Source organism: Panthera tigris, chromosome X (assembly GCF_018350195.1).
Source record: "Panthera tigris isolate Pti1 chromosome X, P.tigris_Pti1_mat1.1, whole genome shotgun sequence".
Taxonomy (NCBI): Eukaryota; Metazoa; Chordata; class Mammalia; order Carnivora; family Felidae; genus Panthera; species Panthera tigris.
Genome location: NC_056677.1, coordinates 29,800,071 through 29,865,878, shown reverse-complemented (window position 1 = coordinate 29,865,878; position 65,808 = coordinate 29,800,071). Strand labels below are relative to the sequence as shown.

The following is a 65,808-nucleotide window of genomic DNA, read 5'->3' as shown; positions in this document are numbered from 1 at the left end:
ATAAACGTTAAAAAAAATTAAAAAAAATAATAAAAGAGGTAGTTGAAGTAAATGGCATGCCCAAATCCATAGAGTCACTAGGTTCCCGAGTGAGTATCTTAACCTTGGCCTGGGTAAATCAAAAGCAATTCCCATTCTTGTTTACTAAAGACTAAAAAGTTTAAAAGGAGTGTATGTGTGTGTATGTGGGGGGCGGGAGTGAAACAGGTAGGCTAAGGAAAAGTTGAAAAAAAATGAAGCACAGAATGACAAAAAGCAATGATCTTCATATTGTTCTGATATTTCCACCCATATTTGTTTGAACCTGAATGAGCTGACATTTTGAATTTTGACAGACTGCTGACGAATCATGCAGTACTACTCAGTCATTTCAGAGACACATTTTAAAAGGTGAAATCTAGAGGTGAGAGCTACAGTGAAATATAATTTCTAAGAGGATCTGTTTTCTACCAGCCTCAATCCCCTCGTATTGCTGACATTTAAGACCACCTTTTGGAAATTCCAGAGAGAAATAGCTTAGCTGCATTCTTCTCCTTGGAAGTATGAGTATAAATTGCCCCAGGTACTCTTTCTACCTAATCTTTTTTTTTTTTAAATTTCAGACTTACCTTCAATTCACTTTGAGCAACACTGTACTTGAGATTTATGAATCTGGGGTCCATTTTTTTCCCCCAGTTGCGAATGTGAGTCCTTCAGGCCACAGAGAGGAGGAGGGATCCACACTTTCTAATGAAAAAGAACTTTCTTACAGTGTAGATGTAGTCTCTATCAGGAGAACACTTTGGAAGGGCTCCCAGCAATAACAATTTTGATATTGTTTATACTATAAAAAATAAACACATGAGAAATCATACAACAGTGCAAATCATCATTTGAGATGAAAAACTGACACTGTTGCAGTGCAATTTGGGAAGATGGGGGGTTCCTAAGTAGGCATTTCTTAGAATTTTTCCATCTAGTCTCAAGTGTCTTCATTCAAATGTCCAAGGGTAAAAGGTGTCCATGAAAACTCACCAAGAAATATGCCAAGATGGCTTTAGACTAAAATCTAAAGTTACAGAGGAAGCTTAGCTAACAAGCTCCAAAGAGAGCAACGGAAAGGGTGAGCAATTTCCCAGGGTGATTCCTGATGATAATGATTTCTTCTCTACTCTAACTTCGCTTGGCTTGTGTTTAAGCTAACACCTAAATCATATTTCAACACTCATTCCCTTGAAGTTCCACCAAGCACAAGCTAAACTTGATCATCCTACCACAGTATTCCCTACTTCTGAGGCTTCCAGGGTTCCATTTTCAATTTAGTCCTCAAGCATGTGGCACACCAGGACAGATGTAGAAATGATGTATCATGCTGGTGGTGGCCAAGGATAAGTGAAATTCCACCAGGATGAGAATATGTTGGTAGGCATGTACTTGCTTCAGGGAAAGCAAAAGCTTCAACTTGTAGAAACAATGGAAGAAACAAAAAATATAAAAATGCAGTCATGAGGGGCTTGAAATGCTTATACCTGCTCATTTATCCACAAAGCTATAAGTGAATACAAATAAAATATAAATGTGGAGGAAGTTTTGTGCCTATAAGTGATTACTATTAAGGAAATAGACTCTTGAAAAAGATGGAAAAGGCATTTAGAATTAGTCCCACTGGGAATATTGTAACTTTCCGCGTATTCCTACCTCCTGGGCATCTGATTCATGCTTCTCTCATTACAACAAACATTTATTTTAAAACTAATCATCCTTCAATTCCAGTTGCCTGTTGTGTTTTTACTTCCAAGATTTATTTCCTTTATTTGCGGGTGAGTAAATTATTATGGTCATACGTACTATTATGAAACAACAATTAACTTGAAATCAAAACGTCAACACATAATGTGAATGGTGAATATTCTATTATTGACTTAAATCTAACTGATTCAACAATATCATACATTTTTAAATCAGGAAAGACATTAGCAAATGATAGAATTTAGTTTGTTTGGATGTGGAATTCTTTATTTTCATCAATGTTCCTTTTTTCATAAAAGCAGAAAGAGCAATTATTAGTCACAGTTTTTTGTGATAACTCTAAACCAAGAACGTTGCCACAATGCAACAAGAAATCTCAATAATGTAATACTGAATATGCCATGACCTGGGACTCTCTTTTACCTTATTAATTATCATAAATAGGAGGCAGGCCTCATTATATCATGGTTTCACTCACATCAGAACCCTTCTAGCACGGAAGTCGAGAATGGAATTATAGTAAATAGAATAAACCACTAGTATCCTTTGTTTCTGATTTTTAGAATATTTTGCCAACATTATTATGTGTGACATTGGAAAAATAGTTGGTGCATATTTCTAATCTTTTAATGATTGCTTCATAATTTTCCCTTTTCTTTTTTTTAAGTTTATTTATTTATTTATTTTGAGAGAGAGAGAGAGAGAGAGAGAGAGAGAGAGAGAGAGAATCCCAAGCAAGTTCCGCACTGTCAGGGCAGAGCCCTACTAGGCTCAAACCCACAAATCATGAGGTCATGACCTGAACTGAAGTCTGGATGTTTAACTGAGCCACCCAGGCACCCCTTTTCCTCTGCTTTCTATCTCTTCCTGTGTCTTAGAGCAGACAGGTTTAACCGGTATGCATCTGGATGCCATCCCAGGGCTGAAAGAACATTAGTAGCTGTACATCAATAGCAGTACATTTCACATGCTAAGCAAATGCAGAGATGGTACCTTTGCTGACAGACTGTGAGCAGACATGACATTTACTCATGTTCAAAGTCTAATATATGTTCAAAGTCTAGAATGTGCTCTTCTTCCCCATCTCTTCCATACTCTCTACTCTACTCCCACCATGACTCTTTTCTACTTTTCTGATGAACTTCCCAATCTCTTCCATCAGACTTTACCTTCACATTGCTGCCCCATTTTTCTGGCCTGATTCAAGCATGGGACTTATCTTTTCTTTTACTTCAGGGTATAGAGAATGACTCCTCCCTGTGTTTCTTTGGCTATACAACTCACACAGAGTCACATATCAGAGTTCTGTGGCACCAATTTTCATGGAGCTCCTATACCATGGGATGGAGTTAGAGCCTCTAGCCTTTGCCCTGCCTGAGATCTAGGGAGAGGGGGACCACAGTGACAGGTGTCCTAAAAGAGGAGGCCTCTGGCCTTTATGTGGCACTATCTAGTACAAGGCCAACAAAGGCATTGCTTCTAAGAGATTCCAAGTCCATTCTTTTAAGCTAGGAACTCTTTCTTCACAGTTCAAGGTTGACTCACATCATTTCTCAGATAGAAGTCTATTTCAATCTTCATTTCTACCTCCCTTTCTGCCCCCCATACACACTTCCCAGCCCACTTCCAGTTAATTAACTATTTTTTATAAGTTTAAAATTTTTTAAAGTTTATTTATTTTGAAGGAGAGAGAGAGAGAGAATGCAGAAGAGGAGCAGAAAGAGAGGAAAGAGAACTCTAAGCATGCTGTGTGCTGTCAATTGTCAGCATGGAGCCCCATGTGGGTCACAAACCCATGAACCGTGAGATCATGACCTGAGCCAATATCAAGATTCAGACCTTAACCAACTGAGCCACCCAGGCACCCCTACCTATTTTTTTTTTTTTGTAGTTTTCATTCAGTGTTTACTAATTGTTGGAATCCTCCACACTAGTTTTTCCATCTTTAGGGTAAATGTAAGTCCACCATCCTTTATATAAAACTTTTGGGGCTAGCTGTGTTGAGGAATTCAGACTTTTTCAGATCTTTAAAGGATGGTATGGTGCATATATTGTAAATTTAGACAATACCCAACAGGGTCTATGGCTGCGTATTTATTCATGCTAGATGTGGATAAACCAAAACCATAAATAGCCTCACATTAGTCTGGAACTGTTTTTTTACACCAAATGAGTATGCTACAAACTTATGAGAACAACAACAAGAAAATACTTTGTCTTGAGAGCTTTTCATATTTTATTTTATTTATTTTTTAATGTTTATTTATTCCTCAGAGAGAGAGAGAGTCAGAGCGTGAGCAGGGGAGGGACAGAGAGAGAGGGAGCCACAGAATCTGAAGCAGGCTCCAGGCTCTGAGCTGTCAGCACAGAGCCCGACGTGGGGCTGGAACTCACAAACTGCAAGATCATGCCCCTTAACTGACTGAGCGAAAGCATATTTTAAAAGGAAGAATTAAGGATGGTAGATCTGTATTATGTTGTGCAAATTGTAAAAATGATTAACAGAGGAATGGAGTATTTTAGGAGAATTTGGGTTTTTGTGGTTAAAAATGTCTTATTTTTCTAATTTTGGAGTACAGAAACAATTTTGTAGGTAGTACAAAGAAAGAGATTCATTCAGTAAGCAATTGAGCACAAGCCAGAAAAATGAAGCAACAGGAGTGTGTGTTGGGGGTGGGGAGAGGTGGAGCAGCTAGGGTAGAGGTGGAGAAGGAAGGGAGCTCTAATTAGAGGAAACAAAGATAAAGAAAAATATTGGCTGGCTGGAAATAAAAATTATTAAAGGGCAGGTGATAGAACTTGGAGAAAAAAGATTTCTTTATAACTCTGAGGCATGGTCAAGAGATTTTCTTAAGTATTATTTTCAAATGTACATTATAAACCTATGAACATAAATCCAGCTAAAAGAAAAATATCACTATACTGGTCATCCCTATTAATTATTCTGGCTTTTAATTTTTCAGTGTTCCATTAATTTTCATAGAAAAGCGTGTAGGCTTCTTTCTGCTTGGGAGGTTGGGAGACTGAGAAGTTTATTGGATGTTAGAGGTTAGGAACCTCAGAGGGGTCTAGGCATTCTTTTGTAAGAGCACTATATATCATAAATGAGAGGTAAGGGAAAGTTGCCAGTTTTCTAATTTCCAGATGTAAAAAAAAAACACATGGGTTTTTATTTTACATCGCGCTGATTCTTATTCTCAAATCATTTGATGCTAACTCGATTGTTTCTTACATTCAAAATGTTGCTTTGGTCAAAATGTAGTCAGCCCTATGGAAAGATGTGGTTACAACAAAGATGTGGAAAGAAATTGTTAGCAACAGATAAGTATGAAATCCCTCAGTGCCAAGGACAGTGTTTCAATAAAAGAGAGAAGACATTTCTTTCATTCTTTAGTTTAGATGTAAACCACTATTTTGGGTTTCTACCAAATTTTCCAGATGGTGAAAGATCTGGGAACATCCCCATCCCCAATGGTCTATTCAATAAATTGCTTCTTTTATAGGAAAAATGGAAAGTAGTCAAAGAGATACAATAAACACACACAAGCACAAGCACAAGCTGAACTAGTCAATTACAGAACTGGAAAGTCAATTTGTAGGGGTGTTTATTCCTCACATATAGAAAAACAAACAAACGAGTGAGTGAATCTCATTAAGAACAGGGGCTAGGTCTTATTGGCTTGAATCCTCAGTTCGAACAGTACGTGTTCAATAAATATATGTAGATTGATTGCCTAAGGATATGCCACTTTTCCTATGTCAGGCCCTGGGCTGGGTATTGCGGAGCACAGGAACAGGTTAATGACCTGGGAGGGATTCAGATCCAACTTGGCACAGTGCAAAGCCGAATGAAAAAAGGTTTTAGTCAACACGCAAACAAACAACAGAGCAGCAGAAAAGCAAGTAAGGTTTACTTCACAATTTGCAGCTCTCATCCCCGTTTTAGCGCCTGCGCTCCCAGAGCAATTGCCCTTCATAGGGGGCGCAAAAGGACGTGAGCCCAGAGAATAGAAGCGGCAGCAGGACTGTGGGAAAGTTAGGAAATAGGAAAAACTGCGGGGTTCCTGGGTCCAAGACTGAGTTCGTCCTGGGTTTGAAAAGAAAACTAAAATGTCTTTTGTCACTTTTCTCCTCCTTCCTTCAAATCCCCCGGGAGGAGAAATTGGATGGGGGGAGGACGAAGTTCACATCAGAGAGACACAGAGTACCGTTCTTTGTTGTAACAGCCACAGCCCAAGAAACGTATGGATTCACAGCTGACGCCTTCCAGAAAAGGACCCACCCAGGCTCCCTGAGAAAAGGAAACCCACGTGACCGTAGGGGGGGTGGGGGGAAGTGAGGCGACCCCGGAGCCAGAACGGCCCGGGGCGGGGCCGGAGACCAAGCTGCTGCAAGGAATTGTCCCGCGTAGCCGGTCGTAGGTGAAGGGCTCGCACCAGGCTCGGCGAGTGCCGGACACCGTGGAGGAGACAACTCGTTCCGCGCGCGCCACGCAAGGGGGTTCTTAGAAGTGGGACCGGCTTCGTGCACTGCCCAGGGCCGGGGCGCTCGCGAGCCTCTGGCTCCTGGAGCCCGGAGCCTGGAGCCGGAGCTTGACACCGCCCGGGGGCGGACTCACCGCCCCTCCTTGCTCGTCACCGCCTCCCGCAGCCTGGGGCGGGGCCGGGGCGGAGCGAGCCGAACCGCGCCGGGGCGGAGCGGGCGCCGGCAGAGCGCGGCGCGGGGCTGGCGGCGAAGGTCCGCGGCGGAATCGCCGTAGCTGCCGCTGCCGAAGACCCCCACCCGGGCCGGCAGCCCCCGCAGACCCACCTTCCCGGTGCGCGGCGGCTCCGCTGCTTCCCTCCAGAGGAGGTCGGGCTCCCCGCTCTCCGGACCCGCCTGGCGACCTCGCCTCCGGCGGGGCGGGCGGCCGCGGCGCCCGGGGCATGGCTTCGGCGGGCAGCGGCATGGAGGAGGTGCGCGTGTCGGTGCTGACCCCGCTGAAGCTGGTCGGGCTGGTGTGCATCTTCCTGGCGCTGTGTCTGGACCTGGGAGCCGTGCTGAGCCCGGCCTGGGTCACGGCCGACCACCAGTACTACCTGTCCCTGTGGGAGTCCTGCCGGAAACCCGCCAGCTTGGACATCTGGCACTGCGAGTCCACGCTCAGCAGCGGTGAGGGCCCGGCGCGCCGCGACCCCTGCCTCCCGCCCCGCACCAACCCGCGCCCCACTGCCCGGACGGCCACCGCCTCTCCGCCCCTCCCCAACCTTCTGGGTCCCCTACCCTTGTCCGCCCCGCTCCAGCCTGCCCCTTCGGGGACCCTGGGGCTGCAGCCGCCTCCCTGATGGCCACCCCTCGCCTCTCCTCCGTCCGGGCCGCCAGACCCAATGCGACGTCCCACGCCCTCTCCGTCCTCCCGTGGCCATTCCTCGGGCTCTGGAGTAACACGTATGCTATTTGGGGTCATTGTTATCATTTAAGGCGAGAACCGTGTGGCTGTGTTAAAAACGCAACGCCTTCAACACTCTCTTTAAAAAAAAAAAAAAAAAAAAGACCAGCATAAACGCCCCAACTCCACCGAGACGCTGTGGGTTCTCTGCTCGCTCTTCCCCACTCTATTCTCCCTCCACTCTCAAGGAGGAATTTGCCCGAGTTTACCTCTTCGTGCCCACGTTTCTGCCAGCTCTACTCCACTTTGTCTGGGTTTTCCCCAAGGAGTTGCGGTTTGGGTTTTATTTCCTTAAATTTCTGAGGGATGTGGAAAGTTGGAAGACAGGCGTAATTTCCTTTCCTTTTTTGGTGACACGTCGTTGGTTGTGAGTTGCCCTTCTTTTCCTCTCCGAATACCTCCTCTCTCCTCCAGACCTTTCTTTCTCTTCTCCATGAGCTACTTACTCACAGATGCCTGGAAAGTTGTGGCGTATTGAGCTAGTACTGGAAACTGCAAATGGATGAGGTGCAGGTGGAAAAAAGGATAGTCACTGGGGTTACCCAGCCTCAGGGGGAATTTACTCTCCTTGACCCCCACTTGCCTTCCCTTGAGCCCCGGTTATGCCCTTAGCAGAAATCTTCCAACTTCCGATTTCTTGCAGCAAACCCCTTTTCCTTGCTAATCTTGATTCTTCAGCTGCTGGGGTCAGTGCTGAGAAAGAGTAATAAAGGCAGAGGACCTGCCCGTGATTTTACCCACTTACCCACAGGCACCCCCCAAGAAACCGATTAAATTCCTTCCTGACAGTTTGTCTTCTCTGGGACTATTTATGAAGCTTTCCTGGAAACGTTTCAAGTTCCAAGAAAGTTGAAATAGCACAAATGCCACACAAATCCGTTTTACTTTTGTCTTTGGTTTCTTGTTTTAAGAAAGATTAGTTCACTTGGTTAAGTTTCTTCCATAAATTTAATTTTCTGTTTACAAAAGGCTTTTTCTTTGATTTCAAAATTTCCATTGACGGGTTTCGTCTTTGTTGTTTAATTCACTGTGGAGGGGACTGGTTGGCAGCAGGAGGTCAACATTTAGGTCTTCTAATTCTTTCAGGGTTGGTTGTTTACAACTAAAGATAAAATAAATTGGTAAAATGCCTTTCTCCAGTAACCAGGGGATCCAAATAAACTTTGGAGAGAATATCTTTTCTTTGCCCTCTCCAATAGAAATGGAAATTTATGTAGGAATGCCAGCTTCAGCTTGTCTCCTTAGCAACGTGAATCTTTTGCCCCTTTCTCCTGTCTCCTGAAATAATAGCCCCCTGATTGCATAAAGACTTTTCAGATAGGTTAGAGAAACCAGCTTCTACTCCTATTTTCTTTTCAGACCTGTACGCTTTTCTCTTGGCCAGGAATGCAGGGAATGGGGAGAAGCCAGCTCTAGTTTGTTGAACGGTATGCAGTGTTTGCTAATCTTCGCTTAATTGCCTCCATACCCCTTATCTCAGCTTTTTCTCCTCTCTGGGCAAGGAAATAGGGAGACCCAAGCTTAATGCCAATGTAGTGATAAGAGGTCTGTCTACAAGGTAGAAATTGGAGGCAGGTACCGTTGCTGTCCGCCCCCCCCCCCACCACTCCCGTTATTCTACCCTCTTGCTGAAACTCACACCACAGCATTTATTTCTATCTGGGTTCCTGAAAATCAGCTTCAGTTTTATTTTGCTTAAAATAGTTTTCATCCCAGAAAAAGTATAGTTGGTGAGCAAATGAGGTGGGAGGCATAGAGATGGTTTTGTCTGAAGCTAACTGGAACAAGTTCTTGACTTTCTTTATGTAGTAGCAGTTCATTTTTCCTCTCCAAGGTGGTGGGTGGGGGGTGCAGGAGGAAAGGAAACAAAATATGGAAAATTGCTCCATCTCCCCACTTTACAAAATGTGCTTTCTTAAAATGTTCTGTGAACTTGAACGTTCTATCCACAAATGTTTTGAAATGAAGAGGGAAGCTTGAATTGAAAGGAGCAATTTTCTTGCCTGTTCCAAAGGGCAGGCAGCTTAGTCTGTTTGCTGTGTGGAGTAGCAGAAAGCAGGGAGGGAAATGTCTTCTCTGAAGATTTTAAGAGATCCACTTCATTGTCTCTTGAAATGAATTACCTCGAGAGGAACCACCAAGGACAGTTTTACCGAAGGCCCTTCACCAGCATCTTCAGGGCTTAATTAAAAACCTTTGTCTTAATTAGAATTAAAACTGCTATGAAGAGGCAAGCTTGTATTTACAGAAGGGAAATTTCAGGAATGTTTCTACTGACGACAATATGTCCTAGTTAGGCCCAGTTCCTAGGGAAACTTTCCCCTCAGCCGTTATTTTTAAAGCTGCGTTTTAATTTTAGTACCAAATATGCATTGTTTGCTGCTTATACCCGTTTTATGGTTTTAAGCGAAAGCAGAAACATGCCTTTTGTGTGCTGGTCTGTTGAAGGCTGCGTCAGCATTTCTAGTAGGAACCAGTAATCCGGTGTCAGTCAACTGTAATGCTTTTCTCTGGTGTTCCAGTTCAGTGTATGGGGGACAGTCCAGGCGTTCATCCAAAGCTATAAGTTTTGCAAAAGGACAGGTGAGAGGACAGGCTAATAGACTGTCATTCGCTGTGGAAACAAATAATAATAAAGTATGCTTGTTAGGAAGTTTAGAATAGGTAGTACTCACATGCCGGCCACAGAATTTCTAAAGATAGTTTTCCCCACTACTGATTTTGGCAGCCTTTTAATAAATCTTTAATCCTGTGTTTTTTTAAATGGCAGTCATATTTGTGGCTTTTGCTTAGTCACATTTAGTTTTGATAACTTTGCTTTAGAATACAGTTTGTAGGGTTTCACAGCCACAGCCATTACAAAAGAATTCTTAGTGCAAATCCAAGTGTTTGCAGAGTGCTGATCCCTAAACTCCACATCACACATACTATGTAACCTCTAGGGTGGTTTTATGTTTCTTCTTGAAAATTTATAAATATGTATAGCTATTTCATATAAAGCAGATTGCTTTTTTTGATGTCTGTGTGATTTATTGACTAAGCAAAAAGCAAGGACATGCAGATGGCCAAATGAACACGTTTTACTGAGAGTGATTTTAGGATATAACAAGTGCATTTATCCATCTTTCCATCTACAAAATCTATCCAGCTTTTTCATCCATGAAATACTTGATCAAATAGTGCCTTTTTCAAGGAATATTGTTAACATCATTGTGCACTGTCCTAAAAATAGCTACATTTGTAGCATGAGTCACTGGCAGTTTTGAAATGGCAGTGCACTGTGTGCTAATAACAGGTGAATATTATTATTTTTAGTTGACAAGAAGTTTTCTTAAGAGTGCTATATATGTAGCTCATTTTCTTAAAACTGTAGTATAAAATTCTACTTTAAAAGGCAATATAAGAAAACCCGTCTTAGGTCGTAGTTTACAATAAACCAAACTACCTAAACACCTGCAAATCTTAGAAAATCAGAGGTATAGTGATCCTGAATTCAGTTGTATATCATCCGTGCATATTTTGAATCCATACGTTCATTGGGAAAGAGAATTTTATTGGGAAACCTCACAATGTGATGTACTCCAGGAAAGGTTCAGCTTGTTGCTTGGTATGAGTTGATATTGATGAGTGTTTACAAATAGCTCCTCAAGCCTGGAGGTCAGGATGGTTAGATATTCTTCTGGCTTTCCGAAAAAGTACTTAAGTAGAACAAATGCAGTTTTATTTAACCTGCACAGGATAGATGGGTGGAAAAGTATATGAAGAGTAGCACTCAGCACCAAAACTTTCTCAATAAACTGAAGAAAACCAGGTATTACTTCTTTCACGATCTTCATGATGATTTTCTTTTAACGTCTCCTAAGATTTTCAAGCTCCCAAGATTGACTTTTACAGAGGACGTTTTAATTTGTGGGCAGATATAGTTCCTCTTTTGCTCACATTTATAGAATGATTGTAATCTCCAGGGAACCATTTAGATCAGTCTTTGTCAACAAAGGGATTTGATGAGTGTGTGAGAAGCCTTGCCTTTCATAAACCATTTCACAATAAAACCAAAACAAACAAAGGCATATCTCAAGCAATAGATTTTTCCTGCTGTCATAAATATATTTTAGGAATTTCTTTCAAGTTTCTGTTAATAGTAAGACCACTTAGCAAGACCATAGATACATCCAGTACTACTAGATATATTAGTGAAAAGGATTGTAGATGCTTCAAAATAACTCCCTGGAATACGTCACCTAAATACCACTGTAAACTTGTCTATGAACAATGCTAAATTATAACTTAATCCTGTGAGAGGGCAGAGTAGTGTTGTGGACAATACATAAAACTTTGGATTCAAACTGCCCTGAACTTGGCCACTTGACCAGTCATGTGAATTCATACAATTTAATGTCCTCAAATGGTTTGTCATTAAGATTATATAGGTAAAAGTACCTGCTCATTAGGGTTGTGTTTCCTCCTTATTATGTATTCAGAAAAACAAACCCAAATATTGCAGATTTTTTTTGGATAATTGAGGAGCCCCTCTACTTAAAAGGTAAACTATCTTTGCATTGAATAATGAAGTGTGCTGTTAGTTTTGATTTTAAATTTTGCTATGGATTACCAAGCATTTAACATTGATCTTGGTAGATCATGATCACACAACTCTTTTCTAATAGCTACCTATTTTGTCAGTAGCGTTACACAGCAGACATCTCAATTATTCCCAGTGTCACTGTAAACTTGCAAGGTAGCTAATGTTATCCCTATATGTTATTGAAGAGATCAGGTGTTTTTATAAGTTTACCAAGTTTTCAGTCAGTGGTAAAGACAGGTTTTTTTCTGGGTTTTTATAAATTTACCAACTTTTCAATCAGTGGTAGAGACAGATTTTTTTCCAAAAGAGTACCGGTTATTAATGCTGGGAAACAAACCACCCCCAAAGTTAGTAGTATAAAACAACAATCATTTTATTATGCTCATGACTTCTGTGGGCCAAGAATTCAGATAGGACATAATGAGGATGGTTTATCTGGGCTCTGGGATATCTGGGGGCATAGCTGAGGGTGACTTGAATGGCTGGGGACTGGAACATCTGGAACTGCAGGATCCTCTTCCAAATGGTTTCACTGGGTTTGGAGCCTTGGTGGAAATGGCTGGGAGACTGGATTCCCCGGGGACTAGCCTTCTGTCTACAAATAGAGAACTTCTACCCTCTCTAGGTGGTTTATAGTCTTTGGTTTATAGTCTCAAATGACCGAGCCCCAAACCAATTAAGAATCTGGACCTAATCTGCTACTTCATATTGTTGATAAGATTTTAGTTGTTTTTTTTTTTTTTAATTTTTTTTAACATTTATTTATTTTTGAGACAGAGAGAGACAGAGCATGAACGGGGAAGGGTCAGAGAGAGGGAGACACAGATTTTGAAACAGGCTCCAGGCTCTGAGCTGTCAGCACAGAGCCTGACGCGGGGCTCGAACTCACGGAGCGCGAGATCATGACCTGAGGCGAAGTCGGCCGCTTAACCGACTGAGCCACCCAGGCGCCCCTAGTTTTTTTAAAGAAAGTTGTGTATGAGTCTGATGAGATACATGCTTTGTACGTGGACCCTAAAATGTTAAAATTTAAGACAGGAGCCATGTTTTGTAGTGCTAGAAAGGTATTGGAGTTGCAGCATTGTTTTTTGTTTGCTTGTTTTTCCCTTGTTTTAATAACATAATTCTTTTCCTGATAATTGCCCATATACTGAATTGCAGAATCATAGCACATTTGGGGTAGAAAATATTTCAAAATTCTTAAAAAAATTTTTTTGATGTTTATTTATTTTTGAGAGAGAGAGACAAGAGTGTGAGCAGGGGAAGGACAAAGAGAGAGGAAGACACAGAATCCGAAGCAGGCTCCAGGCTCTGAGTTGTCAGCACAGAGCTTGACACGGGGTTATAACTCACAAACTGTGAGATCATGACCTGAGCCGAAATCAAGAGTTGGTCGCTCAACCGACTGAGTTACCCAGACACCCCTAGATGTCTACTTTTTTATAAGATTATTTATCATCCAAGATTTGATTTCACAAAGAATTTAAGGTCTTCAAATAGACTCATGTTGATAAGTCTGTTAAGTTTTAGATGTTAATTATCATTAAATTTACACTGTTGTCATGACTAGTCCTTAAAAATCAACAAAACTTGTTTTTCTTTATTTATTTTTTTAAATTTTTTTTTTAACGTTTATTTATTTTTGAGACAGAGAGAGACAGAGCATGAACAGGGGAGGGGCAGAGAGAGAGGGAGACACAGAATCGGAAGCAGGCTCCAGGCTCTGAGCCGTCAGCACAGAGCCCGACGCGGGGCTCGAACTCACGGACCGCGAGATCATGACCTGGGCTGAAGTCGGCCGCTTAACCGACTGAGCCACCCAGGCGCCCCAAAACTTGTTTTTCTTTAAATTTCTCCATGATAGGATACTTTATTTTCATTTTTTATTATTTTTTTTATTTTGAGAGAGACAGAGCATGAGTCGGTGGGGGGGGGGGGTGGTGGACAGAGAGAGAGGGAGACACAGAATCTGAAGCAGATTCCAGGCTCTGAACTGTCAGCACAGAGCCTGACATAGGGCTTGAATTCACCACTGTGAGATCATGACCTGAGCTGAGGTCAGATGCTCAACCAACTGAGCCACCCAGGCGCCCCTGTGATAGAATACTTTAAAACATCTGTTTAATTCTACTTTGAATCACAATTGAAAAATATGTGGAAGGCAGTCATGTAAGTTTCTTAAATTGATTAAATGAATATAAATTTCACTAGATCAAGTTTTTACTGCATTCTGACCTTATTTTTAAAAAGATACATTTACTTATCAAAAGAGATGGATTTTTCCTTAGAATTTCATCCTTATATGTGAAAGGCACTGACAGCTAAATCTTACCGGTCTTTTCAAAGTATTGGATCATCTCCCTTGAAAATTAGACAAGGACACCATTCCTTACCCCTTTTTGCTTCTATATTTGTGTGGGATTTTAAGACACTAGTACACCATCACTTTTCTATTCTGTTGTAGTCTTCGTTCTTTTGGCACCAAAGACTCCCATTAAAAAAGAAAACAAAACAGAAAACCTATAAAAATGAGGCCTCCATGGCTCCCAGAGCACCAAAAAAAAACACAAACAAACAAACAAACAAACAAAAACCTAGGAGATTATTTTTGTCTCTACTAGCTTATTAACTGGGAGATTTTAAATGATAGTTTAATGAGGCATGTTTCAACACGTCACCTATCAATTCTCTTTTCAAAGTATATGTTTATTAGCAAGAAGATGTTTAAACACAGAAGTTGGGGTCCCTGAGCGACATGACATATCCTTAAATGTGTTTAAAGGCACACCCACAAACAACTCAAATTTCCATCAAAAGGTGTTTTATTGCTCTCATGTTTTAAGGTCCCTAAACCAAAAGTTGATCAAAATGTTGCCATAATACTTTGTGAATGCAACCTGGTGTCTATTCCTAGCACCATTAGGTGACTTAAGGAGAGAAATGATCTTTCCTCTTTCTTAAGGTCTCACACGAACCCAAAGTTAACTTTGTTAAAATATAGTCATTGACTTAATAGCAGGGAGTAGGCATTATCCTGGTACAGTTAGCCAGTTAGCTAGCGCTGTGCCAGGTAGTGATGGTGAAGTGATGAATGAAACACTTTCCTTCAAACAAATTAACAAATTCATATAAATGTACAAACTAATGTAAAGGAGGAAATGTTAGTTCAACTTCTGCAGAGGGATAGAAGAGATTTCCTCTAAAGAAGTTTGGTAACAGGAAACCACTAACTTACTAGTTTTATCCCTCCCATATTTACTAAGAAGGTATCTTAATACTGATCATGGGTGACTGTCTAGTTGTCTTCCATCTACCTTTTGACTATTAATAGCTACTCTAAACCCATCACAGATTTTTAGTTGATTAGAGGAAGATCGAGTACTGATTGGCAGGCAGCGAGCAGTTTACTGTCCCACTGCAGTGCAGGTCATGATCTCACAGTTCAGGAGTTTGAGTTGGGGAGGGGGTGGGGGAGGGAGAGAGAGAGAAAAAGAGAAAGAGAGAGAGAGACTCTCTCTCTCTTTCTCTTTCTCTCAGAAAGAGAGAGAGACTGACTCTCTCTTTCTCTTTCTCTCAGAAAGAGAGAGAGAGTCAGTCTCTCTCTCTTTCTCTTTCTCTCTCTCTCTCTTTCTCTTTCTTTCTCGCTCTCCTTCTTTCTCTCTCTCGCTCTCTCTCTCTCTCTCCTCTCTCTCTCTCTTCCCCACGTGTCCTCGTCCGTGTGCGGGTCTTCTTCCTGCTTTTCCAGATAATTATCCAAGTTTTCTAAATCGCAAAATTGCAACCTTCGTAGGTTTTTTCCTAAGAGTAGGGAAGGAAAAATGTTCATTGTAACTCATCACAACTCTATGGAAATACCATGATTAGGAATTACTATTGAGAAATACCAGTACCTGTTAGATAATATTAGTTACCATCAAATGTTAATGAAAGCTTTCTAACATGGTAAGAAACAACAGTCCTTAGTGGTGATGGTGTAGTTTTGTTTTTTGTTTTCTTTTTTATCTAAATTCTGAAACATGCTTTAAAAGAAGGGCTTTTTGCTAAGCACTGTATATAATGGTCTTATTTTGGGGAAAAGACCCCATATGTTATGGTATTTAGATGATAAATTGCATTTTCACCAAATTTTCTAAGAGAATTCTGTGAAGCAGCTAAAACGACCCTTTATTTGTTAAAGAAAAGGAGATGTGTATTCTTCTAACATCAACACAAAATAATTCAAGAGACTTGAACGAAGCTGCCATAAATTGAAAATTTGTAACTTGTCTGGCACTTTTGGACAACCAGAGTTTAATAGAATTTTGGCAAAATTGACCTGCACTTTGGTCATTAAAGTTGTTGCATCACTTATTTGCGCGGTTACCCAGGGGTCGTTTATGTGCTTAAAATCAGGTTCGCCCTGCAGTTTGACACATTTTTTAATTTATAAATTGTCCTGAAGAGTAGGACTCTAATTTGTATCATTGCAACTTGATTGACACCGTACCTCAAGTAGGTCCTTTTCTAAAATTCCATTTCACTTTGCACAGCACATGGCAGTGTCTATACTGTCATTTTGTAAAAGACACATAGTTGTTTGCTTTAAACATCTGTTTGCACGTGAAGAATGTTAGATTTGCTATTACTTACTTGAAGAGACATTGTCATTTTAATTATTGAAATGAGAATCCGAATTCTTCTTTTCCCGCCTTTGTTTGTGTCTACGTCTCATGGAGTAGCAGGAAATTAATGCAACACTGACGGATTTAGGTCAGAATGCAATTTAGCCAAGAAAACAAAGTTTCAACTCCCTCAGTAATGCTTTTGGTTTTCCACTTCATTTGCCACATGCAGACTAAAAAACTCAAGTATATCATTTGATACTTCTGGAAATATTTTGGCTGCTAAGTCAATAGTTATTTTCCTTTTCCACAAAATAACAGCACCATTTCAATTCAATTTTTCATATATGAGGATATGGACTTATTGTCCAACTCGGAAGTATATAGCATTAATCTCAAAATAAATTCTTAAAGTACAATTGATGGAAATAATTAAATGTCATAATTTCTAATGAGATGAGCTATTCGGGAAAAAGACACGGCCTTCTGTGAAGAAATGGAGATGTTGGAGAATTTGGGTTTGACATGTTATTCTGTAATGGGAGCTTTTTTCCCTCTTAAATAAGTATAAACCATCCCATTATTTCCAGTTCCTGATAATAAAATGGAATTGGCAATAGTGAGTTTGCTTTCTGAGCTCTCACCAATGTAATGAAAAGAACTTTAAATGTTTGGCTATAAATAGGTCCTACAAGTGAATAAAAACTATCTGGATGAACCGAAGGTTTGAGTTGAATAATACAGCTAATGTGGGTGAATTAGGGAGGATTTAGGGATGACCTGTGAGGTGGTATCAAGATGATAGGGAAAGATCATTCTCTCTTCAAGGTTGAATGGTAAATGATTTTGATTGTACGAACAGATATCATTTTGATTAATGTAACTCTTTTTGGAAAACTCAAAGGTGAAAATAAAAGTGACTGGCAAATTTGAATGTGATTATAAAAGTTATTTTTTTAACAATCAGTATTTTAATTTTGGATGAGAACTGTTGAACAGTGATACCCCTATATTAAAACATTAAAATACATTTAGGAAAATACTACCCACGGGAACAGTGGGAGTTGAATTTATAAGGTTAAAAATCTGTTTCTTCGTTGCTTTTTAAATTTTACCTAATTTCCTAGAAGAAGTGACAATTGTGTGCTCAGGGATTTACAGAAGGTAGAACAAATTTCAGTGTATAAGCAATACCTACAGAGGTAAATAAATTAGGCAGTGTTTGACAAGTTAAAGGTTTTGAAATAAGGTGGGTGGAGGAAAGCTTTAGGCACTGGTGTGGTGCCTTTGACCTTGGTTCAAAAGTATGGAAGGTGTATTTCATTAAGATTTTGCCTTTACTGAAAAATGGAAGTAGATTTGACCACAAATTCCCTAAAGGGATGTGAATTCTCCAATTTGGCAATTATGATGTGGCCCATAGAATTTTCATAATGCAGCAGCAATTTCAGACCAGTCTCCTGTATTAGACTGTAAAGTAAGTCAGCACAATTCTGCAGAATACTAAAGCATTTATAGACATTGGAAACTCTGGTGCCAGCTAATAAAAATACCTTGAAAGAGGACTTGAATTTAGTTCCTGAGTTGCATATTAATGCTGGACTTGATGTTATGGCATAAGGACTGCCCAGTTTTTATTCTGTAACTGTAGGGGAAAGTATAACATTATATATATTCATTCCTATTATATTTTTCCTTTTTTTTCTGGTGGAAAAAGCACTATTAGAGAAGCACATGCTTATCTTGAGCATTGGCTTTCATAGGTGCACTTCCAATACCTTCTGTGTATCATTGTGTCAGTTTGGCCAAAATATAGTAGTTCCCCACCACCCTTATCTGTGTGGGATATGTTCCAAGACCCCCAGTGAATGCCTGAAACTGTGGGTAGTACTGAACCCTAGATATACTATGTTTTTTCCTATTTACATATACCTGTGATAAAGTTTAATTTTTAAGTTAGACACAGTAAGAGATTAGCAACAATAACTAAGATTATAAAACTGAAGAGTTATAACAATATACTATAATAAAAGTTACGTAAATGCGAGCTCTCTCTCAGAATATTGTATTGTGCTGTACTCATCCTTGTGATGATATGAGATGATAAAATGCCTACATGATGAAATGAAGTGAGGTGAATGATACAGGCACTAACATAGCCTTAGGCTACTTTTGACCTTCTGATGATCCCTTAGGAGGAGGATCCTCTGCTTCCAGACTGGACTGCCTTTGACCCCGGGTAACTGAAACCATGGAAAGCAGAACTGCAGATGAGGGGGACTACTATACTCCCCCTTATACCATGGCAGCCTCATTTTAGGTTTGATTCGATACATCTCAGCCCATTTGAGTCCTCACTGGTTCCTAGACCAAGGAGGTACATTTTGTCATCAAAACTCATTACCACTTGTTCTCAGAGACCTTGGAAACCAAACTCACATTTCAAATCAACTGGCGTGACAGTGAACAATGACCAGTTTTAATTGTGCAGAGCACTGCAATTTGTAAAATATCACCAACAGCCATTGCGGTTCTGTGGCGCTGGTTTGTGTTCACTGCTCCACGACAGTGTCAGTTCATCATTTATAAAAATGTGTAAAACTAACACAGAGTAATAAATCTCTAAGTAGTCTCAACACATCACCTGACTAAATGCTGTGAGGGCTATAAATTGTGGAATTAAGGTTGATATAGAAATTAACCAATTATGAGAACTTAAAATAGATGATTTTTTTTAAAGAAATGGGGCTGAAAATTGACAATTTTATGACGTTTTAATTTGTTTTGCAAACACTATATGGGATAGCAAGTATTTGTGGCCTGCAAACCTTCTAATGGATAAACCATTAGTGTAGAGACAAGTTTTCTGGTCACTTATTATACTATTACCATAAAATTGTTCAAGTTCTGTAGTATATATCTTGTTAAATCTACATTTGGTAAATAAGTAAATATATGTGTACACATGAAGCCCAACGTATATTATTTTAATGGCCATTAGTAGGTATCTCTAAAACTATTTTTCAGTTTTTTATAATCCCCCATATTCTAGTGTCATTCAGCAACAAAGAAGAAATGGTATCAGGCCGATCTACATAGTCATAGCCCCTGACTGTAGCTCACCCGTAAAGTAGGCCGGTCCTAATATGTGGACAATGGATTCTAGCTGTTGACAGAAAGAGACAGTGTTCTCAGCTCCAGGGTACCTAGTGATGAACTGTGAAAAGTGCCCTAGGTCTTACTGACTATGGCAGCCATATTGAATCACTTTTTCAGCTTCCTGATTGATGTTCAACTGATCATCGAGTTAAAGCTTTGGTCCTGGGCAACCTGCCTGAGTGAAGCATTCCAAATGGATATAATGACAACAATCTCAAAACTTGGCACTGTGTACCAGAGATATAGCCTCTGGTACTTCAGTGTAAGCCCCAGCTTTCTGGCCAGGGCGGTGGCAGACATGGCCCAATTCTAGTCTTTTGTAAAATAAAATGGCTTCTCTGCTTGAACAGGCATTATCTGTGGTTATGGGCCAAAGGGAAGGGTAGCAATATTACAGTGTGATATTGGTAATATGCCTTTTTGACTTTATGTCTAGGATGACTTCCTCATTAGCCACAAATGTCAGTACTAAAAATAAATATAGGACATAGAGGAAAATCAGAACTGGTTGTATTTACTTACTTTTTAGAACTATTTCCTGTGCTATAAGAACCCCCCTTCCTAATTAGGTCCTAGTCCCTTTTAATAAGTGTTATTCTCTTGGTGGCTTCTGATGCATTTTATTGGTTTCCCATATGAAATAAAGTATTACCATTTTCAGGATATTCGACATTTTGTGACTAGGGTTTTTTTGTATTTTTCTCTTGCTAAATTGCATAGGCATCACTTTGCACTCCTGTATTAGTCACTTATCAAATTGACTTCATAATGAAATTATTATTGTCTGAAAGACCTTTACCTAGAAAAACCTGCAACATTTATAAATGATATGTCAAGTACAGACCATGGGTCTGCAAAATTTAGCTGAAGGGTCAAAGCAAGCCCACCACCTGTTTTTGTAGATAAAGTTTTATTGGGACACAGCCATGCTCATCCATTTACATATCATCTTTGGCTGTTTTCACACCACGCAGCAGAGGTTGAATAGTTGTAAGAGACCCTGACCTGCAAAGCTGAAAATACTGTCTGGCCCTTTATAGGGAAAGTTTGCCTATTTTTTTCTGTCTTAGTTTGTTTTCACAAAATGCAAATGCCTGTATTTTAGCTATTCTTTGAGGATATTTAAAGTAGAGGAAAGTGATCAAGATCAATTCCTTTTTTATCTTGACTGAAAAGTGGAAGCAGTCAAATGGATGGTATTTTATACATATGTATTGGGCTGTGTGAAAGAGCTTATCAGAAAAAAGCAATCTTTTAAGGTACTTTTTAAATGAGTGAATAGTTGTATCTTGACTTAAAATTAACTCTTTAAAAGTTCTTAAAGTAATTTGGAGAAAGTTGCTAAAAGTAATGATCATTTTATGAAAATAATGGTCCAACTAGAAAATATTCAGCATAGGCCCTTTTAAAGAATCTGATGGATGAACGGATGGATTTTTTTTTGTGCCCCAAACACTTTGATATAATGAAAATTTTACTTTTTCAGAAGTTTCAACTTAAACGTTTTCAGAACAATTTCTATTATGTTAAAGTGTAAAATAATTGTCCTATGTATAAACTTTTTCAAAGAAATTTGGAGACTTCCAAATGTAAGGATTATTCTTTTGGCTTTTTAATTTTTTTAAAAAAATTTTTTATTCTTTTGGCTTTTTAAATTCAAAGCTACATGCTGTTATGGAACAAAAAAGCCATAGTATGGCTATCCTTTTAAACTCTAGTTGAAAGCCAGATATACTTTTGTTTGAAGTTATATGCCTTTGTTACAAGTAGATGGCTGAAAAATACTCTCCAGTTTCTTGTGATTCACCTTTATATTTTAAGAAGTGTGGATTTTTTTTTTCTCTTTTCCCCTTGTTTGTTTGTTTCCTGAATACATGGTGAGTTCTAATTCAGTGCTGGTTATAAATCCAGAATTTATTAAAAGGAAAGGATGTGGAAGAGGACTCTTGAGGTGGAGAAATACAAGTATAAATAAAAGGAGAAAATCCTAGGGAATTGTAGGTTCCTCCACTCGTCCCTTATCCTACAGTGGTAAAGTGTGCACTTTGGAAGCTTTCTCGAGGGATAATTTCAGAGTGCAGCATCAAAATGTCATGAATTCTTGACTTTATATAGACTACATTGCAACTTAACTATGGATTAAAGTTTGTTTTCATTTTCTGCACATATATTAAAGTGAAGGCCAGAAGAGGCAGCCTGGGACTTCCAAAGGACCCCCGCTGAAGAATGTTATGGACAGTATCATTTTTTTGTGATGCTTCCTAAGCTGGGTAGTGCTTTCATATATTCACTTTGCTTCTTCTTAGAGAACATTCTACTCTTCTGTGGAAGGGGAAATGGGCCAATTTTCTGTCAGGCTATTTTTACATCTTTATAAGCAATGACACATGCATTTAAGTAAGGTTTACTTTTCACTCAGCACATGGGAGACAAAGTATCCATGTACAGAGACCTGTACATAGTAAGTGGTCAATATATGCTTGCTGTTTCCATGCATGAGTGAAGAAGAGGGCATGTCAGCTATTTAGAGTACCTTCTGGCTCCCTGGGAATACTTAATTTCACAAACCATCCTTGCAGTAAATACCACAGTAAGATTAGAATGAAATGAAAGAGAGGCAGAAAAAACAGCCGACAAATTCTCCTGCTGCCAATTTGCTGGGGGAGTTGTTTTAGAGAAAGGGAGGAAGAGAAGGCAAATATAAACTTGGTGTGTGTGGGGATTTTTGTTTGTTTTTTGTTTTTGTTTTTTGTTGTTTTTGTACAGAAAGGGCAGGCTTTACAAAAAAGGACAGAAAAAAAAGAGTGAAAGAATGTATTACAACATGGGTGGATATCAGAGACATGTAAGCCAGAAACAAAACAAATATCCCAGGGACACTTGCGTGGCTCATTCGGTTGAGCAGCCAACTCTTGATTTCGGTTCAGGTCGTGATCTCATGCATGGTTCCTGAGATTGAGCCCTACCAGAGGTTAGCTCCCCCCCCCCGCTAACAGCACAGAGCCTGCTTGGGATTCTCTCTCTCTCTCTCTCTCTCTCTCTCTCTCTCATTCTCTCCCCCTTTCTCTCTGCCCCTCTCCCGCTTATGCCCCTAGCACAGCTGTCTCTCAAAATAAATAAATAAACATTAAAAAAATAAACATCACACACTTAAAAGCCAGACACAAAAGAGTTCATGCCATTTACATAATAGGCACAGATAAATCCGAGGTATAGATGTCCATTACTAGCCTGGGTGGGAGGGTGATACTGAGTGGGGAGGAGGGAGAGGCATGAAGGAACCACGGTGATGGAAATGTTCTAGACCTTAATCTGGATGGTGGTTATATGAGTATATGAATATATCTAAAATTTCATCACATTCTCTACTTTCATATTTAAGATTTGTGAACTTTAGCTCAATAGAAAAAAACAGTAATCAAAATAGGTTATGGAAAGGATACCAAATTTACCATGAAGGCTTAGTAGAGTCTGGAAAGCATGGCAAACCCCTGCTCTAAAAACACTGCTGAGCTTAGCATAATAGACTTTTCTGAAGAAGGACATTTATAGTAATTTTTGTTGTAAAAAATTTCAATTCCCAAAGGACGCTTAGCACACAGTAAGATCACATGTATTTAGATGCAGCAAGGTGAACATAGTTGTGTTGATTCTTTGAGGACTGACTGCTTAAAAGCAGTATCTTCTTTTCTTTCCAGATTGGCAGATTGCTACCCTGGCTTTACTCTTAGGCGGTGCTGCCATCATTCTTATTGCATTCCTGGTGGGTTTGATTTCTATCTGCGTGGGATCTCGAAGGCGCTTCTACAGACCTGTTGCTGTCATGCTCTTTGCAGCAGGTAAATATATATTTATTACTTTCAAACTGATATTAAAGTTTCATGAACCTTTCTACCATCCTGTCTTCTCATGCAAAAGCAGTATGTGGTTGCTGCATTACATACAAATTGAGAGACATTTGTTATATTTTAAGGTAAATTGGCTAAGGGTTTATCATATTATTAGTTTTCAGTGTGTTAAATAAGCATTTCACAGAGCATAGTGGCAATTTCTAAACTTCTAACTAAAACATGAATAAGTAATAGTTCTTGACAGGGCTGTTGCCTTACGAATTGCAGCAGATGTGTTTACGAACAGTCTTCACATTCAGTTTTTTTCCACTCCTTTTACCGCCCCCTTGGTGATCTTAAGGCAACATTATTGTTTTCTGACATGAAACTGAAAAACATTCCAATATGGATAGCCTTAAAGGTATAAATCTATTTGGAAATAAACACGGCTGTAATGAAAAATGATAATGTAGAACTCGAACCATCAGATAATTCAGTTGTATGAGGTCAATGCCATATTCATTAACTTAACAACCATCATTCTGTGAAGCACAGCTTGGATAAAAATATCAACCAAGGTAAGATGGAAGTTTTGCTGAAATCAAGGAACTATTTAGAAAGGAGGTTTAGAAGATTAAAAGTCCAGCACATTGTTATGTGTTTTAATTTTCATTTGTAAGAATAGCTTTGAATATATTGTTCTCTTCGATTCAAACTGAAATATTCCTGTGGTGCCTTCAGTTTACCCTGTCAGTCACATCTGATTTGAAGACTGCAAAATAAGCCCCCGTGACTGTCAATAATGAAGACACTGACAGAACCATCTAGGCTATTAGATGGATTTTTTTTTTTTAAAGGCTGTTTAAAGATGGGAACAGATGAAATTTCTCAGTATTTGAAGGGTAGTTTGATCTAAAAATGTAAGATCAGAAGTATTCTGCTGCCCCCTGCTGTTTGTGTTCATTTTTTATACCCACAAAGACTGATCATAATGTAGGTGTCATAAAAATAAAGGTCCAAAGGCCTGAAGCAATCTGGAAAAACTGCTAATTCAAATCTCTTAAGTGACTTGCTCAAGATTACATAGTAGTTACCAGCAGAGCCGGGGCTGGGAGGCTACTGAATTTTAAACATGGCTCATTCGCTAATGATTTGTTCATTCAGCTGTTTATTAGGTACCTATTACAGAGTGTACACTGTATTAAGAGACCCATAAAACTAACTAAGTATCACCACAGATACTTTCTAATAAGAGTAGAAAACACTATTACAAAAAATATTCTGAAAAAAATATTCTGAAGTCATAGGCAGTGACCATACTATGATTATTTTGTTGATCTCCTGTGTAATAAAGAACTGTATTGTGAATCATTTGGTAAACCTGAAAATTCTCCTAAAGATTCCATCACTATTCTTTAGTTTATTTCTTGGTTCATGGATTTCTCGTGGCTATTTCTATTTTTAGAATGAAATAACTTTAGATATTTTAATTTTAGTATAAGTTTGTCTTTGCAGCTAGGATTTATTAACATAGTGATTAGATAATTAATCATAATAGAATTTCTTGATAAATTGTTCTGAAATGATATACCATTCTTTAAAACTGGAATTATGTTTTGAATAATTCTTAGAATACTCAGATATTTCTGATTTTAGGAAGGTATAGAGGTACTTTAGACATTCTCTTATAAATATGGAATATTATTGTGCTACCTAGTTACTGTCTCATTTAGACTTTAACTTACCACCTACTAGCATATGCAGAATCTACATAGAAATCCAATTGTTTATAGCACCTATTATAAACATGCTTAGAAAAATAATTAGGAGTTTCTAGTTCTTTCTTTTTTTTTCCTCCTAGTTCTTTCTAAAGAAGCTCTGTATGTTTCCCAAGTATAGCAAAATTTATGAAAATGTGAAAATAAGTACTGGTTTTAACAGAAAGTATACTATAGATGAATATAAGTTATTAGGTACTGGGCTTGGTCAAAATAAAGATTTTTATTTAGCTCTAGCTACTACAAGTAGTAGTAAATTATAAAATAATGAAAGGAATCCCTACAGCAATATTCATATATTTATATTCTACCCACTGAGAGCTCAAGTGAGCATCATACTGCTACATTTTAAAAATGTACATGTGCTAAGGTATAATTTTACTCATTCTCTTTTGACACTGTGCTTATGGAAGCTTTTTTGAAATAACCATTAGTTTTGTGTTCACTTTGGACATAAGCAAGGTAAAACTTACTGGTGATTTGAAACATGTCACAAAAGGTTTCTCTCTGCCATCTGAGAAACCATTAAAGAGTTGCCAGTAGCTGATTTTGGAAAAGATACTCATTACACATAATAATCCATTATTGATTTGGGTAGAAGATTAACAAATTTGGGAACTCTGCCTACTTGAAACAATGCTAGTTAAAATCATGGCTGTTGATTTTGCTTGCCTCATAGTAAACATACTTACTCTATTGGTTGGCTTGTCTCACTTGTAATTCCGTTTAGTGATTGTTTGTAAATATTTATTTGGGGCCCTTTTACCTTTTTGCTCATCTTGGTCTGCTTGAAAATGGTCTGTGTTTCTCCTCTTTTCTCAAAATGTTTTTTTTTTCCCCCAAATAATACCAAGCCTTATCTTGGTGTCCACACACAGATCTTGTTATCTGTCTCAGCAAAGAAATAATCTTTGCTTCTGCTGAAACATGCAATACATAAACTCAAAACAAGCATAGCACTACCACTTGGAAACATCTCTACACAGGAGTATATAATTCATTCAGTACTGTGTGCTCTGCCTGGTACAACGAGGTGGTCAATAGATAGTTGAATCAATGATGGAAAGATGACTAAGGTGTGTGGCTTATAATTTGACAGGGAAAACAGGCATGTAAACAAGCTAACTATAATCCAATTTTTCTTAAACCATTTCTCTCTCTGCAGTTTATGAAGCAGTAAAATTTATGTGAGCACAAAGCTCAGACCAAAAAGAGGTCGAAAAAGTAATAATTATAAAAATTATTTTTTCTTTTATTCATGTTTTCATTCATTTATTTAACAAATATATGTTGAGCACCTATAGTATGTAACTGTACTACTTTGGTGTTAGATTATGTACTCCAAGGGTATTTACTAAAAGCTGATGATTAAATCTCATAAAGGTTTTTCATCGTCCCTTTTTCTCTGAAGTCCTTAATTTAGGGTGGGCTCGTTACCTGCCTGGATAGTTGCTAGAATTGCGGAGAGATAGTCATCACTGAGCCCATCTCAAACAGTGTCCTGGGGTGCCTGGGTAGCTCAGTTGGTTAAGTGTCCGACTCTTGATTTCTGCTCAGGCTCTCATTGTCAGGCTCTGTGCTGACTTCTCAGAGCCTGCTTGGCATTATTTCTCTCCCTCTCTTTCTCTCTCTGCCCCTCCCCCCTGCTCTCAAAATAAATAAATAAACATTAAAAAATAAAATAAAACATTGTCCCATGTTCCACAACTCCCTCACTGGTCCTAGAAGTCTAGACTTCAGAATAAGATATTTGTAATAACAATGCTGGCAATACTAATGAATTGAGCACCTACCATGTGTTGCACTGCTAGACATTCAGTATATACTATCTCTCTTATAAGATGAGGTATTTCTTTTCCCCATGTTATCAATGAAGAAATACGTTCAGAAAGGTCAAGTAATTCCCCAGAGTTATCCAATAGATAAGTTGCAGAGCCAGGGTTTCAGTTCAGGGCATCTATCTCAGTTGAAAGTCCACATGGGGGTTCACAAGTCATCTTTACTTGGTTACATATAACACATAGAAAAAGAAGTGCAGAATCAGCCTTGAATTTTGAATGCAGCTGCCAACTGTGCACTGCAGTTGGAGTCCATCCTGTTATTCCTGTTACTCCATCTCTTGGGGGGCAACACCCAAGGGAGTAAGCAATGGGAGATGTCATAAAGTCCACAACTTGATCAGTGCAACATGACTCAATCAGAGCACATCATGAAAGTGTGCAAGTTTCCAATACAGATGACTGTAGCCCGTTTCTTATTGTGTAACTTTCTATGATCAGTGAGATATGATGGGATTATGATAACTGGCATCTAGTTCTCACTAAACACTTAGTGAAATTAAAGGAGTTGCCTCATTCTGAGTCCTCCTCTTTTATTGTCTGGTTTTGCAGATCTTTTTTATTCCCCAGGGGGACTTAGGATGATTGTTTCCATTTTTTCAAAGGCCTTTAGTACAAATTGCGAATTCTCAGTCTTATAATTCAGATTTTAAATAACGGAATCCCCACTAATTTTATTAATGATATTTCCTTTCTGGTTTATGTGCAAAAAGCCTTCTGCAATTAAGTGTTTATACAGAATAGTGATTTCCCCCCTCCCCAGGGTCCTGTAACTGCTTTCCACCTCTGAGCTATATCTGATGAGAGGCTTGTGTTTTGCAGCCCTCCTCACCATCCTGTCACACGTATGAGGTGGCTGAAAGTATTTTCAGTCTAGATTTTGGCAGAAAAATCAGTGTCCAGTTTAGATTTCAAACTAAAAAGGAATTCTACTCACAGATCTTTATCAGTATGAAACTATTCTCTGGCTAGAACATTTTATAGTATCAGTGCAGTAATTAATTTCATATGTACTACAACTCTCAGTAGTTACAGATGAAATTTCAAAAGGAAAAGGAGAAGACTTCATATTAACCCTTTATGGGCAAATGTTTCATTCTCCAAAATGCCATTTTCTTTTTGTAAGTTCGGCATTTAGGGACTTGGCTGGTAAGTCCTATCAATTCTGTCTCTAAATTATCTTCTAATTCTATAGTTTCTTTTATGTACCACAATTGCTGCCTTAGTTGAGGGTATAACTCTTCCTCATGTAGAACATCTCAGTTCCCAAATTTGAACTTACCCTACTTTATTTTTCAAATTTTAATATCTGACTTAAAATGTGTACATGACTTTCCTTCATTTCCCTTTCCTAGAATCCAGTTACTGAGTTTATCTTTTATCGTCTTTTCTTCCCATTCTCTGACCTGTGTCCATGCGTTGACCAGCCTCCTAAGTGCCTTCCTTCTCCAGTCTTCTTCAGTTTATAGTCTATCTTGCACACAAACGCATGAGGTGTAGTTCTCAAATACAAATCTGGCCTTGTTGCTTCTCCCTTTGGCTTCCCCAGAGGCAGAACCTAAGACAAGAAGACAGTACAAACACTTAATCTGGGAGGTAAAAGAAGGGAACAGAAGGTGAGACAGCAAAGGGAAGGGAGCCAGTAAAGAGTACATTATCAAACCAGTTGTTGCCGTACACAGCTGGAGCTTCTCTTGGAAAAATTCTGGAAACCAATTTTACAACACACACCTCAGAGTTATTTCATTGGAAGGACTAGGGAACTGGGGTATTTAGAAACGATATTCTGAGAGTCATTGGTAAGGGCCAAGGTGATGCTGGGGAGACAGCAGTATTAATTTCTCAGAGCACCAGGCTACAATCAGGCAAAGTAGCTTTAGTGGCCAGAGGAAAAGTGAAGCCAAGAAGGGCAGGTGGTGCTCACAGCTGGAAGTCGGGCTGACATGCACTGGGGTGATGAAGATGAAAGTCTATGGGTAGGGTGCTGACAGCATCTACAATTAACCTCTGAGGGGCGCCTGGATGGCTCAGTCATTTAAGTGTATGACTTAGGCTTAGGTCAGGATCTCATGGTTCTTGAGTTCAAGCCTGTCATGGGCTCTCTGTTGTCCTCTTCCCACCCTGCCCCTCCCCGACTCTCTTTCTCAGAAATAAACAAACATTTAAAAAATACTTTATTAGAGGGGTGCCTGGGTGGCTCAGTTGGTTAAGCATCCGACTTCAGCTCAGGTCATGATCTCACAGTTCATGAGTTTGAGCCCCACATCAGGCTCTGTGCTGACAGTTCAGTCTGGAGCCTGTTTCCCATTCTGTGTCTCCCTCTCTCTCTCTGCCCCTCCCCCACTCACGCTCTCTCTCTCTCTCTCTCTCTCTCTCTCTCTCTCTCTCTGTCTCTCTCTCTCTCAAAAATAAACATTGAAAAAAAAATTTAAAAATATTTTATTAGAAAAAAATAAAAATAATCTCTGAGATGTCTCCCTATAGAATCCAATCTATTATTTTTATGACACACTAAGCCTTTTAGAGTCTGAACCAAACATTTCTATGTGAATGTAGCCTTTATTCCAACCCTGTGACGTTTCTATAGGTACATCCTCTTATACTGCTAAGCTTTGTACAAGCTGCTGCTTTTTCCTAGAGGTCTTTTCATCTTTGTCTGCTGACCAAGTCCCATCCAGTTCAAATGGTGCTTCCTCTCGGAAGCTTTCCCTTCTTTCTCCAGGCAAAAATGGTGTCTGGAATATTGAGTTCAGTAAATGTGGAATGAATGGATAAGTGAACATGCCTCTACTATTAGTGTTGAATACATTCGTTTGTAATTACCTGTGTGTCTGTTTCCACCATAGAGCATGAAATATGACTGGTCAAGGGCCATGTCCTATCTGTCTTACCCCTTTCACCTACTACACACACACTGAACATCCGATAAATGTTTGTTGAAATATCCCATTATAAGAAAATGTTGAATATTTCAATACTGCATGTTTTCTGTTTCAATATTGAAACACTAAAAAATATCCCCTTAAAACTAGACATAAGACAAAATTAGTACCTCTAAGTTCTTGTCATGCTTCTAGCCACCAATTTCATGCTTAGTAGTTTTGTTGCCTCTTTTCAAACAAGTGGAGAGAGGTATAAAATGAACTTCACATTCCCTTCAAATTCTAAAATGCTCCACAACTTTACTCATGTTGCGTCTGACATAGAGCATAGAGAATACCACATACAATGCCTATTATGTTTCGTTGATTGGTGGTAAAGTAGAAATATCAGTATGATGATATTTTCTTGAGTCCTGAACTCTTCAGGTTTTTTTTTGTTTTTGTGTTCTTTTTTTTTCCCACAGCATCTACAAAAGGCAAGGAGGCATTTTTACCTGTGTATGTGTATTTTTATTAGATGGAGAAAGTTATTTACAAATGCAGGCTTAAACATGTTTTTTTTTTCTCAATTTTGCTATTACATGCATTTCAGTGATTCTAAAGAGAGAAAAATAATTCAGAGGCATAAAACATCTTAGGGTAATTTTCATCTGGCTACAACACAATAAAGTTTTATCTCTAAGAAAGCTGCTCAGGAGAATATGCCATTGGAGCCTAATGCAGTTGTATTTCCACTTTTCCACTGGAGGGAAATTATATCATTGTATTATACCATGGAGGCCAAATACTTGCTAAATAAAACACATTGAAATGAATATTAAAAGCAGTCTAGGTAAACAACTCACCCTAGAGACTGGCTGTGTCACAAAAGAACCCATAGAGCCCTTCTAGAGTAGAATTCAGATCAGTTATTGCTTCTGAGTTCAAACTCCTTTAGCAGCTGTCCATCACACTTAGAATAAAATCTATACCCCTGCCCACAGTTCACAGGGCCATTCCTGAATGGGCCTCTGGCTCTCTTTTCCATCTCCTCTCCTACCAGTCGCCACCGTGTTCTCTGTCCTGTGACCACAGCATCCTTACTGATGCTCCACTACAACCAGCATGCACCTGCGTCACGGGTTTTATGCTACCTGTGCCATCTGCCCAGATTGCTCACTCCTCACTATAGTGGCCTGCACCCCTAACTTCATTCAGGACTGTGTTCAAATGACTCCTCCCTAAAGAGGCTTTCTTCAGCTTTTGATCTGAAAGAGCAGCCTGTATCCCTCGATCTTGTTTTTTTGCTTTCTTGTATTATCATGTCTGCCATATCCTGTACTTATTTAACTAATGGGGGTAGCAACTTTTGTTTTCAGTGCCTTAAACTGTATCACTTTAGAAACATTCAAACATTCTTATTGAATGAATGAATTTGTTGAATGAGTAAATGAATTACTATTCCTAATTCACTTATATTTCAGTCACATCCTGGTAGGATCAGGCATCCTTTGACTAGCAACCAGAGTAGAGAAACCTGAGGAGAAATGCCTTTTTTAAAAAACTTAGTAACTTTGGAATTTGTTTTCTGTAGTTCATGGTTGATAGGAATTGACTTCTTGTTCTTTTTAAGACATTTAAAACATGAAAGCACTCTTTCCCTCACAAAGACACAGAGCCTGCTGAATTTTTTAAAATTAGCACATATTTACACATATTTAGCACTTACTGGCTGTAAGTAGAGGAAGTGTGGGTTATATAATGGGTTGTCAGTTGTCCTAACATGGACTTAAAATCTTTTCTGAGATTTTTAAACTATAAACAAGGTGTGGTTTCCATTTTGGATGTCAAGAGATTCTCCTTTTATACGGATCTACTTGTCCATCCACTCTCCATGGTGTGGAAGTGTGGTAGGCCACTGCCGATCTGGAGCAGTGTTGAGTTACATGGCAAAAATGTTTCAAATTCTTATACCCAGCTCCAGAAAGGTTACTTGACCCCTAGTCAGAGCCTTAGAGAAAGTAATGATTGTGTGGAATCATGCTCTCAGGGGTTTTCTGGAGTTCATCAGCTTTATACTAGAAATAGAGGACCATTAATGACTTGCTAGGAACATTAATCATATTGGTAATAAAGATCTTTTATAGGTACTGAGAATTGATGAGCATAGACTTTAAAACGCAGAAGTCCAGCTTAATTAAACACACTATCCATCCTATTGCTTTTTAAAAAATTTAATAAAGTGTATCTTTTTTACCATATCAAATTTTATTCTTGTCTCAATTGTTCACATTTTTGTTGTACTTTTGGAATTTACAGCATCTTTAAGGTGACTCAAATAATAATCATTTTAACCAAACATTTATTTTATGTAGCAGGGTGGCAAACTTTGTTTTATAAAGGGCAAGATAGTAAGTACTTTGGGCTTTGTGAGCCACATGGTTTCTATTGCAGCCACTCAACTCTGCTATTGTAGTGCGGACAATACATAAATGAATGAGCCTGGCTGTGTTCCGGTAAAAGTTTTTTTCAGAAACAGCAAACCAGATTTGGTAGTTTGCCAAGCCCTGTCACATAGTACCCCAGATTTTTTTAAAGATTGTAACTTGAGGGTGGAAGCTGTCATATGGTAGAGAATGAGGCAGACACATCCCATAAATGATAGTTAAGTTGATTTAAATACAATAGAAATTATATAATATTTGATCCCACATGAAGTTATGATTTTGAGTGAAAGATATCATCTCTTGTGTAATCCCATGTCTCCCATATAGAAATAGCCACAGGATAAATACCACTTTAATTTTAGATATATTAAAAAACACCCTTGCCTTTCCGGATTATTTGGTTTGTTTTATTTTATTAGTTATGACTCATCACAGTTTCTCTTTAGCCCTGACTGACAGCCAACTAAGAATTAAGATTTAGCTAAGAACTAAGAGCTAAGTTTTGTGCTCTACTGTAGTAGCCATCATTAGTTTATGTTTTCAGTACCATCATCTCCCAGGCCTTCATTGATTTCATTCTGTTTTGAAAGTAGGTGAAGAATGAATATATAGATGTCATCTATCTCATGCAAATGTATTATTAAATGTCACTTCTTGAAAAATGAGCCCCTTTTTAAAGATTAGAGGAAAAGGATGGAAATAGTTTTTGAACAGAGGAATATAAGTAAAGACATCCACAGTAGGAGTTGCTGGAATGGTCAGCTGAGTTACATGGTATTGAGAATCAGCAGCAAGAAATAGCATGTCTTGAATCACAGGTTGACCAGTTTCATCAGTACAAATGAGTTCAAATTCCTCAACTCCTCAAGAGCTTAAATAAATCACAGGCATTTTAGCTGGCATTTGGGGTCACTGTTCTTGGGGAGCTATTTACAGGTTTTATATAGTGGAACAGTTTAGTGTATGGGACCACTGTATGCCATAACAGTGATAATTATACATGTATGTTTGTAAAGTGTGAATCACTACTTTGTATGCTCAAATAATTATATTGCACTAATTATTTCATCAAATACCATTATACTGAGGTACTAATTATTAAGAGTAATTGCTACTATATTGTGAAACAGTGTTAAAAAATTGTTAATGTTTTGAGGTGTGCCATCTGGAAATAAGCAGTGTTTCAAATTTTTTGGCTTTTATGTTTGATTAGAAAGTAATTCTCATATATATATTTATATGTTATATCATTTTATTTTCTACAAATAACATTTTTCTAATTTTGATTTGCTTTCCTTTCAGTTGTTTTACAGGTTTGCAGCCTGGTCCTTTACCCAATCAAGTTCATTGAAACTGTGAGCTTGAAAATTTACCATGAGTTCAATTGGGGTTATGGCCTGGCCTGGGGTGCAACTATATTTTCGTTTGGGGGTGCCATCCTTTATTGCCTGAACCCTAAGAACTATGAAGACTACTACTAGAACCGACACTCTCAGATTTTCAAAACAACCAACCATCCAACAAAAGGATTATGTCTGTATCTTTTCTAACTCACTGTTTTCTAAAACACTTGTGGAGCATCAAGCAGTTTGCTCAGTTGATTTAATATCTTTTGCCTTTTGGCTATCAACACCGTAACCAGCTTTTACATTCATTTTAGGGACCTGCACAAATTAAGAGAGCTGATTAGACATAGGCAAATGCTGCAAACTTGCAATATGTTCATGTCATTTTTCTTGACAAGTGAAGGGTCTGTATGACAGCAACCATTGTGAGAAGCTAGTTGAAATGAGAAATGCCTGAATCTCCTATTGCCTGCAGGGGAACAGCTGGCATAAGCAACATTTAGAAGTTCTTTGCTCTGACAAGGATTCCACTGTTGGAGTCCTTTATCACCTGCTTACCCTGCCCAATGACTACATTGGCCATTGGTTATTTGCTTGAATGAGATTTTGAAAAGTGAACTGCCCTTCAGCACTTAATGGGAGTTCTGAATGTAATTGGTTAATGGTACAACTTCCACCTTTAAGAATACTCTATTTTAATGGGAGGCAATGCTTTGGCAATCAGCAGCTCCCGGGGAAGGGAGTCAAGACTTGGAGACACGTGCTTTTCATTATGTGGTTAGAAATTGTGCCTCAGCCATATCTAGAATGAGGAAAATTGGGAGTCTTTACTTTCCCTGGGGCAACTAGAAAGAAATATGCATGAGTTGCTTTTGTCCTAAGTACCCTTTATGTCATTTACCAAACATGACAGCAAATAATTGTGCGTATGTAACAAGCTTAAATATTTTTATAAAGGTGAACCATTAGTATAAATGGTAATAAGTTGTTCCCTGGCCCTATACATGCATTTGCCTATTACACGTAAAAGTAATATTTGCTCTAGTGAAGTGATTTGAACACTAACCTTGTACACGTTAAGAGGCTTAGATTGGTATTCACACTTACTTACTGTACAAAAGTACATATACCTTAAAGCTTTTGCTCTATGTTCTCTACTGTTTCACTGGAAAGTTTTAATAGAATTGTATAAGAAGAAAAACTGAAATGGTGTTACTCTGAAAATTCATGATTCTTCTGTAAGCACTGTAGTTCAAAAGAGAGTAGCAATTAGAATGATCGTTTTGTTAAAAATTCAGTAAAATAGAAGGCTGCTTTTTTCAAGTACTTTAAATGTCTTTATTAAAAAAATAAAAGAATAGCGATAGATTTCTATAAATGTCTAAATGTCTCAGTAGAGGAGTAGAATTCATCTGGTTGTCACCTGGTCCTCTGGAGTTAACTAATGGGCTAACTGATTTGTGTACACAATTATGATGGATTTATGTCAAAGGAATCATTTGTTGGCTGTTCAAATGGAAGGAAATATCAGTAATAGGGAATGAGTTTGCAACTAATCTCACCCTGCAAACTTGTGTTAATCCTGTTGAATATACAAATTTGGATAGTTTAATTGTAAACATATTTTTATATCAAATATACAGTTCTAATATGAAAGTTATAAATAGTTATTTTTGTTAACAAAAACACTAAAACAGTATGTTCTGGTTTTGGCCCTTTTGCAGAAGGAAGCATTGGAAAAATCATTTAAAACGTACTTATGTTCTATTGTATTGCAAAATCCGTTAAGAGCAGGACCACATCAATAGTATTTAATAATTTGCTTTACCTCCCAAAGCAGAGTTCTGCCTTCACTTTGTCTTAAGAACTGTTGCCAAAACAACAGAAAAAAAAAACTATTTTATTATTCAAATGCTTAAAAAAAAAACCTTATCTTGTGACTTTTCTATAGAATCACAAAGTAAATATCAAGAAGCAGGCTTAATCTTATTTTAGCAATGACAGACAAAAGGAATTAAATGCATCCTAGAGAGAAACCTTTATTAAAGTATATGATTCTCTATAGAATCATGAGAAACTATGGGTAGAAATTTTGCAGAAAGATATTAGTATTATAGAATCTTTTGAAGCAATTTTCTTGAGAAATAGTAAAATCTGGGCCAGACAGCCTTGCAGTTAATTGCGTATTGTCAGGGCAGCATGAGAAATACAGTATTTGTCAAATGGGGATTTCGTCTCCTACACCCTCTCTATTGTGAGAGAGTCTCTTTATTCCTGAATAATGGAAGAATAGTACTTTGGTGCTGACATCAATGAGGCACTTTTCTTGGTCCTAGTAGAGGATGCAGTGTGCTGTTAGACCAATATCACATCTCCAGTCTTAGCAAGTTTTCATTGTCTGTCAATATGACAGGCTGGAAAATGACAGAATACGTTATAGGCTTAAGGCACACGTATTTGCAGTTCACTGAAAAGTAGATTTCTTACATGACTTTTTCCCCCTTCCCAGTGAAGAGCCCTATGCTATATTTCTACCGTCACTAATATTTGAAAGTATTTCATTGCTAACAGTCTCAGTACAACATGAAAGGTGTTGATCATCCAAAATACTGTTTTGTCTATCAGAATAAACACAAGTGAATTTTCACCTACATTATGTCGTTGCAGCTTTAGGTTTGTTTGATGTTTTCTTACAAGCAAAACTGTTAACTACAAATCCATTGTTTATCTTAGATATATACACATACACACATAGAGCATAAAGTACTCAGCAGGGCTAGTTATTTGGATTTCTTGCACAACTATTTAGCTTTTTGTAAGTTCAACATGTAAATTTTAAAAGACAAATATAGAGAGACCTATGTGTTTGAAATATAAATGATATATATGGATTAGCATGTACCTGTATATTATTAAACATGCAATGAACTGACTGGTAAGTGACGTCTAATTGTATGGCTAGCAATGTAATTTATTCAGACTGTATTTTTGTACAGAGCAGCGCACACTAACCTATGCCTCTGTGTCCTCTTTAATGCCTAAAACTGTGCCTAGAAATTTCATCTGTCTTAATAAAATTATACTTCATGCTGTTGATGCTATAGTTTCTCTACTGCTGTTCTATATTTATTATTTTTAAATATATGACATGTTTACTACTTAAATATGAATCCATGGTATTCTGGTTATTTTTTCTAACAGTCCTCTGGGGGAAACCTGTTTATCACTCCAGTGGTTTTGAGTTTGCAGTTTCACGAATGGTTCTTCATTTCATGGTTTTTGTAGCTGACATGAAGTTATCTATGTGGAAAAAATAAAAATAAAAGTGGTTTCACCGATGTGGTGTGACCTGTGTCTTCTCTACTGTGTAGACCTATTAACAGGTTCCTAAATTACATGTCTTCAGTTCACATTTTCCTTTACAATATATACTTTTTCAAAAACAGAACATAATATGACATGTTTATTTATGTAAGACTTTTTAAAACTAGTTCTGTTTTCATATTCTCTCCCAAGATTCTTTTCTGTCCTCTGCAGGTGAGTTATATGAACAATAAAAGAAAAAATGTTGACTTGAAACTTTGTTTTGAAATGCACTGGAAGGAGATAACAGAGTAGGCTATCCTTTTTCCACCTCTACTGACACAATTAGAAACAGGAGTAGCAAGGGGTTGATAATTCTATTTTGGGTTTTGTTTCATTTTCAGCATTTGCAAGGTATGTTAAAACAGCCTTTCCTGCACTATTTCTAATTTTTAATTAGAGAAGCACTTTGAATTTTCAGTGCACATGCACATGTGTATGTGAAGGAGTTCATAAAGTCAAAATTTTGCATCAGCTTTACATATAAACGGTGAGTGTGCTTGGAAAGAAATTTAAGTGATAAAATTCACTTGTATGATTGCCAGAAATTTTTCTTGAGGATAGAAACAGAACCACATATAATTGAATAAACTTTCTTGTGTTGATAAAATCAGTTTGAACATGAATTACATATTTTTGTTAGGATATCCTTTCATGTGTCATATGAACCCTTAAATTTTGAAAGGTTCTCAGTATTTTTTCCTGCCAAAAAATATTGTAAATCATCTGCGAGCCTATGCTATATTTAATATCAAACTTCCAAAACTACACATATTTAACAACTATAAATTCTAACATTTTCACAAATTTTCTGTCATCTTGGAAATTTTCCTTTCAATGGCCTTATTCTAATTTGATGGAGTAGCATCATTTATTTGATGGATTAAAATTTCAATATAAATTATTTTCATTTGTATACAGAATTCTGAGCAAAACATGTTTACAAACATGTCCTGCCTGGTAATTATCCATGACCCACTTTCTCTGAATTTGGAAGACATGGAGACATAACTTCATTCTGATTTAACAAGGGACTATCCTTTGCCTTCAGGGATTTCATTGTGTACATGAAACAGGAAAGTAATTTCAATTTGCTTTGCCATAATGGCCATATAGCCTGTTAGCAGTTTCTTTTATTAAATCAGGCCCATCCTATGTCAACACGGTGTCCCATTTTGAAGGTTTTCAAGTCATTCAGGTTAGAAAATAAATTGGTAGTGAAATTATTTTCTATTCTGTAGAATGATCCACCAAATACCTGGATTTCTGGTTTACCAAATTCTCATGACCTTCTGCTAACAGCTTTTCAGGAGTGCATTCGTAAATGAGATTAAAAGAGCAAATAAAAATTAGAATTATGTGCTTAGCATTTTCACAGGAAGCTCTAACTTATTGAATAATTTAACATCTATGTCAACTATTGGAACATGGTATCATAGCTACTTAATGCCAAAGTTAAAATCACACTAAGTAACAAAATGCCACCTAACAAAATGCCAACAATTTTTCTTGCATGAGGCAGGTCTTCAGACTGGGAAGTCCTCAGATTTTGAACAACTGAATGTTGCTATGAAGAGAGAGTCCATATATCTATACTTGGAAAATCTGTTTTCAAAGAGTCACCAGCTGGGTGACTCATACATTTATATTCCAGCAGTAAGTCTAATGGTTCCAAAGTATAACTAAGAGAACAGGAGCTGAACTGTTCAAGTGGGAAGAATAATATGTGGTGTTTCTAAGCCAAGATTAACAGCACACAAAGAATGGTGTTCTTTATAAAACTAAAGCCGTGTTGAGTGGTTCACCAGAGAAACTCAGTTTTGGCAAGCAATGATTTCCAAGTTGAATGACTTCATAGGAATAATGATTATAAAAGAAACTTGGAACAGGTACGTGGAAAATCATGTCATCAAACCAGCAAAAACCTTGAATACTTCCATTTCTGCATGTGACAAGAATTAATGAAGAAAATAGTATCTAAACATATATATACTAATTATATATCGTATATAATTACACATTACATAGATGTGATGATGGTACTTAAGAGTGCCCCTTGGTTGCTTTGAATTTATCATTATAAAGGTAAAATAAGAAATATCACACAGCCTATTTAATTTTTTTTTATGAAAATGTGGTTCACAAGAAGAGTTCAAAGATACTGTTTCAAGTCTGAACAGACTTAAGATTATTATGAATGGGGAGTTAAATTGTTAAGGGTTAAATGGAGAAGAAACACTACTTTGCTGGTCTTTGGTACCATATGTTAACTGAAAAGACATAATGCGCTCATGCTTGGCAACCTCTCCTAGACAAACTTCTATATCAAAGTGTTTTTGGAAAGTAAGTCCCCCTTTGTGGCCATATCACTGCTCACTGGTAGTGTGGCAACTCCTGACATCAAGAACAAGTTTTCCAATTTTTAATATTTAGGTGATTCTTCTTAAACATTATCTAGCTATTACAAGTGTGTTAAGTATTTGCATAGTGATGTATCTGAAAGAAGCAAAGTGAGAAATTGCAATTGTTGGGAAGGAAAATTTTCCTCTACTATTCAAGGTTTGTTTCCCCCCCCCCACCCCCACCGCCCCGCCTGGTCTTAAGAATTAAATTGACATGAGACAGATAAACAGGAGAAAATCAAATTTCATTACGTACATATGGGGACTCTAAAAGACTATGACACCAGAGGCAGTCAGGCAATTGAGGCTTATATGCCGTCGAGAGCTAAGGAAAAGTGGGTAGGGGTCTGGGGATACAAAGGGAAGGAAGGAAATTCACAGGAAGATGAGAAAGTAAATGTTTGGTAAACAAATATTTGCTGAGCCATCCAGAAACAATGGGACAGTCTGATCAAACAGGACTTGCTATGTTCCTCCCTGTCCACCACACCTAGTTCATATTATACTGTAGTTATGTATGGGGACAGCTCTCTCCTGAAGCATATCCTCTAAATCCTTTTAGGCAGCTATGGGGGAGTCAAAGAAGAAAACAACTTGAGCCTTCTATTTCTTAAAAACAATGGGCCTAAAGTAATCCACATGCCAAAAGACACATTTTGGGGTGGGAAATTTTGCTTCCCTAAATGATAAAACTTTTAACATTCATGATCATGAAAATTATGTTTCTCATTCAACTGTGAATGCTGTTCACTGTTGGAACAACTTTGGCATAAATTTGACATAATATAGAAATCCTTATGTATTTCACATAAAATTTCCAGTTACATTTTCTGAAGACCTTGATAGTTTTAAATGCTGCTTAATGAAGCAGAATTTTGGGAAATCTATTCTCAGAATATTTCTGTGCAAACCTTAATATTTAGCACATATCCTTCTAGCCAATTTTCAAAATATAGAATACTGTGAGTTACTTTCTCCCATTTTTTTCAGGCATGTATAAAATTTTTTTTTCCCCTATGTGTATCAAAAGTCATTAGCATATAGTTAGCCAGGTATTTGAGCTTTAGGAAGCTCAAGTATGATCCTAAACACAGCAACCTCTTGCTGCCAGTGATTGCATAACATTTTTGAATTAGAAATGCTCTAGAAGTTGAGGCAACAATTAAGACTTCTCATGCCCATTCAAACCAAAAGCACTGTTTGGCCTCAGATTTCTTTGACTATTGTGCTGTTTGGATGGTAAAAACATGTGTAATATGCTAGGAAAACATGCTGTTTTCCTAAACTAAGCCTGGTTTTGATTTCTTAGTATAAACATGTACAAATTTCATGCATTTAGATGCTTAGAATGGTTTGCATATTATCTATTTGGGAAGTGGTACATTTTTAGATTTACAATTTAATGGAAATACAAAGTTATAGTCAGAGTAAGTATTGGGGAAAATTATCTATAGGAAAAGGAGATCAAACAGTTTGATCTTCCAAGTTTTACCATTTAGTCATAACTGTGTGGTATAAGTCTGTGTAGATATGAGAGTAGAAGCCTGACAGGTTGGTGTAATTGATTAGCTTTGGAATCTATGCTCCACCCATAATGATTTTTCTGAGAACAATAGTGGACTTGGGAGGCAGCCATATTTGCACCACATGACCCTGGCCCCCTGGTCAGAGGTAATTACAGCAGAGATGGTTCCTGCCTTAAGGTAGACTCCTCTGTTTCTCTTGCCCATTAATTTGGAATTGGTCTCTGCATGTAGCTAGTAATAAAATGCATAAGCCATGGGGTTTCGGGGTGTGTGCAGGGGTGCAAAGAAAAACTACAGAGAATAAAGGAACGAAATAGATACGCAGAGAGAAACAGTCAAAAAGGACCATGTAAGACCCAGAGATATGAAGGAGTACCAGTTCCTAGTGAGATCAAGCTGACTTGTGTTCCATGAAATACTCCTGTGCCCTTCCAATAATTTCCTGTTTTGATTAAATCAGTTTTAGTTGGAAACAATAGAACTTCTATTAGACAAAGCACCCTTTATTAGAGGGTTCAATATTCGAGTTGTGCTAAATGTCCAAAGAAGAATTGGGAAGTACATGAAGATTTCTTTACACACTTCCCATCCCAACCCAGGGTGCCCAACACTATTTCCCTGTCAAAATTTGCTTCCAGTTGTCTCATTCACAGTACAATGTCTTATTCACAGTACGATGTAGCTCAGGGAAAATATTTTAATGTGAACTCTCTCTTCTCAGTATATATTTTTTCCAGGATCAAAGTCATATGCTGAGAGCGAAAGACCGATAATTATCAGATGGCATGAAAGCTGCCCTGGAATCTCTGAAGCCACTCATGGTAATTTCTCCTCCATCTTACATCCAGAATGTATTGGTAATCAGCATTATCCCATAAGGGCTGTTGCGCCTCACAACTCCAGATTCACATGTGTTCTCCAAGAACGTCAGTCTTGCTGACTTTGCCTATTTCTTTGCACTTATGGCTTATCTTGAGGATTTCAGAGTAATACCACACACACAATAACATCAACCAAGGTTTCCATTACCTTCACTATAGTGCTGCTGTGGGCTCAGGTAAATCAAGCTCAAGTAGAATCAAGCATGTTTCAGCAAACCCATTAATTGCTGCGTAAGCAAGTCATCTTAATGGTTACAGTTATTCTTGGATCACCCTTTGGCTACACATGAAAAAGCAGTTATATACAAGCACAGACAACTAAATCCAAGGTCAAAGACTAGTCTCTCTCACATTGGTGTTCCCAACTCAACCTAGGATTAAACAAGGGATGGAGAGTAAAACCTCCCTCATTCTTGCTATTGTGTCCTCCTAAATGCAAATCCCTGTCTCTGTGTGTGTATTTTAAGAAGAAGAATATTCTTGTTCATGAAAATCCACTGATGAAATATGTATTTCAATATCAGATGCACTATGATATAGATACTAACACCTTCAAGAGGAGGCTTGTTCCTTCATGCAATGAGATACAAAATATTTAGGTGTTTAAATGGCATACTAGGATATTTTAGTTCTTGGTGCAAAATACTATAGGCAAATTATCTCTCATCTTCACAGCTGTCGTTCAGGGACTAAGTTATCTACTGCGAGAGTTTTTTTTCCCCTATTTTATTTCAAAATTAAGTTCTATTGATTGATGTAAATTTCAGCTGTGATGGACATTTTTTTCTATGACTCTGGATGACAGCAGATGGCCTCATGCCCTTAAGACGAACTGAGTCAGAACCAGAAGCATTCACCAGTCTAAGACATGATCCCTTCTTTCTATGAACAGTATCTTCAAATTATCTGGAGAAGCCACATGCATGCAGAACATGAGACAAAAGAATGGTACTGACAAAGGGTACTAATGCAAAAGGGGACCCTTAAGACTAAATTCATAGAAGACTTCAGGGATATGGCAGGACTTTCTGTGGGCCATGTTAGTTGTTTTAGTATCTGATATCACAAAATACTCTACATCATCATTTTCTCATTTGTTTAAATTTCTCAAGCCTTCGAAAGATCCTCAAACACATTTAACAAAAAGTCCAATCCTTTAGCACAGTCTTTTTTCCTGTGGTCTGAACAGCAAAAGCCATTTGTTTTTGAAATACCAGGCAACTGTCCCATTTCCTGGGTCAAGGGAAAATGCATGCCTTGTTATTTTCCATTTTTATTTGGATCTAATAATGCAAGGCAAAATCATTTTACATTCCTGACTCCTTCATCAGGAGAATGACATAAGAATCCACATAACAAACATAGCACAAGGCAGTTAGGAGTGCTGTATTTTACAAACTATATTTAAATGCTGCAGGAATAAGAATAGAGTCTTAAAAATACATCAGGTCAGGACTTGCTTCCTCCTTTTTCCAGTCTTTAAATGCAAACGCATGCATACTGACAACTCTCAGAAAAATAGCCCTAATGAGAATTTCTTCCTTTCCCAAGGGGTGCCCTCTGCCACCATCTATTTATGGAATAATAGTGGGCTCCCTCCTTCATTCTCACATCGTACATTTAAAAGAGCAATTTCCATTTTTAAAGTATTGCTGAAAGGAAAGAAGTCGTCTTTTATCACAGTCAGGAAAGGTCAGCAAGTCAGTAATCCTCCATTCACTTACTGACAGAAATATCCTTTCCTCCCACAGCAGACCAGAAAAGTGATTTATTTGAGATTGGCATTAATACATAAAATGGCCAGTACACCTAGCTATGCCTGGGCAATCCCTTACATGGTCCAGAGGCCTCTTTTATTACCTGCTAATGCTGTGAATTGAATCTGTTGGAGCAAGCATTGTAGATAGGATTCTCAATACCCTCCCAAGCGCTCTTCAATAATATCTAATCCTGGCAAGGCCAAAATATTTTCATAATGAAGACCAACCAAGAAGCTCTGTTTGCTTCTGTGCCCAGATGTTGACCTTTCCTTTGCATTTGGGTGCACATACACACAGATGACCCTATTTACAGAAGTTTTCTTTGTTTGGCGCAAACTGCATATTTGTTTTTAGTCCTTCAAATATTCGGTAAGTTTTATTGTGTTTTTAGTATCAGCCCAATATTGTACAAGGCAATGGGACATTACTAAAGGTATAATCTGAGAATTCACAGGTCTTTTGATTCAAGTAGGGAACACAAAGCATTTCACATAGAAACAATAATTCTGCAGTATATTGTGGAATATTTGCAGTTCTCAAAGTAAGTTCACTGATTTTTTTTACAACCTAATACTTTACAATATAGAGTATATAGCAAGATTTTGACCAAAATGAATACATGGTTAAACAAAATGATATATGTAAGAATCAGTCTGAGTTTTCCTGTCCAGTCGTAGGCTAAATATTTTCTTGCGGAAAACAAAGCAAATCTCTACTTGTGACCTGTATCTTGTATAATCTAAGACATCACTGATTGTAAGATTGTAGGTACCAATAAGAAAGGAAAAACCAGGAATGGGTGGAAGGGTGGTCTAACAGGAGTTCTCCAACTAAAACTGGGTCACCAAAGGCTATAGCTTCGGTATAAAACTAAACATTTCAATAGAGTGGCCACAGAGAAAGGTACAGCAAAAGAACCATAACATTTCAACCTCATCACTGGGTGGCAAATTTGAACAACTGCTCACTACTCGCGCAAGTTTGAGATCTGAATTCACACTTTCAGTGTGGTCCAAGAAACCTCAAGCAGAGAATTTAATTTAAAATGGTCTCAGATGGGTTAGTGCCTCAAGTTGGCTGGCAAAAGCAAATGAAAATTCTCTCTGGAAGACCTTAATTTTGATCGAGGCTGACAAAGACTGAGGATGCAGTTGATTATAAGATGCACTCTGATTTCATAGGTGTGAGGAAATATGTTTTAGGATTAAGGAAATATGGTTATTACTTATTTGTAAGTGATTAAAAGACTTTCACCTCAGAATTAGCTCTTACTTATGATTAAAATATTGGAGATTTAAGAAGAGTTGTCATATATCCTAGTTATTATTTTTCAGTGTCTTTAATTTTAGAAGACTTATCTATCTATCTTCTAAGATATATTTCCAGCCTAGCAATTCCAAGCTAATATGTCACTTATTCACAAAATAATAATGGTGAAAGTATTAGATAAGACTTTAAGTAGTTTATTTGAAAGATATGGTCTCTATAAGCAACGATTTAAAAAAAAAGCACAATGTTTAATGGTAGCTTAGGCTAAAGGAATTTAGATAAAACAGAAGATAATCATGTAAAGGGTGCTTCCATACATGATGTTCTAATTAATATTGTTTGGTTGTTTTAAAATCTGTTTTTATTGTGAAAGAAAACACATGCAAAAGTGTACAAATACATATGCAGAGCTCAGTAATTTATCACGGAGTGAACATCCATATAACCATAACCAAGATCAAAAGCCAGAAATTGTCATGCTTCTCTCATCACTTTCCTCCCACTTTCCCTCACCCTAGAGATAATCATTTCCTTGTTTCCTTTTTTTTTTTAAAATAGCTTGACTACATAACTATTCATCTGATACATTACAGTTTTATTCAGTCTGCTTTTTGAATTCAGGAAAATGGGCATACACAGTAGTTGTTTTGTTTCTGTCTTAGTTCGTTCGACATATGTCCTTGATATTTATCCATCTTGCACGTACAGTGAGCTTGCCCGTCTCACTGCCTTATAGTATTCCTTTATATGAAGATGCCACAATTTATTTATCCAGTCTATTGTGGCTGGACATATAGTTTGCTCTCAGGGTGGACTATTACAAATATTGACGGTATGATTATTCTTGTCCAGATCCCTTGATAAACTGTGCACACACTTCTGTTGTGTATTTATAATTTGGAATATAATTGATGGGTTATTAAGGATTCACATGTTCAACTTAATAATCAAGCAGTTTTCCAAAGCAGTAGTATCAATTTATATGCCTAGCAGCCATGTAATAGAGTGCCAATTTTTTCAGTCTTTTTTTCTTCTTTAGTCATCTGGCCTGTGGGAAATTTTGTCAATGACTTTTAAGAATACATAAAAATTGGCATATAGCATTGTATGTTTAAACTGTCAGGATTGAAAATTATTGACAGGCCAGGACACTGAAGCAATGACAATAAGGTAAAATTCAGCAGGAATTATACAAAGTGACATCATCTGATCAAGTATATTATGAGGAGACTCAGAACTTCACTTGAAATGGGAGGTCACGAAGGTGTAGGGATTAGGGGGAAAAAGTGCTATCCAAATCCATATTAAGCAGGGTCAGTTTTCTCTCAGCCTACTTTGTATATGTCCGTCCCTTAATGAGGACTTATCATTTCTCTCAGTAGATGTTTGTTAGTTAATGTAGAAGTGAATGAATGAATGACTGAATAGTTTGTGTTGAAAACAACACCAGAGAAGGACACTCAAGAGCAAAACTCTTCTGAGTGTTCTCCCTCTTTCCTCTTTCCTATTTCAGAGGACAGAGAAAAATAGGTGACAATTATCAGAGAAACAAATGGTTAAAATAGGAAATGGCTAAATCAAGCCTAGGATTTTTTTGGAGACGTTGATAAAGCAATAGGCTTTGTATAAATCATTTAAGTCTTATGCTTTCTGGAGAACTCTCTTTTGCTGTTATGTTTAATCTATTTTTTTGGTTCTTTTTCCTTTTTTCTTCTCTGTTCTTCCAAGTTCACTTTTTTCTTTCCTTCTTTTTAAAAGTGTCATTTCTGTGTTTTATTAAAAAAAAAAGACTCTTGCAGACAAAAGCCTCCCAAATCAAGATGTCCCTCTTCCTATTTCTCTTCAGTTCTCCCCACTATTCATTTCACCCAGTATAACATTCTAGTTGTATTTTTTGAAGAAAATAATAATTTGGGGTTGACATATATAGAAATGAAAAATCAAATGGAATTTTAAAAACTCATGCCCATAGAGAATCTTCCATGTAAATAAAGTCACACCTCATAAACTTAATGCCTATTAGCATCTCCAGACTTTTCTTTTTTATGTTTATTCTAATTTCCAGGAATAATCAGCTTCTTGTTTTGCACCATTTGTATTTGCATGCCTCCTCGAAGCTGAGGAATAAATGCCTGTTTCACTGTTATTTCCCTAGGTTATTTTGGTTCAGTGGACTGATGTGTGTAACGCTTCATAAAATTAAGAAATATGTTATTAATGCCTTCATTTCCCCTTCAGGTTTTTTGTATGATCTATGCTACAGGTTGCATTTACTGTAAACTTAATCTATTTTTAATGACACTTGCCAAGAAAACCATACCTTTATTTTTCTGTTTACTTGGTAGTTGCCTAGCAAATAGCAGCGGTCTATCACCGATTCGGAAGGAAGGTGGCATGCTAAATTTCACCATTTATCAGTTTTCCCTGTGTAACTGGCATATGAAAGAACAGTGCATTTTAAATCATCTTGTGCTTGCCTGGGGTTTCTTTTTTTATGAGACAAAGAAAAAACTTAGTTGAAATTTTACAGCATCTTTGAAAAGGAGTTGCAGCTTCATAATAATGACTTATATTTTTAGTGTGCTTTAACATTGACAAAGCACTTTGAAAAAAATTAATCTCATTTCATCTTCACAAGAACAAAGCCATTCAGTATACTGGTTAGGATATGGCTTCTGAAGCCAGACTCCCTAATTTCAAACCTCTCCTCTGTTATTTACTGTGTTCAGTGTTCTGAGCCTGGGCAGTTTACTGAACTTTTCTCTGGGTCACAGTGTTTTCTTTTGTCCACTGAGGATGATAATAGTGCCTAAAGATTTGTTGTGTGAATAAAATGAATCATTTGTATCTGTTAGTTATTGCCACAACAATAGGTGTACTGATATAAATCTTCTGGGGTTTATAACTGAAAGTTTATAGCTGGAGGTTGGCTAGAGGTTGGCTATACTAATCATGCCTGGTCTCCTGAACAGGTGTGGGAGTGGGCTGTATGTCAGTTGATCTAGGATGGCCTAGGCTGGAATGACTGGAAGTCCTTAACTCTGTCTAGATGTGTCTTATTCTCTAGTGGTCTATCCTGGACATATTCACATGGCAAGAGACGACAAGCCCCACTGCTGAAGTTCACTTCAAACCTCTGCATTCACTCACCCATGCTAACATTCCATTGACAAAAATAAGTCAAGTTGTTGAGCCCAGACTCAAGCGACAGGGTAGATCAGCCCACTAGTGATGGGAGGACACTAAAAATGGATTATTGTAAACGGCCCGAATAGAGCGAGGGGTAAAAAAATGAAGTTATTATAATCTACTATAACATGTCAAACACAGCAAAGTGCCTATAAGACAGAAGATTCAATAAATGTGTAACTCTTACTACTAGGTTGATCCAAATGAAATTATCATTTTTGTAGATAAAAATGATCAAATATCACCAATTTTATATGATTCAACCTCAAATTACCATTACAACTTCCCATAAAAAAAGAATTACCATCTACAATTTTCAGTGGAAGAAATTGAAGCCTAATTAATTTTCAAGGTTACTCAGCTAGTAAATTTTAGTCTTTTATTTCAATGTAGTCTTCTGACTCTAAATCCAGGTGTCTTCTCTTACATTACAGCTGCATTATGAGATGCTTGGTGATAGATAAAATATTGCAACTATGATATGAGTTTATATATAACACAGAGTCATAATTTCCCAACTTTTTAAAAAACGGGTTTTAATTCACTTTATTCTTCTCATATAAAACTATGTAGTGACCACAGCTGGAGTCAGGGACCTTACAAGATGGTCAGTGAATTCATCATTGAGAGACTTGGTGAATAGTCTCTTTCCAGAGGTGGGAGGTGAGATAACTATAGGTCTTGGAAATGGCATCAAAAGTGGCCTTGGTGAAGTTACTCCCCATGGCAATGCAGCCTCTGATTGAGGTGTAGCAGGTGTCATTTCCGGCCATCATCAGTAGCTTCTTGGGCAGTGCCTCTGGGGGCAGCGATGAGGTACACCAGCACGGAGCCACAGCGGCTGGTCACCTTGCATGGGACAGTGTGGGCCTTGCCCTGATCTTGTTCCCCCAGGAGACTCACTGCATGGGGATGATGGAAAGCTTTGCCAGGAGGATGGCCTCATGGATGGAAGTGGCTATCTTCTTGGAGCACTTAACACCCAGACCAACCTGTCCCTTGTAATCTCACATGGCAACAAATGCCTTAAACCTGGTCCACCAGCCAGCGTGGGTCTGCTTTTGCACGGGCATAATCTTCAAAACCTCGTTTTTCAGGGATGCCCCCAGGAAAAAGTCCATGATCTCAGAGTCCCTGATCAGCAGGGAGAAGAGAGAGATCTCCTCCAGTGGACTTGATCTTCATGTCCTTGACCAGGTGGCCCATCTTGGTGATGGGGACCCACTCTTTGTCCCGAACCTTGCCCTGGGGAACCTCGGTCCAGACCATAGCTGGACTGGGTCGCAGATGCCACTGCTGACATCTCTGCTGAAGCCCAGGTGGCCTTCCAGGGCCCTCCAGGGCCTTCTGCAGCACCAGCGTCATCTGCCATTTAGTGTTTTCTCAGAGAAGAGGCTAATTTCTCAACTCTTTATCCTCATAAAACTCATGCCCTGCTAGTGAGTACAGACATCTGAAATACCTGGTCTTTTGCCAACAATAACCCTGTAGCATTCCATCTCCTGGTTACTAGCTCCTAGAAATAGAAACGAAGCTGGTAGTAGCTAAATGCTATATTACTACTCTTAGAAAAGCCATGTCAAAAGCACTTGTGAATTTGTGAGTTATAGCTAATTACATTATTTTGTGCCTGTCTCACTTATAGTTTCCTAAACACGGTGGCTATGATATTTTTTCACATTTATTTCTTGTTTGTATATCTAATTATATTTTAGCCAGTTAAACAAATACATTCTGTATAAATATACATTTGGATTATTTTTACATATGTGCCTATAACATATTTAGCATTAAACTATGCATCACAATGTTTCTAGAGATGCCCTGTGTATTGTCTTTCACATGGCCTGTACTCAAATTGACTAGATTAGTAAATAGACATATAGTTACAAAACAATTGATTTCCCTGTGTGTGGATTTGGGTCAATCAATTAAATGAACACCCAAATCAAATTATCCTTACATTTACAAATCATGTTTCATATAGCTGAGATGGAGAGAATATTTATAAAGACTAATAAACTATTAAAGCTCCTCATTATCATATATTACTGCTGAATTAAGTTTCCTTATCTGTCAGTTAGTATCTTATTTACAATACATCCAATTTCATTGCCCCCACCTCCCTTCCTACTCCCACTAAGGTCAAGATTATTGAAGGATTCTTCATTCTCTGAAAAACTGGTAATTTTGTGGCTCCAGAATTGTTGCTTAATACATTTTAAATTAAATGATTACGCTGATTTATTTTGTTGGTGTTGTCAGATCAAGAAGGACATATATTTATTACTAGTGTGAAAAGCCATCACATGCTATCAGCACTAGTGATGCACTAAAGACTCACACACTCCTTAAGCACTCCTTTTTTTTTTTTCTGCTCTGAGCCTGAAAAATGTGTGTACATGGAACACCTGCCATATGCCACCTAATGGAAGTGACAGAAGAGGCCATCACAGGGTCTATAACTGATTCTTATTTCTGTCTTGTACTAGTTAGGTGACTTTGGGAAAGATATTTAAATTCTGCATTCTTTCTCTAATAATTTGTATAAGCTCTAACTCAGTGTTACTTGGTATCAAATGAGATCTTGTGTACATTTAAGTGCCACACAGTAGTTGGTCAGGCTCTGAACTGCAGAAACCAGAGAGTCATCTGAGAGATATCTGCTTATACATCTAGTGAAAGAGAAAATGAAAAGCAGCCCACACAGCCTGTAAAGCTGAGGAAGTTACCAATCAAATCTTCCAGTTATGGTACTTTATTTTAGGGGGTTTCTTTTTTTACATATTATAATTACCACAGATTATTTTGATTTGAGAATGTAGACTGCAGTATTTTTTAAACTTCTTTTTTACTGTGATACAGCAAGTAATGCATTTTTATTTTAGATCATTACACACATGCTGCACACATACATACACATCTGAAAGAAAAGTTTCAAAAATTGTTGCTACCTGTGTTCCTGTCTAATACTTTCTACACTACACTGCCTTGTTCTATTGTAATTTTTTTATTTAAAAAAATGGCTGATCAGTGTCCCAGCAGCAATGTGTTACAATATATGTTTTAAAATACTCTGAAGTAGGACAGGTCAGAATTTAAATCATCCCAATCATGCACTTACTAGCATACTGACTGTGAATAAATTAAACTCTCCAATTCCTCATTTTTACAACAAGAATTATAATAGGAATAAACCTTATCTCATAGAGACATAGTGAGGATTATATCAGATAATTAATATAAATCACAAAGTATAGTAGATGCTCATTATTTGCAGCTTTCAAATCACTACCTTTAATTGCATTAGAGATAAAGCTGTAAAAATGTATCTGACTGTATTCTATTAAATTCAGAAAAGTCAGAAAATAATCTGGATACTTCAGATTCTCAAATTTATTACTCCCTTGACTATGTCATGGAGAGAGAAATCAAATATTACTTTAGGATGCTTAATATCCATGAAGACCAAACTTAATATCCAAACACTGCTGACCTAGTTCAGTAGGAAAAGCCATGAATGCTTTGGAAGCATCATTCTGGAACTTGACAAGTGCCTCACTGCACAGAGCCATTCAGGGCACTGGCCTGGTATAATTTAACTCTGTTCCCAAAACCTCTAAATTCAGGCCAACATTTGTAAACACCATTGCACAATTGATTGCAATGTCACCCTACTTTCTCTTTTCCCTCCTCACCCTAATTCATTTCCCCAAGATGACTCAGAGTTTAAATTTATCTGAACCTTCCAAGTGTGTCTAAGAAAAGTGTATCATTGTTAGTCACCTCTCTTTGGGCTTAGAATACCTGGCCAAATCAGACGTCTCTCTGTTTACTACTAGTGTGAGAAGCAGAAATTCACCTTAATTTAATTAGTATTTTCTCTCTAATTTAGTAATGCAAATGATTATATTCTGCCCTGTAGATGCTACAATGCACAGTGCAATGAGACCCTCTTGGCTAGCAACCCAGATGAGTGAATCAATGGAAATGTTTATAGGGAAGCAAATGACATGCTTACTTAAAATTCATTCCTCTTTAATGACAAGAAAATTTATTTTCAAATTGCAGTCTACAGGTGTTTGCTACCAGACCCTTTCAGCAATTTTGGCTTTTCTTACCACCCACCCTCTTTTGCCATGCCTAGTAAATATTGTTGACAATGGGTTTCAAAACATTATGCTAGTATGTTATGTTTCTAAGTCCTATGGATTGCATATCATGTCTTCTTGATACCATCTGAAACATACTGTGTTCTTATGAGGAAACTGGATGATTACTTAATTGCAGTGTTTCTGTTTTCACTCCATGTGCTACTGAATAGAAATGAGAGGAATATGGTTTCCAAAATAGAATTCCCTAGCTAAGCTAGAAATCTGATTTTCATATCTCACTCATCAGGTGAATATAAGCCAAAAAAAAAAATACTCCATCTGAATGGAAATATCTCATGCCTAGTCTCTGATGAAAGGTGAAGCTTATTTTGATCTAATCTATTTCAGTCACTTTTCTATTAAAGAATCTTAAAAATATTTTTGTGACTTGTAAAACGTTCAGGTAACCTTAAAAATAGAGTAACTTTAACCTTGCAGGAAATCAAGGAGGAGTTAAGATGGTGGAACAGTAGGGGGACCCTAGGCTTGCCTTGTCCCTGGAACACAGCTAGATAAAGACCAAATCATTCTGAACACCCAAGAAATCAATCTGAATGCTGACAGAACAAGCTGCAGAAACAGGGGGAGAAAAGAAGGCATTTTTTAGAAGGTAGGAAATGAGGAGACATGATTCCTGGAAGAAAAGAATCCCAGGTGCTGCAGAGGGGAGGGGGCCTTGATCTCAGAGAGAGAGGAGAGAGGGAGAGAGAGAGATGGAGAGAGAAACAGACACTTCACAAGAGAAACACTTCCCCAAAACCAGTGACTGGGAGAATGAGAGCAGCTGATTATTGCAAATTTTTATAAGCAGTAGCACTGAAAGTCTCAAGTTTTAAAAGTCGTGCTACTGCCGGGTCCTGGTGGGCATAGTGGTGCTTCTGTGGGGAAGGAGGGCAGAGGCCTGGGGGCAGCCAGTGTGGTCTGAGGATCCCCTGGGTGACACTGGGACAGACATCTCCCCTTCTTGGAGCACATTTGGGAGAGGTGGCATGGCCTATCAGGGGACAAAAGAGCTGGCCTGTACCAATGTGCTGCCCTATTCATTAGCATAGGAACAGAGACACCTGATGAGGGCAGCAAACCTTGGTGCCAGCTTTTTGCTGTGCTTTACCGTAAACTCCAACCCCTGTGCAATCATGCAACTGCTTTTCTGGAACTAAATGACACCAGCTGCAGCATGGCAAGACCCTTCCCCAGAGGATCAGTGAGGGTCCACACCACACCGGGTCCCTAAAATTCAGAGTTTTGAAACTCAGCTGAGTGCTTGAGATAAAACACAGGAGTTCTGTGCTGTCTGGCAGGCAGACAGCTCAGACATAGGGTAAAGGCAGAGATCTGATGGAAGCCAGAGACACAAGAGGGGAGACTGTTCACTCTTCTGTGACAGCTTTCTGGACAACAGCAGATGCAAACTCCCTTCTCTGTGGACAAGAGAGCTGGGGAACACCATTTTCTGGCCCATCAGCACCAACACCCTTCAGTGAGTAGCACAGCACCACCAAGTGGAGGCTGGACCCACTTACACCAAGTTCTGCCTCCCTGCGCCCTACAGGCGCATCTTTACTAGGGCAAGTTGGCCTGAGAATCAGCACAGCAGGCCCCTCCCCCAGAAGACTAGCACAAACCCCTCACACATACCAAATCTACTGATCATACAGTATTGCAAACCTTTCAGCTTTAAGGGAAATCATATTTATCCTCTTTTAACAAACAGACAAAAACATACCTAGTTAAAACTTGCCACACAGTGGACAAGGTCCAAACACTCCTCACTGTAGGCAAGGAGAAACTGCAGAGGACTGACCTGAGGGAAAGAGCAACCAAAACACAACAGCAGAGTGTACACTTTGAAACACTTCCTGAAGCACCAGGCCCTGGACAGTATAGGACCTCTTCTTAATACAGCCATTACTCTCAGGAGCAGGAAGTAAAACAGGCTATGCTAACACACAAAAAGACAGTGACCTAGACAAAATGACAAAACGGAGGAATTCACCCCAAAAGAAAGAACAGGAAGAGGTCATGGCCAGGGATCTAATCAAAACAGATATAAGTAATATGCATGAACCATAATGAAAAACAACAATCATAAAGATACTAGTGGGGCTTGAGAAAAGCATAGAAGGCACTAGAGAACCCCATACTGCAGAGATAAAAGAACTAAAAACTAGCCAGGCCAAAATAAAAAATGCTATAACCCAGATGCAAAACTGACTGGATGCAATGACAACAAAGATGGAAGAAGCAGAGGAACAAATCAGTGATATAGAAGATAAAATTATGAGGGTACCTGGGTGGCTCATTTGGTTAAGGATCTGACTCTTGGTTTCAGCTCAGGTCATGATTTCACGGTTTGTGAGATGGAGCCCTGTGTCGGGCTCTGCACTGACAGAGAGCAGTGTATAGAAATACAAGCCTATCTCAAGAAGCAAGAAAAGTCTCAAATACACATCCTAAACTTACACCGAAAGGAGCTAGGAAAGGAATAACAAATAAAACCTAAGGTCAGCGGAAGGGAAATAATAAAGATTAGACCGGAAATAAATGATATGGAAACAAATAAACAAACAAAAGCTCCAGTAAAACAGATCAATGAAACAAAGAGCTGGTTCTTTGAAAGAATTAATAAAATTGATAACCCCCTAGCCAGACTTATCCACAAGAAAAGAGAAAGGACCCAAATAAATAAAACCATGAATGAAAGAGGAGAGATGACAACCAACACCACAGAAATACAAAGAATTATAAGAGAATATTATGGAAAATTTTATACCAACAAATTGGACAATCTGCAAGAAATGGATAAATTCCTAGAAACATACAAACTACCAAAATCCAAACAGGAATAAACAGAAAATTTGAACAGACCCATACCCAGCAAAAAAATTCAATCAGTAATGAAAAATTTCCCAACAAACAAATTTCCCACGCACCTGTCCAGGGCCAGATGGCTTCCCAGGGGAATTCTACCACATTTAAAGAAGAGTTAATACCTATTTTTCCTAAACTGTTCCAAAAAATAGAAATGGAAAGAAAACTTCCAAACTCCTTCTACGAGGCCAGCATTACCTCCATTGCAAAACCAGACAAAGACCCCACTAAACAGGAGACTTATAGGCCAATATCCATGATGAACATGGATGCAATAGTCTCAACAAGATACTAGCAAATCGAAACCAACAATACATTAGAAGAATTATTCACCATGATCAAGTGGGATTTATTCCTGGGCTGCAGGGCTGGTTCAATATTTGCAAATCAATCAACATGATACACCACATTAATAAAAGAAATGATAAGAACCATATGATCCTGTGAATAGATGCAGAAAAAGCATTTGACAAAATACAGCATCCATGTATTTCAATTTATTGCTTTATTTGGGGGGAGGGCAGAGAGAATGGGGAGAGAGAATCCCAAGCAGGCTCTGCACTGCCAGCATGATCCCAATTTGGGGCTTGAACTCACAAACTGTGAGATCATGACCTGAGCCAAAATCAGTAGACACTTAACCAAGTGAGCCACCCAGCACATCAGCATCCATTCTTGATAAAAACCTTCAACAAAGTAGGGATAAGGAGGAACATACCTCAACATCATAAAGACCATTTTTAAAGATCCACAGCTAATATCATACTCAACTGAGAGCTTTACCTCTATTGTCAGGAACAAGATAGGGATGTCCATTCTAACCATTGTTGTTAACGTAATACTGGAAGTCCTAGCCTCGGCCATCAGACAACAAAAAGAAATAAAAGGAAGCCAAATCAGCAAAGAAGAAGTAAAGCTTTCACTATTCACAGATGACACAATACTCTATGTAGACAACCTGAAAGACTACACCAAACAATTACTAGAACTGAAATATAAATTCAGCAAAGTTACAGGATATAAAATCCATGCACAGAAATTGGTTGCATTTCTATACACCAATAATGAAACAGCAGAAAGACAGAGAAATCAAGAAATCGATCGCATTTACAACTGCACCCAAAACAATAAGATACCTAGGAATAAGATGTAAAAAGATCTTTACTCTGAAAACCATAGAACACTTAAAAAAGAAATTGAAGAGGACACAAAGAAATGGAAAAACATTTCATAATCATGGATTGGAAGAACAAACATTGTTAAAATGTCTATACTGCCCAAAGCAATCTATACACTTAATGCAATCCCTATCAAAATATCACCATCATTTTTCACAGAGCTAGAACAAACAATCCTAAGTTTTGTATGGAACCACAAAAGACCCCGAATAGCCAAAGCTATCTTGAAAAAGAAAAGCAAAGCTGGAAGCATCACAATTCCAGACTTCAAGTGATATTACAAAGTGGCAATTATCAAGACAGTATGGCACTGGAACAAAAACAGACACATAGATCAATGGAACAGAATGGAAAACCCAGAAATGGATGCACAACTATATGGTCAACTATTATTTGACAAAGCATAAAAGAATATCCAATGGAAAAAAGACAGTCTCGAACAAATGGTGCTGAGAAAACTAGAGCAACATGCAGAAAAATGAAACTGGACCACTTTCTTACATTATACACCAAAATAAACTAAAAATGGATCAATGTGAGACCGGAAACCATCAAAATCCTGGAGGAGGGACGCCTGGGTAGCTCAGTTGGTTAAGCGCCCAACTTAGGCTCATGTCATGATCTCGTGGTTTCTGAGTCTGAGCCCTGCGTCAGGCTGTGTGCTGACAGCTCGGAGCCTGGTGCCTGCTTTGGACTCTGTGTCTCCCTCTCTCTCTGCCCCTCCCCCACTCACACTCTGTCTCTCTCTCTCAAAAATAAATAAACATTAAAATAATAAACAAAAATCCTAGAGGAGAACATAGGCATCAACCTCTTTGACCTCAGCCATGGCAACTTCTTACTAGACATGTCTCCTGAGGCAAGGGAACAAAGCAAACATGAACTACTGGGACTTCATCAAGATAAAAAGCTTCTGCACAGCAAAGGAAACAATCAACAACACTAAAAGGCAACCAGTGGAATGAGAGAAGGTATTTGCAAATAACGTATGAGACAAAAGGTCAGTTTCCAAAAGATATAAAGAATTTATCAAACTCAACACCCAAAAAATAAAAATCCAGTTAAGAAATGGGCAGAAGACATGAACAGACTTTTTTCCAAAGACATTTGGATGGCTAATAAACACATGAAAATGTGCTCAACATCATTCACCATCAAGGAAATACAAATCAAAACCATAATGAGATACCACCTCACACCTGTCAGAAAGGCTAAAATTAACACAAGGAACAACACGTGTTGGCGAGGATGTGGAGAAAGGGGAACCCTCTTACACTGTTGGTGGGAATGCAAACTGGGGCAGCCACTCTGGGAAACAGTGCGGAGGTTCTTTGAAAGGTTAAAAATAGAACTATCCTACAACCCAGAAGTTTTACTACTAGGTATTTACTCAAAGGATACAAAAATACTGATCTAAAGGGGCATGTGAACTTTGATGTTTACAGCAGCACTATCAACAATAGCCAAATTATGTAAAAAGCCCAAATGTCCATTGACTGATGAATGGGTAAAGAAGTAATGGAATATTACTCAGCTGTCAAAAATAATGAAATCTTGTCATTTGCAACAATGTGGATGGAGCTAGAGTGTATTATGCTAAGCAAAATAAGTCAGAGAAAGACAAATACCATATGATTTCACTCTTATGTGGAATTTAAGAAACAAAATAGATGAGCATATGGGAAGGTGAAAAAAAAGAGAGAGGGATGCAAACCATAAAAGACTCTTAACTATGGAGAACAAACTGAGGTTGATGGAGGGAAGTGGGCAGGGAATGGTACTTGGATGATGGGTATTAAGGAGGGCATTTATTGTGATGAGCGCTAGGTATTATAATTAAATGATGAATCATTAAACTCTATGCCTGAAATAAATTTTACCATATATGTTAATAAAATAGAATTTAAATGTAAACTTGAAATAGGGGCACCTGGGTGGCTCAGTCGGTTAAACATCTGACTCTTGATTTTGGCTCAGGTCATGATCTCATAGTTCATGAGTTCATGCTGCACTGACAGCATGGTGCCTGCTTGGGATATTCTCTCTCCCTCTCTGTCTGCCCCTTTTCTCCTTCCTTCTCTCTCTCTCTCTTAACATAAATAAATACACTTTAAAAAACTTGAAATAAAAAAAACTAGCAGGAATTATCATTAATAAAATTATTTACCTGCTCTGTGTTTAATTACAAGCTTTTTGGGGAAAAATACCACTGTGGAATAAGATATACTCAGATTTCAATGATACATATTTTAGGATTTGATATCTTAATAAATTTAACCTGAGGAAAAAAAAAACAGGAAAGGTTAATCATTCATAAAGTAGTGCCTGCATTATTTGTAGGCATTCTGTATTTTTATTATTTCATTACATCTTTGTATGTTTATAAAAGGTGCTTAGTTCCAGGGTCTCTGGGTGAATGGTAATGACTCGTCTCTACTTAGGTCCACTGCCTTTTGTATCAGGTAAATTTTTAGTTTGACATTTCAGTGAGATTGTGATTATGCCATTGATATGTATGTGTAATCTTAGGATACTCCCAGTTTGCCCAAATACAATGAAAATAATCACATCAAGAGTAAGAACTAGAATTTGGACCAAAGGACCAAACAAACAAAAAGCACTAAATGGATGGAAAGGATATGACGACAGTCATGAACTCAAGTACCTATGTGCCTGCAGAGAAAACATAAATGAATGAAACTGGTTGTATGCAAGACACATTGGAGAGTGATGGGGTCTCTGTGCAACTGAAGTTGTAAAAGTTTACTGGGTCCTAAGCCCAAAGGCTAGGCTTATTTGAAAATGTGGATTCAATGTTTCCAGGTCTTCCCATTTTCTTTTTTTTTTTTTAATTTAATGTTTATATATTTTGCAGAGAGAGAGACAGAGAACAAGCAGGAGAGGGGCAGAGAAAGAGGAAGAGACAGAATTGGAAACAGGCTCCAGGCTCTGGGCTGTCAGTGATGCGGGGCTTGAACTCATAAGCTGCAAGATCGTGACCTGAGCTGAAGTCGGACACTAAACCTACTGAGCCACCCAGGTGCCCCCTGGTCTTCCTGCTATCTATAAAAAGACAGAAACACAGATTTCTAAGTTGAAAATGTTGGCAGCCATTTCAAAAAATTGCTTAAACATTAATTTATAAAAACTTTTGTTAGTTTTTTTTTTCACATTTTATTCTTTTCATTTTGGTACCTTGAATCAGAATCCAATAAGGTCTACACTCTGCAATTGTTTGATAAAGCTCTTAAAACATTTTTTTAATGGTTCTTTTTTTTTTAAGTAGTTTTCATGTCTAGCACTGAGCCCAACGTAGGTCTTGAACTTACGATCCTGAGATCAAGACCTGAGCTGAAATCAAGAGTCAGATGCTTAACTGACTGAGCTACCCAGGTGCCCCAAGTCTTTTTTTTTTTTTTTTTAAGGAAGGTCCACACCCATTGTGGGGCTTGAGCTCACAACCCTGCGACCAAGAGTCACATGCTTTCCTGAGACAGCCAGTTGACCCAACTTTTGTTAGTTTTTTTAAATGTTTTATTTATTTTTTGAGAGACAGAGCATGAGCAAGGGAGGGGCAGAGAGAGAGAGGGACAGAGGATCTGAAGTTGGCTCTGCGGTGACAGGCTGACAGCCCAACATGGGGCTCAAACTCACAAACTGCGAGATCATCACCTGAGCTGAAGTTGGACGCCCAACCGACTGAGCCACCCAGGCGCCCCTGTTAGTTTTTTAACTTAAGGCTGTCATTCTTCCAAATGTTTAGATATAATTTACACAAAAATTAATTATAGAGATTTTAAAAATATAATTTAATAAGTTTTGATAAATGTATATACTTACGTCACCTTTACCCTAAATAATTTGTAGAATGCTTTCATTACTCAAAAGCAATTCCCTTATTCTCAGTTCCAGGCAACTGCCTGCCAGGAAGGTGACAACAGTTTTGATTTCTTTTTTTTTTTTAATTTTTTAATTTTTGTTTTAGAGAGAGAGAGAGAACGCAAGAGGGGGAGAGGGGCAGAGGGAGAGAGAGAAAGAATCTTAAGCAGGCTCTGCACGGGGCTTGATCCAACGACCCTGGGATCATGGCCTGAGCTAAGACCAAGAGTTGGACACAAAACTGACCTAGCCACCCAGGAGCCCCAACAGGTTTGAATTCTATCACCATAACTTAAATTGGCCTTTTCTAGAACTTAATGTAAGTGGAATGACACAACCAATTTAGGTTTGGCTCTTTTTGCTCAATATGTTTTTGAGATTAATCCATGCTATTACATTTATTGATAGTTTGTTGCTTTGAATTGCTTAGTAGTATTACATTCTGTTCATCTTAAAGTATTATGTGGACAAAGTCTTAAGATAGACTTGGCCTGCAGGAAAATAGTAGGTCATTTCTTGTTTGGAGAGAAGGTAATGGGTGAAGGCAAAAACCAAACCAAACTAAACTCTTAAATGCAGAAAGGATGAGAGAATAGAATAATTACTGTGCTAGGAGAGTGTTAAAATAAAACAACGTAAAATAGTGGAAATGGAAGAACTGGAAGGCAGAAGAGAGCAAAAGACCCCTTAGGGAGTATTTCAAGAATCTGGATGTGAAAGGGATATAGATGTGATAAAAGAAGTGAAGAAAATCGCTCACCCTGTGATGTGGGTATTTTCTTTTTCACCCAATATGTAGGAGTTGCTCAGCCAGTTTCTGGATTTCTTTTAGAGAGATTTACTCTGTGTGTAGCTGTAGATTCTATGTATTCATTAAAGGAGGTGAATTCCGGAAGCCACTTATGTCACCGTGTTGTAATGGAACCTTTCTTATGGATTCAATAGTAATCTTGATATTCTGTTACACAGATAAGAAATATTGTGCTTTTTTTTCTTTAGGACTTTGTTTCTTTTCCATCTTCCTTTCTTCTGATCACCTCACCATAGTCTGAATCTTCACCTATTTATCAATGATTATCATTTTCCTAATTTGTGAAGGTGAAGTTCACTTTGTAAAATTATCTCTGTATTGATGATAGTTTAATTACAGGTCATATTTTTCCTATTTCTCACACTTAAGAGAAATAATCTCCATTCTGTTTTTCATCAGTATCTCATGCTGTGCAATGAAATTAAATCACAATTCCCTAACAGTACAGAAAACTTCAATAAGGCCACCACCATCTATGATCATCCAATAGTCAGAGAGTAGAAATAATAGAAATTACTTCTTGAATCTCAACATTCTAAAATTACTGTACTTTAGTCCAATTCTCTTTGGTTCAGTTCATAATTCTTTGCCTCTGTGTATTTTTTTTTTTTTTTTTTTGTGTGTGTGTGTGTGTGTGTGTGTGTATGTGCTTTGACATTTTAATACTTGAGGGGTTTTTTTCAGTCCTGAGGTGTTCCATAATTTAGAGGATTCAGGAGTCTCAGCTACAAACAATGCTAAATTCTGACATTCCTTGAGATGGTTTGGTAAACGCTTTGTGAATTGGATTACACTATACAAACCAAAATGTAGGCACTTATTTTCTGTTGTTTACAATGTAGACAAGAACCATTAACTTTGAGTATCCTATTCTAGCCTAAAACTCAGTCCAGCAACAAAATATTTTACTATGAATCAAGGCCAAACTGGAAAGAATGACATACTTCCATGTTGTTTAGAAGAATATTTTTGATAAGAGATATTAAGTTAAACTTTCCTAAACAGTAAGGAAATATATTTTCTTGCATACCAGGAAGACTAGAGATAGTGCAGGGTCAAATATAGAAACAGCAGTGATTCCATGATATAATAGAATATCCATCTCTTTGCTTTCCTTAACAACAACTTCTTTCCAAGAGAATGCCAACAGCAACTGCGTGTACTTATTTTCTTGTTTAGTAAAACAAACAGAGCAACTTCTCTTCAAAACATGGAATAAAATTTATTCTGATTAGTCACATGACTAGGTCATATGACCTTTGTGGATCAAGAATAACCAAGAGAAACTCTATGCCCTTATTCCTTTGGCAAATAGGAACTCCCTCTGGAGCAGTAAGTGAAGTACATACCTAAACAAAACTGAGGTTCTGTTAGGAAAAAGAAAGTGTGGCTTCAGCTATTTTCCACTCTGCTTTATTTTCTATTCTAATATCTCTGGAGATTTTATTTATGACACATGGGCATTTAATAGCCATTCATGCCATTTAACATGTGAAAAGGCAAATACTGAAAATGCATTAGAGTCCAAGTAGAAAGTGGTTCACAAAATGCAGAGACTGAATTTTTATATTGAAGAAATTATTCATAACTTTCAGAAACAAAAATCTTTCCAAATTGTTAATTTTAATTGGGTTTGTTTCCTGGCTGCAGAAATAAACAAAAACTTCTTTCAAATTCGTGTGATATGCCTTCACATCAGAGATGTGCTGAGTCATTGATAAATAATTCAGTTAGCCTGGCAACAGATAAACCAATTTCTGAAAGCTGCAGATATCTGAGTTTCCCCATACTTTTCCTTGTTGAGATTAGCTAGAACAGATGATGGCATTCTAATCAGGACAAAAAAGGGTATCCCCGTTAAATTTTCAGCAACCTGTTATGGTGAATTACTGATGTCATGCCTAGTCATATTATTTGTGTCAACAGTCCTTTGGTCTGCTGCATCTAAGTGCTGCAAATAGTTCTAAATAGTTGGTATTTCCTCCAGAAAGAGCCACACAAACAGGGAAGTGGGATAATTCTACTTCAAGTAATTTAAAAGTTGGATTCATTTTACCCAAACCATTAATGTAGTTCAGGATTTTTCTTTAATTTTTATCCAACACTGTAGATTACAAGGTATTTTAGGGAGCATTTATTCAATAATCTGCCTGGTGTGTTCTCCAATATGCCTGAATAAGAAAAATTCATCTTTCTCCCCCCAAAACCCAGTAACTTTGATTCACAGGAATAACAGGAGTTATATGGTTTATATAGATTTTAGTTAAAAGCTAATGTTGACTGCGGAATCAATAAATGTGCTTTGGTGGCCTTGAATAACTTTTAAGAATAGAGCCACAGAACAGAAGGTTGTTTTCACTGAGGTTACACAAATACATATCATAAAACATTAGTAAGTCAAACAAACTGGATCAGAAAAGAAAAACAACTATATGCTGAGCCAATTTCCCCTTGTATTATTCAGCTTAAATTATCTTTCCTCAAAGAATTAACTTGTAAATTTTTTAAATTACTGAACTAAATTTATAGACAATGAAATAAACATTATCACAAGTGCACAATTCAATGGCATTTGATTGTATAGGTGCATTATTTTTTATTGCTAAATATTATTTCATTACATGAACATACCAGTTTACTATCTTGTTAATAGACTTTGGGTTTTTTTCCAGTTTTTATTTATTATGAATACGACTACTATAAACATTCTCATATAAGCCTTTATGTGGCCAAATTTTTAAATTTTGTTTAAGTAAAGACCAAGGACTGGAATCACTGGATCATAAGGGGTGCGTGTATATAATTTTTTAATAAATTGCCAGCCAGTTTTCCAAAGTTCATTTCCATCATGCCTAATGACACTGAGAATCTTTACATGCACTTATAGGCTATTCACATATTGTCTTTCATGTAGTATTTGTTCAAGTATTTTGTCCATTTTTTCTTAGTCATTTTTGAGAGAACTTTATATATTCTGGACACAAGTCCTTAGATATGTGTGTTGTTAATATTTTCAACCTCTCTGTGGCCTGCATTTTTATTTTCATAAAGACAATTATTGAAAAATTAATTTCAAAATCCAGTTTATCATTTTAAGTTGAATATTTTTTTTGTTTGGCTGCTCTAAGAAATATTTGCTGACTCCATGTTTGCAAAGATATTCTGCATTCTTCTTTTTAAAATTTTTATAGTTTTAACTTCTACATTTATTAATCTATCTCAAATTAATTTTTGTGTACCATGTAAAGAAGGAGTCAAGGTTAATTTTTTTCCCGTATGCGTATTATACCCAACTTGCTGAAGATATTTTCCTTTCTCCTTTGAATTGCATTGAGCTCTTTCTTGAAAATCAATTGAGTGTATAAGTGGGAGTCTTTTTCTGGGTGACGTGTCCTGTTCCTTTGAGGTATTTGTACATCTATTTATAATACCACAATATCTCAATAACTGTAGCATCATCATAGAAAGCCTTGAAATTAGGTAGTCTAAGGCCTTTAAAATAGAAATTGAGTCACTGATTTTATTAATTTTTAAATTTTTATTTGAATGCTAGTTAACATACAGTGCAATACTAGTTTCAGGAGTAGAATTCAGTGATTCATCACTTACATACAAAACCCAGTGCTCATCACAAGTGCCCTTCTTAGTGCCCGTCCACCCATCTAACCCATGCCCCCACCTCTCTCCATCAAACCTCAGTTTGTTCTCTATCATTAAGAGTCTCTTATGGTTTGTTCTCCTCTCTCTTTTTTTTTAATTTCTTTTTTTACCCTTTTCCCATATGTTCAGTCACTGATTTTAAATCTTATTTCTAAAATAAGCATGAGAAGGTAAAAATTTCCCTCTAAGTATTGCTTTAGCAATATCCCACAAACTTAGGCATCTTGTTTTCATTTGAACTCAGTTTGATGTATTTTCTAATTTCCTTTGTGATGTATTCTTTTACCTATGGATTATTTCAAAGTGTTGGTTAACTTCCAAAGTTTGGGGCATCTTCTAAGTATCTTGCTATTATTGATTTTTTTAAAAAATATTTTTTAACGTTTATTTATTATTGACAGAGAGAGACAGAGCATGAGCATGGGAAGGACAGAGAGAGAGGGGGAGACACAGGATCTGAAGCAGACTCCAGTCTCTGAGGTGTCAGCACACAGCCCAACAGGGGGCTCGATCCCACAAACTGTGAGATCATGACCTGAGCTGAAGTCCGATGCTTAACTAACTGAGCCATCCAGGTGCCCCACTATTATTGATTTCTAATTTAATTCTGTTATGCTCAAAGAACATACTCTGTGAGTATTTAGACTTTTCTTTTTTTTTTTAATTTTATGTTTGTTTATTTTTGAGAGAGAGAGAGAGAGACAGAGTGTGAGTGGGGGAGGGGCAGAGAATGGAAGACAGAATCCGAGGCAGGCTCCAGGCTCTGAGCTGTCAGCACAGAGCCCAAGGCAGGGCTTGAACTCACAAGCCACTAAGTCGTGACCGGAGTCGAAGTCAGGCACTTAATTGACTGAGCCGCCCTGGTGTCCCATGTGAGTATTTAGCCTTTGCAAATTTATTGGTACATATTTACTGCCCAGTATATGGTCTTTCTTGATAGAAATTCTATGTGCACATAAAAAGTGTGTTCACTAATTGTTGAGGTGATCTATAAAGGTAAGGTTGAGTTGGTTGATAGTGTTGTTCAGTCTACAGTCCTAAGATCTTTTGTCTACTTGATTTATCGATTACTGAGAGGGGCCACTATGTGGCCTTTCGTGGTTTTTACTTTAGTTCTGTCAGTTTTTACTTCCATCTACTTTATAGTTCTGTTATTTGGTCCATTCACTTTTAGGATTGTGATGTCTTCCTAAGGAACTAACAGTTTTTTATATGGTTAAATTTAAATCTACCTTCTAAGCTAATTCTTTTCTGTGTGTCCCAT

At 37.7% G+C, this 65,808-nt stretch overlaps 1 protein-coding gene and 1 pseudogene across 1 annotated transcript; one reads left to right on the top strand and one right to left on the bottom strand.

Moving 5' to 3' along the window:
* The first annotated feature begins 6,452 nt into the window (after positions 1–6,452).
* On the top strand, positions 6,453–36,939 carry TMEM47 (transmembrane protein 47). The gene is made up of 3 exons (XM_042975004.1): positions 6,453–6,879; positions 23,200–23,340; positions 33,558–36,939. The coding sequence occupies exons 1-3, from the start codon at positions 6,654–6,656 to the stop codon at positions 33,734–33,736; spliced, it is 546 nt and encodes a 181-aa protein (XP_042830938.1). The 5' UTR covers positions 6,453–6,653; the 3' UTR covers positions 33,737–36,939.
* An 11,617-nt stretch (positions 36,940–48,556) lies between these two features.
* LOC102951699 lies at positions 48,557–49,356 on the bottom strand (annotated as a pseudogene).
* Between the last annotated feature and the right edge of the window lie 16,452 nt (positions 49,357–65,808).

What these genes read in the sequence shown, in the direction of transcription:
- TMEM47 (XM_042975004.1), top strand. Translation starts at nt 6,654, where the DNA reads ATGGCTTCGGCGGGCAGCGGCATGGAGGAGGTGCGCGTGTCGGTGCTG. An exon ending in CGAGTCCACGCTCAGCAGCG is followed by an intron (nt 6,880 to 23,199) that starts GTGAGGGCCCGG and finishes TTTTCTTTCCAG; the next exon opens with ATTGGCAGATTGCTACCCTG. An exon ending in TGTCATGCTCTTTGCAGCAG is followed by an intron (nt 23,341 to 33,557) that starts GTAAATATATAT and finishes CTTTCCTTTCAG; the next exon opens with TTGTTTTACAGGTTTGCAGC.